The 72,089-nt window shown below is 39.7% G+C and overlaps 1 protein-coding gene and 1 long non-coding RNA gene across 3 annotated transcripts in view; both read right to left on the bottom strand.

The window, feature by feature from the left end:
* Positions 1–10,787, bottom strand: part of LOC130601979 (uncharacterized) — an 18,627-nt gene extending 7,840 nt beyond the window's left edge. Inside the window, exon 1 of the long non-coding RNA XR_008972784.1 lies at positions 10,720–10,787. This is a non-coding gene — a long non-coding RNA (uncharacterized LOC130601979). The remainder of the gene's footprint in view (positions 1–10,719) is intronic.
* Positions 10,788–38,750: 27,963 nt separating this feature from the next.
* CCDC34 (coiled-coil domain containing 34) lies at positions 38,751–70,008 on the bottom strand. Of its 2 annotated transcripts, XR_008972782.1 has the most exons (7): positions 69,803–70,008; positions 65,380–65,512; positions 63,678–63,785; positions 54,399–54,557; positions 52,581–52,722; positions 50,764–51,026; positions 38,751–38,776 (listed from the first exon to the last, which is right to left on the bottom strand). XR_008972782.1 is itself a non-coding variant. In XM_057414432.1 (6 exons), exons 1-6 carry the CDS (start codon positions 69,991–69,993, stop codon positions 50,818–50,820), a joined length of 942 nt encoding a protein of 313 aa, XP_057270415.1. In that variant the 5' UTR covers positions 69,994–70,008; the 3' UTR covers positions 50,726–50,817. The 2 variants fall into 2 exon arrangements, 1 of the variants encoding a protein (XP_057270415.1); XM_057414432.1 differs by lacking the exon at positions 38,751–38,776 and having other exon boundaries at positions 50,726–51,026.
* Positions 70,009–72,089: the final 2,081 nt, after the last annotated feature.

The raw sequence follows: 72,089 nt of genomic DNA, 5'->3' as shown, positions 1-72,089 counted from the left end.
GTTTGTTTTTTTTGTTTGGGGTTGGTTTGGGGTTTGTTTTGTCTTCTAAATGTGACCTCTAATTGGAGGCAAAAAAAATAATTTTGTAGTGCTAAAATTATTTTCTAGTGCTGAGATTACCATCTAGTGCTCAGCTAGGAGGGGATTAAATAGGCTCTGAAAAACAGATAATTAGAAGGGTATGTTGCAGTTTGAGGTTCTGTTTCTTTTTTATCCAAGTTTTACAGCCATACTGTGAATGGGAACATCAGGCTTTTGTTACCCAGTGAGCTATATTTTGAGATGACTAAAATCAACAGGATTTTCCTCATAGACTCCAAGTTTAAATCACATAAGCACATTGGGGTATTTAATTATTATACATGAGTTGCAGAACACAGGAACAATGCAAGCATCATTAAGTAGCACATAAATCAGTTTAATGGATGTCTCTTTTCTCCTTCTTTTTGCTTGTTTCAAGGGCATTGTGGAAGCTCCCTAGTCAAAAGGTACAGAAGCAATACAGGAAGGTGAGCGGGACACAACCACTGCCTGACCCATAGCTAGGGCAGCCATAGTAATGGAAGTGCTACAGCTGAGAAAGTGTGGAGAGAATAAAGTCTAGCAAGAATTGTGATGGTCAGTGAGGACAAATACAACACAAACATATATTATTTTTTACTAGAAGAATGGAACAATGTCAAGATTCATCCTTCTAATTCTGGGGTAGATCTGCTTATTTTCCCAACTGTATGTAATACACCAGGGACATTTTTTTGCATCCCAAAAAGAAACTTGAACTTGTAACAAGAGCCAAGGCTAAGCCTTATATTAGCATAGAAGGAATGAAACTTCAATGTGCCTGCAGAGCCATTTTCTCTTGCCCTCTAATCCTAATGCAGACCTTTGCCTGTAGTTGAGCTGAGGAAGCACACCTACCCAAAAGGCCATATGCAACCCAAGCAGCATTTAAAATAATGATTTACTTGAAAAAGAAACTCTTTTCCAGACCAAAACGCAAATAAAACCTTGTAAACCCAGTATCTATGCACTCTGGGAAAAGACAGCTGCAATATGATTTCAACCACTTGTAACTGTACAGATAGAGCTAGGAAACATTTAGAAAAACATTTTGCTGGAAAAATATCTAAATGTTTAAAGAAGTTGGTGACTGTAATGATGGGTGCAGTTTAAAAACCAAAATGGAATACAATAGAATGCATTTGGTTCTCTTTATAACAAACAGCATGTTTCTAATCACCAGCATTAGAGTCAAACTAAACATTTCAAACCACACCATCAAAGACAATAAAATTGTAAATGCTAATGTGTCCTGCCCAGCAGACTGTATTACCGCTTTATGTCCACCTTGTCAGTTGCCACACCAGCTTTCTTGTTACCAGCACCTTCTACTTGTTTTAAACTTTTGTTTTAAACACTATTTTTAAAATCACTCAGCAACTCACATTTAGATAACTGCTCAGATTACTTAAAGGATTTTGTTCTTATTAGAGTACTCAGTGAAAAAGCCAGCTCTTCTGAAGCGCTTAACATCAGATAACTTCTTCTGAAATATCATTTGAGGAAATTAAATCTGAAAATTCTGTGCCTAATCAGCATTGTTAAAGAAGAGGCAATTTAGCTGTTTCATGGTATTCCCACCTTTCTTCTCTTTTCTTCAGTACGTAGCTGGAGAGGAGCATGATGAATACCAATGACTGGCTCTACATGCCTGTCTGATTTTCTCATTAAGAAAAATAGAGTGGAACAGCTCTTATTCTGAGTGGAAGATGAAAAACAAAGCTGCTGCTGTCCAATAGGCTGGCAGTCTGTCTGCCTGCAAAAGCTACTAATTCATACGTCATTTACATGTTGCGCATTAACGATTTTTGCTGCTAGCATGAAGTTATAAATAATGCCACGTGTAGAGAGAGCATGCAGGGAATTCTGATAGACAGCTAGCAAAGATTCGTCTTGTTGGGTCTCATTAGTGAGGGCCATAAAGACAGTGAGTGAAAATGAGTCAGACGGAAATTTTATTAGAGCCTGCCATGTTTTCAGTGTTCAATTCAACGATTTTTCACTAAAGCCAGGGAGGAGAGACTGCAGATGAGGCCTCCAGAGGTCAGCCAGAAACAATTCCTGGCTCTTCCCCAAACTCCCTGTGTGATCTTGTCTAAGAGATTTCATTCTTCCCTACCTCAACCCTCTGCCAGGCTGGAAAATGCACCCAAAGTCTCTCTTGGCAGAGCAAAGGTACTGCACTTAGGTAGAATTAATTAGCTGCACAAATTCAAAACAGGGTGGTTAGCCAGGGTTTTTTCAAACAGATCTTGGAGGTTGTAACAGATCACCAGCTGAGCATGAATCAGCCATGTAATCTGTTATAAATATAAACCATCTATCTATTCTGCTTCTTAAAAACTGGAAAAAAAAAAGCATGACCCAAAACTTCATCTCTAAACATCTTTTTGCCTTAACTCCAGTTAATTTGAAAATGGTAGAACTAACTCTGAATTAATTTGACTATTGTCTCACATGAGATTTATCATTAAAAAAAAAAAATCGAAGAAAACCAGTTCATTCCTAATATACATACATTTCAACTACTATTTTGACTCATCTTGCATATGCAAGGTGACACCATCATCAGAATTGGTCACTCCAATTGGTTACTGCCAGAAGTAATCTTCTCGGTTCAGGTCTGTTAATGATGTATTTGCTCTTTCCAGCCTAACTTCATGTGCATGTAGAGGCACATCACATAACTGAAGCAAAAATGATTCAATAAAACACAAGAGTAGTCATGTCACTAATGGGAACATTCAGGGGCTGTACTTTCCCCCCACAGATATTACTCGTCGCTTCTATTTAGTTCAGTGCTTCATTATTAAATTGACACCAAAGCCCCATTAGGCAAGAATAAAATTTAACCAATGTTTCATTGGCTATAGTCTCAGATACATTCTTATGCCTGGTGGCAAAGGATATGATTCACTGCTATTCTCATCTTCTAGTATTCTGTACTGCAAGTCAATGTCTACCCAAGAAATTAACAATATCAAAGTCCACCTCTGCTTCAGCCTAAATCTTACTTAGGGGAATTGAATCCCACTAGATTTCAAAACTGGCCCACCATACAGATTTTCTAAGTAATACAATATGACACAGTCACCCACAATCACTGAATGAAGGACAATAAGCAAATAGTGTGCTGCTACACAATAGTTTCCCAGATATTAAGTTGGCCTACACATATTTAGCTACTTTCCCATATCGTGGAAGATGCTACAAATTATCTCTTTTTTTTTCCTCATGCTTATTGATATTTGATATTTTAAGGCTTGGCTCCTAAATACATTATTAATTCAACTTTCAATAAGAAAAAGCAATATTTTCCTATCCTAAAGGATGCAAAGGAATCACTATAAAGCAGCATTGCACATCACATTAAGTACAAAAGTAGCCTAAGAAATTATAAGAAAGATGCTTTTCTACTAAGCCAATAAAGATATGTTGAGAGAAGACCAAAGTATTTAAAGCTTTTTTATATACTAAAATTCAAAAGAAAAAACACAATTAAATAGCAACTGTAGATAATACTAAGAGGCAAGAACATGGAAAGAACAGGTTAGAGAGTACTTAGGCAAGTTAAACACTTAACTCAGGATAAGATACACAGAAATGTGAGGAAGACTTGGGAAATCTCAGAGTCCCCTAGCAATTGTTTATCTATGGAAATCTAAGAAAGGTTAATAACATACCAGAAAACTGCAGAAGGGTGAAAATGGTGATTATTCTTACAAAGGATCAAAAAAACCTCAGCAGCTGAGAATTTGCAGGCCTGAGAGAATACTTAATTTACAAAAAAAACCAACGGCATGTATAATTAAACAATCTATTTGCAAGTACTGAAAAGAGCTGCATGAGTGGCAGTCAGCATGAAGCTATGCTAAGAGCAAATAATACCAAACTATTCTAGTTTGGTATGGCACCAGGTCTTGTAGGTACACATAAGAGAATAATCACGCAGTTGTACTGTAGTACTACTTTTAGTATTTTCTTGTAATTACACCAACCAACCATGTCTTTCCTAGATTAAAATGTAATAGGTCAGGTACAAACTGGTAGGAAAAGAGATTACTTCTCAAAGTTTAATGTAAGTGTAAACTAGGATTCTGCCAGGGATTGCTATACATGTGACTATATGACTAGGAGCACATAGCCAAGAGTCAGGACAGTGGAAGAATGAGGTTATTAACTGATAAATGACATGAAGATAAGGAGGGTCAACCAAAAAGTTGGAGGGCAGACTGTAAAGAAGAGGATGCTGCTCCATAAGGACAAGTGCAAGGTGCTATCTGTCCATGGGAATAAATGGTTTTATTAATAACAACCATGGGCTGGATAAAGGGACACAGTAATGCCACCAGCCTGAGTCAGTGGGCCATCCCCTGGGAGAGATGAATGTCACACTGGGATGTATAATCAGTATACAATCCATTGGGCTCAGGTGGGAAGTGTCACTTCCAGCCTACTCAGAGATTAATGCCTAATTTCAGGATGCTGAATTTCAGCAAAGAAGAGGAGTTACTGGAATTAGATGAAAGTTGGATGAGAATGAGGGCATAACTTGGACTGCTTAGCTTGTAGATGAGAGTTCAGGAAGTGGGTAAAATACTAAATAAAGGATGCTTAAGGAAGGAAAGGAAATCTATTCTCAAGATGTGTGATGAATGAAAGTCATGGGGGTTATATTTCATCACAGAGAACTCAAGAATTAAGAAAATTGAGAAAAAAAAAAGTCTTATAGAAGTCAAGAATGTATCAGACTACACTGATCATCATTGCAGATGCCTGAGGATAAGCGGGAAAACATCTGTGGGGACTTTCATAAATATGGACTGTCTGGCCTTGCATTGGGGAAGAAATTACAGGATCTGTCAAGGTCCCATTTAGCCTTGTCTTTCTGTGGCATTCAACATTTGAACAAGAAACCCAAAACAAACCAAAGACAAAACAAGAACTCAAAACTTCTACTTCTGTAAATCTCAAGTTAGGGGTGATATAATTCACCTTCTTATGCACTGAGTTGGATAGTGGATGTCTAGGTATGCAAGGAAACAAAAAGGCAGATACAAAACCCAACAGGACCTTTCTTTGTAGAACAGTGACATTTTTCTGCTGCAGTGGTAAGCCACCACAAAAAGAATAAAAAGCCTTCATATTGGCCCCCCAAATTCCTGGAGACAATCCTAACAGCTTGACTACCTCAACTCCCCTTCAAAACTATCTCCTACAGAGACAGGTCTGCCTTGCCTCAACGCCACTGGCATATTTTGGTGGCTGGCTGTAAGTTGGAGTGGGGCTTGGTAAGGACATCCTAAACCATTTCTGTGACCAGTGAGCTAAACCAGTTCTCACTGGAAAGCAAGAAGCAGCAACTGGCAGCCTCCTTCAGCCACCTTTTAGGACAAACACAGCTGGAAAAGGTGTTTGAAGGCATCTTTTCCTCCAGATATGAATTATTCATCAACAGGGCATTACTGGATTCCTGAGGTCTTCACACTGAGAACAGTGTCCTGGCTGGGAAGCAGGCCTCCACCCACAAGCAGCAGAAGCAATGATTTATAATTTCTTCAGCAAACTAGCCTGGGAGAAGAAAAGGAAAGAAAAAAAAAAGAACAAACCCAGCAACAAAACCAAGGCAGGAAAGCAGTCCTGAAAGACAGGAGACACAAGGAGGGAGCAAGACAGACAAGAACAGCAACCCAAAGGAGGGAAGACAGCAAGGTAATGTGAAGTGGAAAGTCAAGGAGAAAACAAACAATGTGTTTTTACTAAAGCTGTTAATTCACTCCTCACATCTCCCACTCAAGTCATCCACCACAACATAAACTAAATAGAGCTTTGAGCAGCTGCCTGCCTGCCACTGTAAATGTGCCTTCTGTATACGGAGCACTGCTCCAACAGGCTGGCTTCCTAAGAGGAAAAAACCTCAGCTGCAAAAATAAACAAATCAGGTACCAAGACTCTCCTCCCTACATTTTTTTCCCCAAAGAATGTGTGCTACTAAATATTAACCCCTTCTTGCTTGTTAAATAAGCTCAGTATTTTTCTGCTTAAAATACACACAACCAGTACACAGTGTGCTCTGCAGCACAGTACAAAGCTTTACTGAGCACCAAATCCAGGCTCATGTAAAATTTTTCCTCCATATCAGAGAGGGCATGAGGCCCCAACTCCCACTCTCAGATATGATGAGCAAATACCCATGGACCTAAGGTGCTCCAAGAAAAACATGGTTTTCGATCCATCCTGCAGTCTTTTTTTATGACCCTAAGCAGTTATGGCTTCCCATCTTTTGCTGAAGCCCTTGCTTTAGTGATAAAGTGATCAGCGTTTATGTAACATGTCGGGCACCGGGAGAAAATGATATGATGGATCATACACACATTATGTCTTGGTTTGGCAGGTCACTGATTCATGTGATCAAGTACTGGAATCTACCAGGGGTCTCAATTTTATGCTTGTGGCTAGAATGGAGGTGCTAAGGGATCACAGAATCACAGAATCCTAAGGGTTGGAAGGGACCTCAAAAGATCATCTAGTCCAACCCTCCTGCAAGAGTAGGGTAACCTACAGTACATCACACAGGATCTTGTCCAGGCGGGCCTTGAATATCTCCAACGTAGGAGACTCCACAACCCCCCTGGGCAACCTGTTCCAGTGATCTGTCATTCTCACAGTAAAGAAATTTTTCCTGATGTTCACATGGAACCTCCTATGCTCCTGTTTACACCCATTGCCCCTTGTCCTGTCACTGGACATCACTAAAAAAAACCTAGCTCCATTATCCTGACACTCACCCTTTACATATTTGTAAACATTGATGAGGTCACCCCTCAGTCTCCTCCGAGCTAAAGAGTCCCAGGTCCCTCAGCCTCTCCTCATAAGAGAGATGTTCCATTCCCTTAATCATCTTTGTAGCTCTGTGCTGGACTCTTTCAAGCAATTCCCTGTCCTTCTTGAACTGTGGGGCCCAGAACTGGACACAATATTCCAGATGCGGCCTCACCAAGGCAGAGTAGAGGGGGAGGAGAACCTCTCTTGACCTACTAACTACACTCTTTCTAATGCACCCTAGGATGCCATTGGCCTTCTTGGCCACAAGGGCACACTGCTGGCTCATGGTCATCCTCCTATCCACCAGGACCCCCAGGTGCCTTTCCCCTTCACTACTGTCCAGCAGGTCAGCCCCCAACCTGTACTGGTACATGGGGTTGTTCTTCCCCAGATGCAAGACTCTACACTTGCCCTTGTTGAATTTCATCAAGTTCCTCTCCGCCCAACTCTCCAGCCTGTCCAGGTCTCACTGAATGGCAACACAGCCCTCTGGTGTGTCAGCCACTCCTCCCAGTTTAGTATCATCAGCAAACTTGCTGTGGGTACATTCAGTTCCCTCATCCAGGTCATTGATGAAAACAGCACTGGTCCCAGCACCAACCCCTGAGGGACTCCACTAGTCACAGACCTCCAGCTAGATTCTGCCCCATTGACCACAACTCTCTGCCTTCTTCCTTCCAACCAATTCTTGATCCACCTCACTACCTGATCATCAAGCCCACACTTCCTTAGCTTATCTATGAGGATGCTGTGGGAGACAGTATCAAATGCCTTACTGAAATCAAGAAAAAACACATCTACCGCTCTACCATCATCCATCCACCTAGTTACTTGCTCATAGGAGGCTATAACGTTGGTCAAACATGACTTCCCCTTGGTAAAGCCATGTTGGCTGCTCTTAATGACCCCCTCATCCTTGATATGTCTAGAGATGGTGTCAAGAATAAGTTGTTCCATCACCTTTCCAGGGATGGAGGTAAGGCTCACTGGTCTATAATTACCCGGGTCCTCCTTGCCCTTCTAATAGACGGGCATGACATTTGCCATCCTCCAATCCTCAGGCACCTCACCTGTTTCCCAAAGATGATGGAGAGTGGCTCAGCAATGACCTCCACCAGCTCCCTCAGCACCCGCGGGTGTATTCCATCCAGACCCATCGATTTATAGATGTCCAGATTACTTAACTGATCCCTAACCCAATCCTCATCTACCAAAGCAAACACCTCTTTTATCCTGACTCCTTCCGGGGCTATAGGAATCTGGGTCCCCCGAGGAGAGTCTGCAGGAGTAAAGACAGAGGCAAAGAAGGCATTCAACACCTCTGCCTTCTTTATATCCTCTGTCTCCAGGGCACCCACCTCATTCAGCAGTGGGCCTATACTGCTTCTTGTGTTAGTTTTATTCGCTATGTATTTGAAGAAGCCCTTTCTATTGCCCTTGACCCGACTTGCCAGATTAAGTTCCAAGGAGGCCTTAGCTGTCCTAATTGCTTCCCTACATCCTCTAACAGCTGTCCTATATTCCTCCCAAGTGGCCAGCCCCTCCTTCCATAATCCATAGATTCTCTTTTCCGTATGAGTTTGCCCAGCAGTTCCTTGTTTAACCATGCTGGTCTCCTGGCTCCCCTACTTGACTTCCTACCCATTGGGACACTCTGATCCTGAGCTTTGAAGAAGTGGTCCTTGAATGCTGACCAACTATCTTGAGCCCCTTTATCACCTAGTACCCTTTGCCATGATACTTCCCTTAGCAATTGATTGAAGAAGCCAAAGTTTGCCCTTCAAAAATCCCGAAATGTGGCCTTGCTAGGTATTCTATTCCTCCCACACAAGATCCTAAACTCCACCATCTCATGGTCACTGCAGCCCAGGCTGCCATTGACTGTCACTACTTCAACCAGACCCTCCTTGTTGGTGAGTACCAGATCCAGCAGAGCTCCTCTCCTAGTTGGTTCATCCACCATTTGCATTAAGAAGTTATCATCAATGCACTGGAGGAACCTCCTAGACTGTGAGTGACTGGCTGTGTAAGTCTTCCGACAAATATCGGGGTAGTTAAAATCCCCCATAAGGACCAAGGCATGTAGTCGTGAGGCTGCTTTCAATTGCCTGTAGAAAGCCTCATCAACTCCTTCGTCCTGATCAGGAGGTCTATAATAGACCCCCACAACTGTGCCACCCATACCAGCCTGTCCCTTAATTCGCACCACAGACTTTCCACTTGGTCCTCATCTGCCCCTGGACAGAACTCAATACATTCTAGTCGCTCTTTCACATAAAGAGCGACTCCACCACCTCGCTTTGCTGATCTATCTTTCCTAAAAAGGACATAGCCATCCATAACCACATTCCAGTCATGTGAGCTGTCCCACCATGTCTCTGTAATTGCCACCAGGTCATAACCTTTAGACCGCACACAGACTTCTAACTCCTCCTGTTTATTCCCCATGCTGCGAGCACTGGTGTACAGGTATTTCAGGGAGCAAGCAGGGATGTTGCCACTTAGAAAGCCGTGACTTGGTGCTTTGGATTTTGAATGGAACATGCTAGCACAGTGGCTTTTGCAAGCCATGTGAGAGAAAACAAAGAAAACCGAAAAGTGTTGGGGTGCCAGTCTCAGCCTGTTGTTGAGCTTCCTGTGACTTAGGACAGTCTTGGTTTGTGCCTGGCTTACCACCTGAGCAGCACGGCTCTCAAACATTGACTGCTTATAGGAAGAGAAGTGTCTCTCCCTGCACGTAGATATACAAAAAAGGCTTCCAGTTCAACTATATTGTCCAAGACATACTGAAAGTAAAGACACCACAGAAAAAAAGACTTCCTTCTTCTTTCAAAAATCATTGAGCACCATGCCGGAACAATATTGTTCCTTATGTATGACCACATGGCAATAACAGTGTAGGAATACATAGGTCTTCTGGACCTCTGAGCTGCTGTTACAGCAAGGGAGGTTGCACTGCAGCATGTCTGAGCAGTCTGAAAAGGAAGACAGCTTCCCACATGTTTAACAGAGCAACAAAACAGCAGACAAACTCTAAGAAAAATATGGCAACACTGCTAGTTAGGTCATGAAGCTTGAAGAAGCTTGAAGAGGTGCTGTATAGTCTTCATGAGTAAGACAGCAACCTATGTTTCCAGGTAAGAGACTACTGACTACGACCAAGCAGACCCACGTTGTTTGAGTAGGCAACTACCATTCAGAATGTAATGAATAAATTTTGCTTTATGACTTCAAATTATATTTGAACTAGCTGTTTGTTAGTAAGAAAGGCTAGCTAATACCAAGCTCCTATTTTGTACAAACTGGACATGTCCTCTAAAATTCTTCTTAAACTCATTTAAACTTTAGGGTAGCTTTAGGGATGTGTAGACAATAGCGTGCATAAAACTAACAAATGCTGAATCAAAGTTAAGTGCAGACCTTTTGCGAGAGCAGACTGAATCAGTGCATAAATACCTATTCTAAGCTTTGGCAACATCGCAGTTCAATGCAAATTGAAACGTATGATTTAAAGAAGAACCAAAACCACATAGGAAGAGTAAAATAAGGCTTTTGCTAGCTATGAGTATGGCTCAGACTGCCCTAGCAACACTATTTTATGCAATAAGTTAATCACATAGTTGTAAAGGGAAACGCCATCATTAGCAGCATGGCGGGTACCATTGTAGATCTATGTAGTGAGATGCAAATGTAAATTCTGAAGAAACACATAGATTGGCAAAAACAATATGCACCACCTTCCCACGCTGGTTGAGGTGTTCCTTCTTTAGCCCAGGAAACGTTACAGAGCAGGCAAATTGCAGTTTCTCGATTTGTATGGGACCACACAGTCACCTATTTCAGAGGCTGCTGCACAAGCCATTACTTTAGAGACACATAAGTTGTTTCAAAGTTGCAATACTAGAGAACGAAAAAAGAGAAGACGTGGTGAGATCAAAATGGCTAAAATTCTGGGAGCTGCATATTGTTACAAGGATGAAATCCTGACTCCACTCAGATCAGGGTTAATGAAACAAGTAGCATGGCATCTAGTCCCATATGTAATTAGGAGGCTGAGAATCCTGGAGCAGGTTGTTAACAAAGAGCATATTGGATCTAAATCAACTTGTAAACTCCAGTAACTTTCCTGAGGCTAACCTAGCATTAGACCTTCCCATTTCTGTTACGTCACACGGCCTTCTTTGGCTAGTCTTAGTTGCATGGGCTTATTTAGACATAGGCTTTTCCTGCTGGGTCTTTGTTTTGCTCTTCCTGCAGGTGATCAGAGTATTTTATGGATGTAAAAAAATCAGCTGCAGGTGGGCTGAAGCAATCACACTCTGCTAAATATTTATTAAAGCATTGCTTTTTCCAAACTACACAGTGCACGCACCATCTACTATATAAAATCCTGTTAAAATAAGAAGGAAGTACAATCACAAACCTTTACAGGTGACAAAAGCCTTGCTTAGTCTTTGGTTCACCTCCACATGGTAATTGTAGATGCAAACTACTTGTTATTGCAGGGACTTGTGAATAACTGAATAACTCTAAGTACTTTAAATATCCTTTCCCAGTTCTTTACAAACACATGTAGCATTTGGGATGAGGAAGCTGCATATATACAAATGCTCTATTTACCTAATTAAATATTGACCTCAGGCAGGACCCAGTATCAAGCCACAAACTTGCCATGCCCACATCACTCATCATTTTCCTCAGATCTTACTACATTCTTTCTAACACATGTACTGAAGAACTTCAGGAGTGAATGTCTCCTCCTCCATGTTGGTGTAAACTTTCTGATTGATGAAACCTGCCCAGGGCTCTGTAGTGCCTGCACTCCATCTCCCTCTGTCTGAGTGATCCTGCATCTCAAATTGCCTGCTTTTCTTTTGCTGAAGCTCAATGCCCCCCCATTGGAGATTGTTATCTGGCTTATAGAAGAAAACCAAGTGCCTTGAGTGCATGTAGACCTAAACTCCCCCAAAATCCTGTGCTGATTAGAGCAAATACATCATACACAATCTGTGCAATCAGGAGCTAGATGCATTACAATGGCCAGGTACTAAATGGAGCCTGCTATGTTCCTCTCTCCCCTCATAAAGCTGAATGATGTGCTTTTTTATGTCTAGCTCCTTTGTTAGATCAGTAGCTACATAATTGCCAATGCCTATGTTTGGTTTTGATAATATAACAGGGTCATTGTGATACTGTATTGTACCATGGCAGACTGAGCTTGCTCACATGGGAGTTATCACGTAGTAAGTCAATAAAAGCTCTTAAGAACCACATGACTGAACAGGAATTAGCTGAAAAGCCATGTGGATATATGCCTTTTAATTAGAGAAATAGTCTATTCTTTGGAATCACTTCTCATGCTTTGCAAATGCAGCAAAAGCCTTGAGCCCAGAGTAAGAAGGTGACATCACCATCAAGTGAGAAACTAGGAGTGGAAAAATGACACGCACCTGCATCATGTGTTCCTATGCCTTGAAAAGCTGAGGTGGAGTGCGTCTTCCTCCTCCCATCATCCCAAGAGGGAAACAAGTATTCACAGCATAGTCTTCTGGAGAGGATATGTGTAGCCTTAAAGGACACCACCAGTTTTGCAAGCTCAGGCTTTGCACCTCCTGCTCTTAATCTGCCAGCTCTGGTTTTGAAACTTTTTCCTCAAGAAAAAAATTAAAATAAATAAAATCATTATTTCTTTTGCTCTGTGTGACCACCATTCTTTTGTTAACTTGCCTGTTACTAAAACTCCAATATTAACTAAGCTCTAATAGAGTTACTTTGAAACAGACTTTCCACATCATTTATGTCACTGGAGCACTCCTGGGCCAACATGACATGTAATGTAGAAATATCCCTCCAAGAAAACAGGGGGAGAGAGAAAGAGTCTGAGAGTCAAGAATTTCTAAGTATCTTTTAACTAACAAGTGCTTTAGACTCATAAGAGTTTGGAACAGATAGAAACACACAAGCTCTTGGCTTACACAACAGAGAATGGCTCAGTGTGTGCATATGTGTGCATGTGTGTAAATGTAACAGGTACAGAGGTAGTTACAATTTAGGTAAGTGATGGTAAGCGATGAATACAGTAGCATATAAGCTAAATGGCATATTTGGAAACCACTCAAACCAGGCATACTCATTAACTTCAACTCCACTGTCTATGACAAACACTGAAGTCTCAATCTTGTTATTTTAAATGGTTTAGAAACTGATAGTTGTAAGTGTCTGAAACAACAGGGTTCACTGTACACTTCTCAAAGGATGGTGCGGTTATAGTCAGTAAATACCTACAATTTAAATTACAAAACACCCAGTCTCAACTCAGGGTGAGCTGTAAAGGGAAAGGAGAGCATTTGTGTCAACATGTGAACAATTAAGCAATCACCTTCATCTGTTTAAGGTGTTCTCATGCTATTTGGAGAGCCCTTGTATCCAGCTATCATAAAGGAGTTGCATACTTTGCTACTGAAGAGTCTTTCTCTGGAGAAGGACTTCTCCACTAGCCTCTGGACTCCACTTGCTGTTCCACAAACAATGGAGGAAGAAGCATCCCCAAACCCTTTGCTTGTGGTGCAGCCAGCTCCCCAGCACATCTGGAGCTGCCATTCACAACATCCTTGCTCACAGCTGGCATCCCAAGTGTCTTGAAAATTACTCAGAATTAAATTAAACTGTAAAACTTGGATAAAACATTATTATCTGATCTGCCAAATTAGTCTTTCTAATGAGCCAATGAAGTTCCCTGCTAGCGCGAATTCTTGAAGACCCAAGAACTGCTGCTTCCCAAAATGGGTTTAAGAAACATAGGAACTGATCTTAGTTTTTGAAAGTGAACATGCCAGGCAAGGCAATGCCATCATTATTCTAAACATGCAGTCTGTACATAGGCAGTTAGCTAAGGCATTTTCTCCCAGATGAAAGAGCAATGTTTGCTTTGGAATCAATTTCACAAAGTGCTTGTGAATGCAGACCATGTATTGATGCCAGCGCATATCATGAATCCAGCTCTGTGTGCTCTTAAAACAGCAGAATATAATTTTACATTAAAGGTGTCTACATCTGGTACTGTTCATATGCTCTTTACCCCCTTCCCATTCAAAATAAAAACAGCAACATAGGAAAAAGTAGGGAAGATTTCAAGAATTGCTGTGAATTACATGAGAAGGAAACTTTCAGTAAGCCTGGAGATTTGCCATGGAGCTTTGCACGCCGATTGCAGCAAATTTGTCCTGGTGGCATAGCGATTTGCGAACAAGTTGCATGCAGCGATTGAGAGATTGCTTTGTTTTTAAGAACAGACTTACGGCCTCTTTTGTACCAAACAAGGACAAAACCTCCTAGGAACAACCTGGAGGGTTGCCCTCCAGAGGGGTGTCAAGATCCCTGGGCTTCTCAAAATTCCTCATAAGGGAGGAACTGCTTTAGGACATGCAGAGCAGAGAACTGGAGAGCTTTTTGCTAAAGTTATGTATCCATCTCCCAGTGGAGGGCAACGTTTGCCTAACAGCTGTCTCAGGAACTGCAAGAACTGCAAGGAACGCAAGACTGACCATATCTAAATCCATGAGGAGACACCATCCTAAGCAAGAAACTTTAATATCAGTTTCTTGATAGTTTGCAGAAACTGTCCTCTGTCTGGGAGAATGTAAAGGGAAATAATTACAAACAAGACAAAAATAAACAGTCACTCTCCCTGATATATGTATATGTGCACAGATACCTGGAAAGCATTAACTGTGTTTTAGCCAAAATATTAATACAGACTTCCTACTGCATTTACAAGAGGAGGACTTTCCTTTTGAAATAAAACATGTTGCTTTTGCCTGCATTTCCTTTGAATTACAAGCATTTTTCTGAAGCCCACTGGTGAGACAATAGCATTCCAGGTCTGGACTCATCAGTGACAACAAAAAGGGAATATCTTGATCCAGTGTTAAAAAACCCCAAATGCCTATCAGTACTTTCCCCCAGAACACTATATTCTTCTATTTAGTTCTCATTTCTTCAACTACATTTAGTTCATGAGGCCATGCAGTTTAAATAACTTGACAAAATTTTCAACTAAATTTTCCTGATGTCATAAATGTTTACCTCAAATGCAGGTGCTCTTACTCCTTCCCCAGCACACTGGTATAGCCATCCAGTGGGGCTTGTTAGAATTCCCTGAGCACTTCTGCAGTTTGAGAAACTTTATGGATTGCCCTGCAGTAAAGTACTCAAAAAAAGAAACCATGGAAAATTCATGTTCTAATACTTCTTAATAGAAGTAAAGCTACTGTAAAATTTAAGTATGTGTTTTATATTAGTACATATGATATTGCAAAAACAAAACTTGAAGTACTTCCTACTATGGCCCTGTTTTCTTCAGTTGAGTTTTTCCTGGGTTACGCTAGGAATGCGGCCAACAAAAAATTTGCCCCAGCGAGCCTTAAGCTCCTAAACATTCTGCTTTCAAAATCAGCTAGAAAAAGATAACTTCCTTAAAAGCATCTTGAAGTACTACAGTAGTTTGCGCTGTGTTGGCACAAAGACAGCCAGTAACCTTTTCTTCTATTTCTGTTGTATGCCTAAGAGTGATAGTACTTTGCCTTGCTAACATTCTTACAGATACCCATCGCTGGAGAGAGTTCGAGAAACAGTACTCACACTCACCACTGGGATCGGGGCAGTCCACTCCAGGAGCAGAGTTGTGCAGCAGTTCCAGCCTACCAGAAGCCATCAATTTATCTAGTTTGCTGTTAGCAGGGAAAAAAAAAAAAAAAAGAAAAGAAAAAAGAAAACAGGAAAAAAAAGCTAAGCAATATTACTATCAATATGATAGTAGGAAAAAATATCCATATCTTAATAATATATGCAACCTGTATTCCTTTGTACAGTCTGTTGTACTTATTAGTGAGAGCACAGCTTTCAGGAACCTGAATTTGACCTATGCAGTCATAAAAAATGGCCTATCATCACTGGTTTTATTTGCATGCAGGGACAGATTGTAGCTAAAATATACTGGCATAACCTCATTGACTTCAAGGACCTATGCTCACAGGCGTGTACTAAGAATGTGACCCAATGTTTGTTTGTTTTTCAGACCACAATAGTAGTATGGCACAGTCTAGCAATGAAGCCAACCAATTCAGACTCACTTTGCTTTAATGCACATTTTTACATGCTTCCCACAGAGCTGCTGCTTTTTTCAGGCTTTCACTAAGCCAAAAATGCATCTGACTTCCAAACACCTCCTGACTTAGTCAAGTTTGCTCCCATTAGTTAACTTTTTTCTTTTGCACATACATCAACTAATGTTAAACAATGAAGACAACCAAAGCAGAGAATTTTGCTTACAGGTTATTAAATGACCATTAATCTTTTCCTTTAGTTTTGAAGCTCTCCAAATAGTGATGGAGTTGGCTTAAGTCTGGGCATTGCACAGTAAGAAATATACATGTGAAAGCTGGAACAGAGAACACGGCCAAAGAGGTCACCAAGCTGGTGCTGCAAATGAGCAGACCTGTTTGCATAACATCGTGGCAGACTCCTGAAAGGCAAAACTCTGTAACTTGCCAGAGCACACAGGTGATTATACAGCATATAAGAATATATTTCTTTTGCAGAGATTAGCTGAAGAAATATAAAATAATGAGCTCACTGATAAAGAACAGATGATGAATGAAAGATAAACAACAAATGGGAAAATGTGATTAGTCATCTGTCATTTATTTCACCGGACCTGATATTTTTGTTGCCTAAATCAATGGTAAAACTATCCTTAACTGAAGGCAAGAAAGTCTTGAATCCACTGTATGTGCCTGCTTATGTTGTGGCAAGCTTCTAGCTGCACCTGCCAATATGTGCTTTCAAGCACTTGAGCAGTTCTTACAGAATTAGCTCAATTTGTCAGAAATGAAGAAAGAGCAAACGCAAAGACAAAGTGGTGTGGTTTGAAATGTCAAAATATGGTCTAATAGTATTTTAAACGTTAAAAACAAAGTTTCTAGGCTGCCTATGATATTTGATACCCCACTCCTATGGTTCTGTTCATTTGTTTATGTAACACAGCTGCAAGCTGCTGAACAGGAATAGCTGCATTTTAATGATGGCGGTAGTAAGCCCATAAACATAGATTGGGGAATTTAGGCTGAGAGAAAGGGAGAGGGCAGATGTTAAAGAGAGAAAGATAGCTTAAAGGCCTCAAGCAAGGATGAATTCTTGGCTCCACTGAAGATTATGGGGGCTTAATCAATTATTTCAACAGGATAAGTATGGTAATTGCGGCTAAAGTGCACTTGGATCTCACACAACAGATTTCAGATGAACATCAGGTATCAGTAGTCCACATACAGTTAATGAACAGTACTTATCCTGAAATTGCCTTAGATTGTACTTAGAAATCATTATCAAATTGCTTAGACTATCAAATTATAAACCCTGTTCCAATACAAAAAGAAGGTAAATCATCTTAATAATCTCTTGAACAATTCACTAGCTATAGAACATTGAGTAGAAAACTGACTGGAAATAATTAATTTTCTGCTAAAATAAAAAAAAAAATAGCTTCGTCCTTCCTTCATTAAAAGTTTCTATGATCATGCCAGAAACAAATTGCTGGGATTGAGTAGTTATCTCTTCAAATGGTTACCACAAGATCAATGATATTAAAATAAAATGGTTAAATCATTTATGAGTATGTCCATGTGGTTCAAGAATGAAAGCAAAAGTAATGCAGGGGATATGAAAATATGGACCAAGAGTCAGGTTAGGTAGATTTAAAGGTTACAAAGTTCCTTTTAACTACAAAACACACAGATTTTGCTGTATTCATTACAGGAAGCGATCCTGTATGGGGAATGGTAACCGAAGTACTGGATATAATACTAAGTTCAACAATGTTTACCTGCTGATCCTGTGCCTTAACACCTTTTTCCCTTCAACAGAGTTAACACCTAAGGACAACGTACTTTAAATGGCCTCCTTACAATACTCCATTCAATAACCTATCCATATAGGCAGCTTTCAGATGTTATAAATCTGATCTTGTGGGTAAAGAATACATATACTATTAACTTTTCAAACAAAAGAAGAACTATTAAAATACTGGGATTTATTCCCTGCAAAGACATTTACCACCCAAAACACTGGGAAATGTTAAAATCTTTTCTTTGGTCTGTTTTCCATTCAGTTTTCACATCTCATGAAGTCTGCCTGAATCACACTTCTTTTTACTTTGTGCCAAACTTCGCCACAGACTAAGCCTTCCATTGTGATAGGATTTCTGTGATGCAAAGTGTGTTGTGTGGCCATAATCTGGCATGAAAGACCTGGCTCTTCCAGTGAGCCCAGGCCCTGCAGCAGCAGAAATGAAACAAGGCACTGTGAAGATGACAACAATTTCTTTTCCAGTAACAAATCCAAAACTTCAGCAAAATAGTTTTCAAACCACTTCATTTCACTTTCCACAAGACAACAGAGCAATACCCCCCAGCTCAAACAAAAGGGCAATGATTTTCCCACTTGAAAATTCAGCTTGAAAGCTCCTCCAAGCACAGAATGTGTCTCACATGAAGCTGTCAGTTTTGTTGGAGTGGATGAGCTGAGTTGTTGCAGTGTTTAGAAAGCAGACAGTAAAGGAAGAGGGCAGGATGTGGTAGTTCTTATTCAGTAGGTGGCACTTTTCTCTATGAGGTTACAGTCTGGCAAGAAGCCCTGGTCAGTCAGACCCCAGACAGCAGATATATTGTCCAAAGGTTCAGAAATGGAAAAATGTTGGGTTTTTTTCCTGATGCTTTTCACTTGCAGAGTATAAACATATGGTAGATTTCAGCTGGACTAAAATAGACATGCAAGAATTCCATCTGCACAGAGCTGTCTACAGAACTGACCTGCCACTACTGATTTACTGTGGTCAGAGAATACAGCCTTGTGCCCTGCTGCAGCAGGAGGTGCAGGCAGCTGCTTGAGGTGGGTAAATATTGTAGTAAAGCCTTGTGTTCGGCATTTTGACCAAATTCAAATCTGGTCAACGTTACCCTGCCATCCAAAAGTATCTTCAAGGTTTAATTTGGCTGATACTTTCTTCTCTGCATGCTTTGTACATACTTCCTCCGTCAACTGCTATTTGTGTGAGAGTGGCTGCTTTCCAGGAATGGAGAAATTGATTTCTGTATGCAATTAAAAGAGAGAGAAAGAGAGAAGAGAGAAAAAAAAATCCAACTGGCTTCACGGTTCATCTGACGTTGTTGTTAGAACTCAGAGAGGACACAAAACAATCCCGTGGCCTCCTGAAAACAGTTAATCAGGATTTAGACAACACTATAGTTAGCTTGTTTTAAGAGAAATTTCTCCAAAGGGTTAATTACAGGCCTAGAAAAAACAAAACAAATCAAAACAAACATGTGGAAGGCATCAAACCTAAATTTTCAACATGAGCAACACTAACAGACCTTTTCTCTAGCCAGGCACAATCCCTGTAATACTACAGATTAGACGGAGCCCCTGGGAAGTATGTGCCTGCAGCTGCTATGCAGATGTGTATATAGAAAATGAAGTAGATTCTTCCAAACACACTGGATGATTCTGGGGCTAGTAAAATTACCACTGATCCAGTGTTAACTGACAACTTTTCTTGTTAAAAATATATTTCATCTTATAGCAAAACACATGCAAAGCTGAAAAATATCCTCCTGTGAATGGGCAACAAATATAATTGTTTTCACTTCAGAGTGATTACCATCTTGTAAATATTAATTTATTGTTAAACATCTTTTCTTGGGAATAAGGAAAGCTGTCCTTGGTGTTTGTTCAGGTGCAAGACCTCTTTCTCAGGAAGCTGGTTAGCATTTATTAGGACACACAAATGTGCATATTCTCCTCCGATTATTTATCTACCATTCAAACACAAACTCAGCTTCTGCTCATGAAAGACGAAGGAATAGCCCCAGACAACCCATATGGTTGGCTGATGGTCAAGATCAACTAAGAACCAAGTTGCACACACTACCTTCCTGCTTTGCTATCATGTGACTACATTCTTATCTGCTTTTCCTGCATTTTCTGGCCTCCACATTAATGCATAGTAAAGCTTGGATTCTGCAACAAACACAGAAGCAGAGGTTCTCAACAGAACTTGGAAAAACTAGGCAAACAAACTCAACTGCACTGCAAGGCAACAAGCACTGAGGGCAAACTCCAACTTCAGAGATGGTTAGACAGCTAAACAGACCGTCAGAAATCTGGCCTTGTGCACTTGCTCTTTGGCATGTTTGACAACCACAGCTCTAAGATCTGGGGCCATTAGCTGCCTCCATGTGACCAATAACAAATAAAAACAAAGCAGCCTTGTTCTGCAGCAATGACAGCGCTGGACTGCTGTCCAAGCAAGGCTGATCAGAAACATATGTGCTGTGTAAAAGATACTTTATCTCTTATTACCAGTTCCCTGGTTCACGTAGCCTTCCAGCTATACTCCTCTAAGAAACAGCCAGTGCCAAAAGCCAACAAGTGAAGCGATAGCTTCCTTCCTTCACTTCTTGAACAGAACATGGGATCTGATTGTGGAAAGCATATATTTGACATGGAGTCCACAGGTATCCTAGAAAGACCTTTAACAACACATTTTTTAGAGTCATATGAGCTTGACCAATTGAGAACCTATTGTACAAAAGTCACAGATATTCAGACACTGAACTGACCTTAACAGAAACCCTAAGTAACAGAAGCAATGACAGCACAGAAGACACTTCTCCTCCTTTAAGAGAGCACCACTCATTCATACACAGCTTCAAAATAACCAGAGTGCAAAGAATTCCCCTGCATTTGGGAAAAGAGAATAAAAGATAAACAATGTGATGATGGATATAGAGGGTGAGGCAGGCAGGGACAAGAAACAGAGCAACCAGAAAGAAAAAGGAAGGCAAGGACTGAAAATGGAGGAAAATAGGTGAAAGTTTAGAGGGAATGTCACTGACATGATGAGTTCACAGGCAGGCAACAGGGGCAAAATACCTTTTACCTATTGGAAAACACAAGGAAATGGGCAGGTTGGGGAGGAAGTAGAGATATCTAACAAGAACTACTTTAGTAAGCATTTTTTTTCTCCCTTTATCACCTTACTGCAGAATTGAAATTCATTTTAATTAAAAAGGCAGTTTTATATGCTCTTCTTGGAACCTGATCAAAGTGTTGCCTCCTTAGTTGATATATTTCTTAAAGTCCTCAAAAGTGCCTAAAATACTCCCCTTTGCTATAACTCTAATGGCCTACAATCACTTCAAGCTGTGGTCTCCTCAGTTAGGATAAACAGTGTTGTGCCAATGTTTGGCTGATGAAAACCTCCGGAAACATACCAGGAGCTTAAAACGGAGACATTATAATTTTGTAGAGAGCACTCCTCCCTGTGAATTACTGTTCTGTTTGCATCCCACCATGCCATCACGAGACACCACTCTGATAGTAGTGGTAGTTGTCCTAGGGCTTGTTTACAATGCAGCCTATTTGCCAAAGCATCACCAAACCACCATAACTACTCCCTTTCTACTCCCCAACTACTATAGATCTCTCAAAGCTTTGCGTTACACACCACAGAAGTCCCAGAGACTCCTGCAGTCTCATATAGAAGTGAGCAGGTTAACGAGAGAGCCCACGCCCAGTATAGACATTGCTAACTTGTTTCGTAAGTTGTTTCTACAGAGTTTCCTCAGAGTGGGGGGCATCTTCATCCACTTCCAGGCCAAAGCTACTTATTTGGACTAATGGGTCAGTTGCCACTTTTTACTCTCAGAGACTGGTGGCTGGAGAGACTTGTCCATAACAAACCTGTTTTTAAAGCTCTTTTCTGGATAAATACATGACCATATTTTTAAAACTGTTTTTCTGCAGCAGTTTAAAACATTACAAACTCTGACACCTGCCTCCTGGGAAATGCACTTGGGGCTGATGCCCAAAGCAGCGTTCAGGGCAGCATCATGCGATGATCCCATTCCTAGTCCCTGCCTCACAGATGGCCCCCAGCATGTGGCTGGTTCTGTGCATCTTCCACCGGAGACACAGGTCAGGATGAACCTCCTGTCACATCTGTTAACACACACTGAAGGAAGAGGTCTGCTTTCTGATCCCGCTCACACCCCTTGGGGACCACTCCCACTAGGGGGACTCTAGGCATCAACATGATGCCAGAACATGAGGAGCAGCTGCTACTTCTCCACGTCCCATTCAAGAAGTGAAGGGAGGAAGCTACAGCTTCACTTGTTGGCTTTTGGCACTGGCTGTCTCTTTAGAGGAGAATAGCTGGAAGGCTACATGAACCAGGGAATTTGTAATAAGAGATAAAATACTTTTTAAACAGTGCGTATGCTTCTGATCAGGCTTGCCTGGACAGCAGTCCAGTGCTGTCATCGCTGCAGAACAAGGCTGCTTTGTTTTCATTTGTTATTGGTCACATGGAGGGAGCTAATGGCCCCAGCCAAAAGTCAGGTTTGTACTGCATCAAGCGCTGCTCTGTAAAATCCTAAGTAAAAGCGTTTGCTCTCAAAAGCTTGTGTGGGAGACAGGCAGCGGAAGGAAGGAAACAATATCTCTGCTTTGCTACGGCAACTGACACACCAGGATATTTGTGCAGGGTCACATAGAAAATCTGCAATAAAGCCAGAATTTGAACCTACATCTTCTGCATGCAATTACAGCACTAATGCAACAGGTCCTTCCTTCCTCTCAAACGTGTGTTGCCTGACTTTTATTTGTGAGCCTGAACTGAAAAACACCAGCATGGAAAACAAGCCTTAACCTATTGCACTGAGGAAGCAACTCCATCAGCAATGGGCAGTCAAAAACTCCAGCAATGCCCACAGTCAGACACAATCTAGCTCTATTTATAAGGCTCCACAATACATGTTCTAGGAGGCATCTATTGAGACAAGTTTGAAAGCCATCCACAACAGAAAACGCAAAGCTGGTTTTTGTGCTTTATCATTGTGCTGTGTAGGGGTGAACACAGTGCCAGGGGATGCAAATTCAGACCTACCCCAACTGGCAGGAAGTGCTGGACGTAGCTCAGGATATTGGTCAAAATCTCTACTGGTTCCCTGGCCAGAGCTAGTATCTCTGTTCTCATTGAGAAGCCCTAAACAGGGTCTTCAGAAATTACTTGTTCTTTCCCAGAATGCCATGAGGAAGAAGAATGTGGACTTACTGATTCTCTTGGAAGCACTTCTGGAATTTTGTGAAGTGAAAGATTTACATGAACAAACAAGCTGCTCTGTATGAAACAGCATGCAGAACTTCCAGCTAGGGGTTCAGATAAAACAGGGGATGACACTGTTAACAAAAATCAGAACTAATAAATGTTAAAATAGTGGAGTACTCTCTATGGACCCACAAGATGCTACCTGGAAGGGAAACGGTGTTTCAGGTCAAAGGGATCCATTTTTACGCTGTTCACAACAGTCTTTCCTAACATACCAGGTCATTCATGAAGTTTCACTGAACCCTTTAAAACTGCCTTTTGTTCAGCTATTTTTGATGTGCATTTTCCATTAGCATAATTGGGAAGTACAAGAAAATTAAGATGGTCCCCTCGGGCTACCATAGGGAATGTTCCTGCCACTTCCACCATCGCCTCAGCTCCACCTACCACAAAGCTTACCTACTTCTGCAGTGGAAGAACTGAAGTAAAGTATCAAGTGACCTTGTACATACTACAAGCACCTAAATCAGAATATGCAAGGGTCTGCTGCTCAAGGCTATAAAGCCCAGTGGTGAAATGTTATCCAGAGCCTGATTTACCACTAGGAATTCCAGCATGGTTACCTGGGGGTTAGCAAGCCTAGGAAATACAGGAGGTTTTATGGAGCAAAGCAACTGGCAACAAGAAAGCGACACAGGCATTATTCACTGCATCCCCTCAGCTCATAAGATTTAGGCCAGTATCTGACCGTACAATACGTACTCATGCTGTTCTGTACTACTCATGACTTTGAAATCAGAAGTGAGACTTGTTTGTCTTCCCAGTCCAACTTTTTCCCAGTATTGTACCAGCATGCACACAGTAACTGTTGAAACAGTTATTATTACAAGCCACATGTTGGTGTGCTCACCAGTACAAACAGTCCCACTGAAGCAAACATTCCCAGTCATGCTGCAAGGCTCCAATATTCAACATGAGGACACAGCAAAACCTGTTCCTAAATCTCAAGGGTTAAAATAGGAGAAAAACTGAATGTGATTTTTCAGTTACCATGAGATACAATTGCTTCTCACAATTGGAATCAGTTAAGCGACTGGTTTAAAATCATTATTAAAGCAAGTGTTCAAGAATGTGCTACAGTTACAGTGAGATTTTTATACAGTAAGTTGTATTACTACTTAGTAATTGTCCTTTTTACTGTGGGTATTAAAACAACTACATTTTAACTTTTCACAGTAGCAGAACTACTATTGGAATTGAGAAAAAGTTTGTTAAAGCATGAATTTTCAGGATTACTTGAAAAACCAGCTGGACGACTATAGATGGCGGACACAGTCTAACTAGGAGTAATCATTACATCCAGTAAAATTAAACCCTAAACCCAGGGATTTCACCTGAGTAATAAAGGAGATTAGTCTATGATCCCATGTCCCTGATGTTAATTTGTTACCCTGTATTGCCTGGCAGTAAACAATTAAAGGCCAATCTTGGAAGGCTGATAGGAGTTGAGAGAACTGCATGCCTAGCAAAGGTAAGGAAAGTGTATGTTCACACTGGACATGAGCTTTATATAATTATCCTACTGGTTAGGATTCACTGGACAATTATCCTGGTAAACAACGGGACATTGATGATAACAAAACAAAGGCATCTCAGAGCAGCTCCGTTGTCAGCACTGCTGCCAGCTAGAGCCCCAGTGAATTGCCCCGGTCCTGGCTGTGGTCCCAGTGTGATCAGCCCCCAAACAAGGACTGCACAGTTACAGGGGGAGCAGCAAGGGAAACAATTTTCCTAACCTGTCAGCATTTAAGAACTCAAACATTTTTCCTTACCACAAAAGGACTTGAAAATTTGGAGGGAAAAATGTGCACAGACTAAGCTTATGCAGAAGATCAGATTGGCTGGAGAGAGCAGCTTTGCTTTCCATGCTTCTAAAACATTCCTTCAAATTTTGACCACCTTTATCTGAGCGATAGCAGCATTTCAACAGTGGAATAGAAAAAAGAGAAAAATGTCAGAATGGAAATGTCAAAGGACCCTGTTGTTTTTTTTTAACCCAAAAATCCTCTAAGCAGGAGGCGCAGCTAGCTGAATCTTTTTTTGGCAACTATTCCCCTTCAGTGAATTGACTCATAATTTCAGAGAACTTCTGACCAGCAACAGTCCATGGTTCATATGAGACAAAAGAATAAAACAACAGTCATTCCCATGAGTCTATTTCTAGCACAGGGGACTCGGTTCAAGGCTGGCAGGCACCATGCTCTGCTGTAGCATTTTTATATCCTTTGCCATGCTAGACCTAAACAAAGCTTGAGTCATGTAAGGTGATCACTCTGAGCACCAGTTCTAATACTAGACAAATCCTCAAAGTAACCCCATTTGAGCAATTTATAGAAATGAGTCATTCTAAATGTTAACACTGAACTTGTCCTTTTTCAGCATATTTCAGAGACATTTGAAAGTTACTCCAGAAGGCATTGTGCCTCCTGGCCCCTTGTTAACCTGAGAATCCCAGGGCACCAGAAGTTTAAACTTAATTCATAATCTGGCTGATTATATTTAGCCCTAATGGTTTGGTTTTTTTTTTCTCTAGTACAGAGAAAAGGGAAAACTCTCTTCTGAACACAAATCAAGATGTTTGTGTCTATAGAACACCTCACACTAGATCTTAAAACAGCTACAATCTTGAATGCTTGAAAACCTGAAACTTTCGATTCAATACCTACAGCAAAAGAGAACTTTAAAATCACCAATATTCAAGTATTTCACACATTCCATCTCTCCAGCAATATCTACAACCATCATCCTGAAGGAAATCAGAGCTGAGAATATCTATTAGTTATTCAAATCCCAGATTTTCCAAGATCAGCTGGTGCTGTATAATTGTGACCAATGCTTATTTCAGTTTGGGTAAACTCACTGCCTTACTGAAGCTTACCTAAAACCTCCATCAAAAAACCTTGTACCTCAACCATATTAAAAAGGACAACGTCTCAGTCCAATTGGATCCCAGACAAGAATGAAGTCTAAAACTCAATGACTTCTATGACTTCAAGTTGCTTTTATTCATTTTATTTCATTTTGGAGACATGTAGCCAGACGCCTCATCCACTGCAAAGATGCACTAAAAAAATAGAAGTTCCCTTCAGTTTAAGGAAGCTAGTTACACAGGGACATATTCTTGCAGAAACTGAAGAAGGCTGTAAGAAGATAGGGTGATATTTCTTTTTTCCTTGTGTCTTTTTTTGCTTGATTTTTTAGTGGTGTTTTCTTAAGATGAAGAAGAATTATGAGGAAAGAGGGAAAAAAAAATCATTTGGAAGCTGTGGGGGTTAGCAAAATACACTGGAGAAAACAAGAGAAAGTGTCTTAGTACTTCCATACTGTTTAAGCAGGAAAGAAGCATATAGATACTTCATAATGAATGCGATGCTACATTTACATCCCTGTTGTCTCTGTAGATTTGCACATACTTTTTAGTTTTGACTGATAAAACATAATAGGTTTCCTGCCACTAACAACATGGTTCACCTCTCCCCTCCTAGTTTAACTGGGTCTGTCCAAGAGATCTGGCCCTTCACACACGATAGTTCATTTGCTGAAGAGCCCTGCAGAAGCATGCTGAAAGCATACAGAAAAATATTTCTTCTGCTCTCTTCCTGAATTTCTTAAACTCTTGATGACCCAGAGTGAAACCCATTTTAATGGGGCCTCAGTTAAATCCATCAACTGAGTCCTTGTTGAACTAGGCAACACTATGCAGAAATAAAAATAATTAGAAAAAGAAAGACATTCTTGTTTCTTTTTTGGAGTCTTTGTTCTTACTTTCTTTTCCTTAGAAGGCAAGGAAAGAGTTATGTTTCCAGTTTTAATCCTCACTTCACTGTAGAGCTAACCAGGACTATTCAAATAGTGCAGCTACTGTTCATTAAATAGCGGTGAACACAGTTTTAAGGCAGTGCCACAGGAGATGAGGTCCTGGTTCTCCACTAAACTCTCCAATGTATGCTTCTGATTTTCACTCAATAATTCCCTCTGATGGTGGCACAAGTCGAGGGAGTAGCTCTTAAAACTGAGAATTAGTAAGGAACACATCAAAATCATTTTTTTACGTAAAAAATAAGAGTGCATTTCTGTATGCCACCAGAACGTCAGCTTCATAATATCTCATTTCAGTCTGATGCTGCAATGAGGGAAGCCAGAGATATTACAGTAGATGCATTACTTCATCTCTGACATGCTCTTCTATGGAGTAGAAGTTATATACTCTAGCAATTTTAAGACAAGTACATAGAAAAGATATAGAAGATGTCAGATGTCTTCAAAAACTTATGTTATTAGTAATGTAAACCCCAAACTTCACACTCTTGCAAGGACGATAACTCTACATTACCAAAATAATGCATTCCTGAATTAAATTTTAACTTGGATTAGAGTAAGTGACAAAAGAGGTAGATTTTGCAACAAACCGAAATCTCAGCTCTTGATATTGTCTCATGTATTTAAACAAAATCAGTTACACCAAAACAGTCAAAGTGAGTTAAGAACACACCTCTCCTGTAGTATGAGCAACAAGCAGCCTAGGAGGTGTGGGAGATAGCGGAGAGAGAAATCTTTCCTATCATCTAATTCTGTAGCTTCTTATGAAAAGAACTTTCATCAACCTTTGGGCATGTTCCTGTGAGGTACAAACCAACCACAAGTGTTAGGATCACAGCACCAAACTTCTGCTGAGTGGTTTGTTTACCGTTTGAAAAACTTAAATGAACCCTGCCATGTTTACCAGTCTTTCAGGATTCCACATTCTCAGTTCCTTACACACTGCATGTTCTTTGGGTTTAGATGTATATTACATTATTCTTGATGACTGAAAGATCTAAGCACACATTCCGTCAGGTCTCCCTTGCCTTCTAATACTTCTGCATCAGCAGTCTGTCTTTACCAATCCACAGCTAAACAAAATGCACTTCTTTCACACTCCTATTTCATTCTATTTTCAAAAGCATTTTTAGGAAGGAGTCAAACAAATTTTCTGAAGTATTATGCAGCTCCTGGTTTTGAAAATCTTACCACATCGTTTAGAGGGTCAGTCTATAAGCCCTGAGGCAAATTTTCAGTACTGAGACAGCAGAGGAGACACACTCTTTTTAATTCTACCAGTATTTGACCATGTAAACAGCCACATACATTTTGAAATGCAGTCCTTGGAATTTTTACTCTAGTCCCCAGGCACTCTTTAAACAAAAGGTGCCTACATTTGCTATATAGGTCTTTACATGGAGGTTAGGAAAAACTTCTTACAGTAAAAGCCACAGAAACAAGAAACACACCAGTTTAAATGATGAGCCACAGCTGGGGATCAAAGGGTCAGCATTTTCACTAGAAGGGAATTCCTGTTCCACTCCTTGTATTATTTATCAAACTAAATTACTGGACTTTACTTCAATAAAGAGGACTGCTTCTCCACTTTTGGCTCTGTTTGCCTCTAAATTTCAAGTAATTTAGCAACTGTCAGTCTAAGAAACTTGCTAAGAGCTACTATAACACTAACTGCCTCTATTTTCTTTTTGCCTCTGCCTTTCCCCAAAACCCACACCAAGTTTTGCTCTCCATTACTTGTAACTTAGATACACCATATTTAGATTAAACAGTCACAGTCCTGAGAACATGATGCTTATCTCCTTTCTACTGCTCCACTTTAAAAGCAGTCACAGTCCTCAGCCTTTGTGAACTTTACAACTTGTTGGATTTTTCTTGAAATGTGTCTATTCTTAAAAGCCAAACCCATGGAAAAATAACTGAAACCAAATGCCATATGATCAGGGCCAACCATAACACACGAGAGCCCTAAAATAACAGGAGAGATACTGTGGTCATGCCTGACCTTCTGAACTGTGCATATGGGTTGAAGCAAAACAGCCCATACTCACGTCTGAAATGGTGCATACTACTAGTTTATTTGTAATGCAATAGAACCCAGTTTACAGAGCCATGACTTTAAAGCTTCAAGGATTTGCTTCAGATGCCAGAAATGACTTCATTTTTTGGAATAAACTTAAAAAATGTCACAGTTGAACTTTATTAGCTTATATGGTCAAAATCAGTTCAGCAGGCAATTTAATGGTTGCAGGAAGGTGCTCTAGCAGATTTTATGTCCTAAACATTTTTTAATTTGAAGTTATTCTGGTTGGCCTGAAACTAGCAGTTCAAAAACTTTCATTTAAAGTATACAGGCAACACAGCTTCAACAAGACCTTTCTTACACAGATGTTATCAGCTTGTTCAGATCTGTACCCAGCCCTTAACTCAAGTGATAATTGCACTTAGATTATCCCTGTAGAAACTCAGCATATGAAATCCCAGTAATTTAAAATACACATTAAGTTACTGCTGACAAAGATGAGTGGAGCCCTTCAAATACATCCATATGCAGGCCATAATACTACCAGGATACTTAATGACAAGAAATAGTAATCTTTGTGAAGATAAACACCAATAAACACATCAGTACATAGATACATCAATAAATAGAAACTTATGGCAAGCAAGCCATGGCAGTGTGGGGCTAACAGCCAGGACTACCCAAGTTACATATACAGTCAGTCAGGTTGTTAGGAGCTGAGTTAAATCTCTGTACAAACTGCGACTGTGAACTCTACCCTCTATCCAACCCAAATGATTGAGGTGGCCAGACACAAAAGCAAACCACGGACAGGTCACCTACACCCCAAAGAAAGCATATTTGGGTTTGCTCAGGAATTAAGAGGGAATTAATGTTTCCTGGGAAATATTTTTAACAGGATGTGCAGCTGTGACATCAGGAAAGGAAAAAGGGCAAATGCATCAAAGAAGATGACATCTAGGGAGGTGCTGAAGTCTTGGTAGTGAGAATAAAAAGGGAAACCTTTTGTTATTATTCCTAGCCTGTTTTCAGGGCAACCAATTGTCCTACTTTCATTGTAAATGAACAGGATTATGTTGGAGACTCCTCAATCCACAGTCATGCTTTCTACCCTGCAGGGAAAACTTGGCCCTTCACCTTCCAGACAGGCACCCAGTCAGAAGAGTAAACTTAGCTGCCAAATAGCACTGCTTCTGCTACTTACAGCCTTTATGCTACACACATAGAGTGAATTCCTGATCCCATTCTAGTTGAAAGTCCTTCTACTGCTGGCAGCAACACAGACAACATTTTCTTTTTAAGCATACCAAAAAAGTTTCATATGAATAAAGAGAAAAACATCACAAGCACTATGTAAGATAGTTTTGTCTCTCCTTCTAGATCTTGAGTATATCTGCATATCCATGCTTCTGCTTACAGGACTTGCAGCAGAAGCTGCCTGGCAGAGGTGGGCAAATCAATAGGTAAAAGATACTGTATGCAATTTGCCTTGCTCTGCGTCATAGGTAGCTATCTGAAATAAAAATGTTGACAGTAAAGATGAGATCATAGAATCATAGAATAGTTTGGGTTGAAGGAACCTTCAAAGTTCATGAGCAGGGTCATCTTCAACTGGACCAGGTTGCTCAGAACTGCATAGAGCCCTGGCCTTGAATGTCCCCAGGGATGGCACATCCACCACCTTTCTGGGCAATCTGTGCCAGTGTTTCACCCCCCTCATTGTAAAGAATTTCTTCCTCACATTCAGCCCAAATCTCCACTCTTTTAGTTTAAAACCATCACGCCTCATCCTATCGCAACAGTCCCTGCTAAAAAGTCTCTCCTTGTCTTTCTTACAGGCCCCTTTTAGGTGCTGAAAGGCTGCAATAAGGTCACCCCAGAGTCTTCTCTTCTCAAGGCTGAACAACCCCAACTCTATCAGCTTGTCCTCATAGAAGACGTGCTCCAGCCCTCTGACCATTTCTGTGGCCCATAACATATGTGGTAGCCAGACCACATAGGAAAGGAGAGAAGTCAAATGCCTCTTAATGCATGAAGAATTCAATCACAAAGATGGAAGCACTTGCTGTACACAGATAGGGTTGAGTGACCAGAGGATGAACTGTTACAACAGTTGATTTTGGCACAGGATCATACTTCACTGTATTACATCCTTCAGATGAACTCCTGCCAGAAATATTGCTGGGCAGAACCCAAACTTTCATCTGACCAGAATCACTGAGCATGAGCAGAGACCACTGAAACTGAACTGTAGAGAAGGGGTTAAAATTATAAACCACAACTTCCTACAGGTCTCAGAAATCGGGATCACAATAAAGACATACCTTCTTTGTAGAATGTCATTTAAAATCCGTGGAAGTTAGTAAACTGGATACTAAAGTTAACAGGGATGCTTCTGTGTTTTGGTTTTGTGTTCCAGTGTCACCTGTCCAGAACACTGATTTCTTTCTTCTGTTTGTTGCAACCTCAAGAGAGAAGATGAATACACAGAGCTATCAGTTACTCACACAAGAAGGTTACAAGATGGACTTACAAGAAGGACTTACAGCAGGCTGACCCCAGATAACGAAAGTACCAATCTGTCATTCCACCATCTTGAACTGTATCTTCTGCTGGCAGCGTTCATAATGCTTTTGATATTAACACTGCAAAATGCTGTTTTGCAGAAATGCAACTTTGTAACAACAACAACAAAAAAGAACAGTTATTGCAATATCTTTCTTATGAAGTCAATCATTATATTAAAAAGTCCAATTATTTAATGTGATCAAGACAGAAATCATCCAGCTCTGACATTTACCCAGTCCTATGAAATGAAGGATGATCCTGATCTTTCCAAAAACGCCTCTTCATCTGCTTCCTCTTCCCTTCCATCAAACCACGGAGCTATTCTCCAACACTTGTACAAACAGCAAGAGGAAACTGAACTGCTACTAAGATCCCCATCTTCATAAATGACATAGCTCCATTGTGCTGTATCATTTGCTCCCTTCTGAGTCCTGATGAAGTACAAAGCATAACAACACACGACAGCTCTGCTTAACCTTAATTCTTAACATTCAGGTTTAATTCATAGCTTGAGCAAAGGGGTCTTAGTCCAGAACTTGAACTGTTATCTACACAAGATTTTAGAAGCTGTAATTTCTGATTTCAGCAAAAGATTTTGTTTCTTTTGTATACTTTGCCCTCTTTCTAAAAATAATCTTAGTTTCCTGTCTCAAAAATCTGTCTGTCTTCCATCACAGAAAGAGGAAGATTTGGAAAAATTTCCGTCTGTTCATCTGATACTTTCATACGTGCTACAGGGCAAAAATAATAGTGCCACTCTTCATAATAATTTTAATTATATCAGTATCCTGTGAATGAAAATTAATAATAATGCAGTTCAGAGTCATACAATATACCTTATCAACAAACAAAACGTGCTACCTTTATACTTCTCCAGGATGGGGTGTCACTAAATAAGATGGGTCAGGGAAGTAAAGACAACCCAGGCTTAACCTGGTCAAGAAACACTTCCTGAAACTGGGCAGCAGTTATGCTTTTTTCTAATAGATACAGCACTTCCCAGAACAGAAACGCATGATATTATGTCCGCATGTGGCTTTGTTAACTGTATTTGAAGACAGCTTTGAGATTAAAGAAACTATGCTGGAATAATATTGGCTCATATGTACAATAGTACCTCAGTCCTCTTCTTCCACAGGTGGCTTTCTTTTGTCCCACTAGTATGCCTGTTTTCACATAGATTGGTAGAATTGTCTGGCTGTTCAAACCCAAAGCACCCAGAATGAGGCTACTTTTCCCTGTAACATTTTAATCAGCTTGTCAAGAACAGGCCCAAGTGGGAACCTTCAATGCAGAGCTGCCATGAAAGAGCCCATTGCAGAGCATCTGGTTTCCCTATAATGCAGACTGACAGAAAGATTCCTGCAGTCCCTTACAAAAGCTGCTCTTTCGCTGAGGTACTTGGATCTCAGAAATGCACTTTAATTCTTTGTATATCAAATATAAGGATGTGCTGACAGCATAGATGTCGAAGATGAAAAACCTTCCTTTCACTCTCATAATTAATCTTCTTAGTAATAGCATGCTCTTTGATGGATTTTTGTAACTAGCTCATGACAACATTTGGAAAAGAGAGTGAGAAAAGCCTAAAGCAAGGCACAGGAAATGCTGAGGGCTGACAGCATCCCAAGAATTTGGGAAGCACAGAAAAGCTACATGTTCATAGCTCACTCTTGCTTGTTCTGCCAAGTAAACAAGCACCCAAAGAACATTTCCAAATGTTTCCGTTAACCTGGGTTTTCTGAGCATCACAACCATTGAGCTCTTCCAGGGAGCTCCACCATACAGCTATACTAGCAGAGGATGTTGCAGGGCATTATCTAACCCTAAAAATCCTGTTTGGTATTAAAGTCTCCTACCCTCTGCTACCTGAACTTGTGCACCAGAGATAAGGTACCTAACTCCACAGCATGACTTTCATTCTTAGATATAGCATGCATCCTTCCAAATGATGCCAATGCAAGATGAGGTTTTTACATTTTAAAAACAGGTTGAACTAATAACACCTACGTTAATGTATTTTGACAAGCCGGAACCTGAACATTTGTAATCTAATGACACATGTAAAAACTTAAATGTGGAATGTGACATTTTATCTTAATCACATAGATCTAATGCATAGAATACAGGTTCTCATATTTCACATGTATATCATATATGTGAGATATACTTTGGAAAATACAGCCAGATTCTTTGCCAGATATTGAACTGCTTTGCTCAACTGCTTTTAGTTTTTGGAACCCATGTGCAGATTAGTTCTTTTTTTGTTGAAAGCACATATTACAACATAAAAAATTATATATAACGTCTTCAAGAAGCACAGTACCTCCCTGAATAAATCAAAAGGAAACCCATAGTTGTATTAGTTATATATGTAGTTAAAACCAGGCCAAAATAGTTCATATCTCATGACTGACTGTACATTAACTGTCGTACCCCTTCCTTATGTTGGTTTGGCAATGCAAGGAGAAAAGATTCCCATAACCTTCCCATAACCTGCCTGTGCTATCAAGACTTACTTCAAGGAGGAGAATTAAGAGATTAAAAACCAAATAATAATGGTTAGGGGGTTAAGAAGTCAACTCCACGACAGAAGGCCTGGAAAGCAAGCAATGGGCTGTGTCCTAAAACACTTGCTTTTCAAAGCAGTTGATGAGAATAAGCTTCCAACAAGTGAACCCAGAGACACATCAGAACCTAGAGTTCAATTAGATGAAAGAAAAACCCCACTCATTTCTATCAGCATTTCCATCTAAACAGAATAGATTTTTGAGTCAGACTCCTTGCCATTTGCCTAATGCACTGATTAACTGATCTATTCTTTGATTTATTTGCTTTGCAGTCTTTTTATCATTTAAACCAAGTTGAACAATTACATATTATAAAAAACTAAGGCTAATGTTAATTTTCCTCTGGATTAAGAACTGGACAAACATTGCAGACCTTTCATTGATACAAGGATTGTTTGGTTTGACAGAATTGTTTTCAAATTGAAAAAGTACTCATTCATTCTTAAGAAAGCAAAACTGGTGCCACATGGTAAAATTGTGTAATCCTAACCTCAGGTCACAGCAGGCAATGAGAAATGCATATTCTAGATACTAAAATCCAGAAAATGTTCTCAAATGAGTGGGACCTGTGCTAACAAGTATGGCTCCAAAAACTTCCAATAATTTAGTTATCTCTCAGGTTCTTTTTCAAAGCTCGGTTTACCAAGAATTATACCATATCCAGACCATTACAGACCACCAAGACATCTAATGAGTGAAAAATATATTGCAAATAAAATTACATTATGTAACCTAAATCAGTGTGGGGTTTATTAGATACAAGAAGCCTATGGGACCATTGCTAGAGAAGTATCATTACTCTACGATTTTTTTTCACTGTACATTTACAATTCTGAAAGTACCCAGGAAAGGAAATGAGTGGAGAGATACTCCATCAAAATCTACCTGTGTGGGACTGTATCCATGTACTGCATTCCGCTCCCAGCAATGAAAGGAAAAACTCAAGTTCCACTATGAAAAGCATACCTCAGCTGGTGCTTTTGCAACTGCCAATCCCTCTTCTCCTAAAATGGCAGAGACAAATCCTTTAATCCATGTTACTGGGTGCTGTTTCAAGTTTTATCCAGTAATTTTACTTATCTTGGGGGCCTTGCAATGCTTGGGTCCTTTATCAGGCTCCTACTTTAGTAAAGACCTAGTACTATAAGAACTCAGAGAAATAATGTTTACTGTTTTTGCTGATAATGCATTATGTCCTACCATTAGATAGACAACTGGCAGATTCATCACTGTAGACCACATTTATTTAAATTAAAATTCAGAAACCGTGATGAAGCACATGGCACAGGATGTCTGAACCCTTCCTTCTTTCTAAAAGAAACACAAGTTTTCCACAACTGTACTGACATGAAGTATGACAAAATCCTGCAATGACTTAATTTCTGAACCAATAAAAACATCAAGCTAATTATTTTCCCCTATGAGCTTGGCAAAAACAGTTTGTGCAATCTACCATCAACAGCTTCAAATACATCAGAGCTGCTTCTTGGGGCTCATAAAATAACAAGCAATCAAATTAGTTCAGAGAGCAGAACCCCTGGTGTACTGCCATGAGTCAGATTCCTTGCCATTTGCCTAATGCACTGGTTAACTGGTATATTCTTTGAGCAGAACAGTACGTAGGAGAAAACTAACACCAACACACAAATCACATTTGAGAAATAGAAATGTACTCTTTCAAATTGAAGTTAAAATTATCAAATAATCGTAACCAAAAGTGAATGCTTGGGAAAAAAAAAAAAAAAAAAATCTTGTAATAAGTTCACTATACATTGCAAGGGTAGGTAATGATGAGAAACTTTCTGATTCCTTTAAACTGGAATTCAGGTCAGATTCTCTTCTTCATGTAATTTTCTTTATCGATTCTTTTTTTTTCTTTTTAAATTGAAGCAAATTCATCTTCACCTTTATACACAATAAATAGCATATAATGGATATACACCACATCTTTATTTGTTTCTCTATCTACCGTCCAGCAAGAAAAAATATACTTTAAAAAAGGAGCAGTAGAACAGGATTTCTTTTATATTTTCCCTTCAAAAACTTGAGAAAAAATGTAAGTATTTTCCAACCAAACTATTACAATTAATTATGTTTGAGACTGACTATGTTGGTAGGGCAGGAAAAGCTTAGAGAGAATTTCTGTTTGTCAGCACCTTTTGAAAACAGACCCCTCACAGTCCTTACTCCTACATTTTATGCAGTGCTCTGCCAAGATGGAGACAGACCTCTCACATTACCCATTGGCTGGCCTTTTTGCTGGATCAGACATCCTTGACCTCCTAAAGTGCTTAGGTTTTAATTGTTTAGGTTTAATTGCTTACACTTGACCTGGCATTTTCTGGGGATTTTTGTATGTGAACTTTGCTTTTTGTGATGTTGTGAGAAAATTCTGGATTGAAAGAAAAGGGAATCCCATCAACCTTGAATTCAGACTGACCTCAGTTATCCATGAGAGTTTCGTCTTCGCATTGATTAGGATACCATCATTAGTTACAGTTACTTACCAAATTACTTTTGACAAATCTCTTCTACTGCAATCTGGCCAGAGGATCCTAAACCAGAGTTTCTTAGAAATTTCCAATCATTTCCTAGTTGCAGCATGTCTGGATTTTTAAAGGTATTCACACAGCTGCTGCAAAGCACTAGGAAATGGGTAGTTACGTAATCTAGAAGGATCAGTGAGTATCAGTCCTAGTGATAGTGAACACAACGCCAAGGGTTATTTTACTGGATATTTTACTGCTGCTGGCAAATATTTATTTTCTTTTTTTTTTTTTTAATTGGGTTAATTAGGTTTCATAAAAACCCTTCTGTTTTTTCACATATCACAATTTTCAATACTGCAATAACATTGCTAACCTGTACACTGAGAATTTATGCATGTCATATGCTAACTACCTCATCATTATCACAACTGTACAAGCTTCAGAAATCTCATACAGGTTTCTTTACAAAAATCATCTTCCAGACAATTTGCAGGGTTCAATTTTACAGAGTTAATAGGAATATTATTTTTTACTTTTCTTTATTACATTGCTTTTCTTGCAACATATAATGCACAACCCATACTGTTCGCTTATCTGTGATACAGTTGGGTCCTGCTCAACATAACGCTGGAAACCTTATAAGGATTGAAGATGTACAGGCTGATAGCGACTGTTCCGTACTACTCGAACCTACTCAACCATACAGTCATAGAATCATAGAATAGTTAGGGTTGGAAAGGACCTTAAGATCATCTAGTTCCAACCCCCCTGCCATGGGCAGGGACACCTCACACTAAACCATCTCACCCAAGGCTTCATCCAACCTGGTCTTGAACACCGCCAGCGATGGAGCATTCACAGCTTCCCTGGGCAATCCATTCCAGTGCCTCACCACCCTTACAGTAAAGAACTTCCTCCTTATATCCAATCTAAACTTCCCATGCTTAAGTTTTAACCTGTTACCCCTTGTCCTGTCACTACAGTCCTAATGAAGAGTCCCTCCCCAGCATCCCTATAGGCCCCCTTCAGATACTGGAAGGCTGCTATGAGGTCTCCATGCAGCCTTCTCTTCTCCAGGATGAACAGCCCCAACTTTCTCAGCCTATCATCTTATGGGAGGTGCTCCAGTCCCCTGATCATGACATCTTTACACTTCAAAGACCTGCTTCTTAGTTTTCTCCGTCTGACAGTGGAAATGAAATTAGCTATGAGACACAGCAACAGATAAACCCTGATGGACAGGTGCAACCTCTCCCTGGGAGGAACTGAACTAAAACAAATAGGAATTTAGTTTAAATTGACCAGCAGTGTGGCTCACCAAAAAGCACAAAAAGTACAAGTTCATTTTCAGTAAATTACTGGGGCATTAGATTACAGATCACAAGAATAAACTTTCTCAATGTTTATAGTGTTTTGAGGTCGTTTCTTTAAATGAAAGTGAGATTATCATTCAATGCAGGATTTTAGTGAATAAATACAAGACTCGGAATAAAGCTGGGACAGTGACAGTAACAACGGACACTGTTTATCTCAAGACACAGCTAATGCTACAAGAGCTGTGGACTGAAATGGCACAGAGAGAATAAAATTGACTGAGCAGCAGAGGCAGGCATGTTAGTTACCCTACAAGACAGTAGTTATACACAGTGGAAAGAAGCACACACTTCCAGAGTTTAATTTGACTTTCAAAGACTATCACTGCACCATGAGCATGCCAATATGTATTCATTGATATAAAAGAACATAGTGGGAGTAGTTTACAAGGTAGGTGTCTGAAGTTAGGTCAGGTAAAAGCGAACCCAGGTGACTTATGTTTTTCCTTTGTCCCCAATTATTTGAGAGAAATTTTAGGAAAGGTCTTTCTGATTTAAACTGATGGCAATGTCTCAAAATTCACCCACTTTGAGACATATCAAAAGTTCATAACCTAAGGAAAAAAAAACAACAAACCAACCCAGCACTTAAAACCACTCTTGAAAGTACACAGAACTGCAAACAACTCTCAATGTTGCAAATCAAGTTGCGTTTGAAATCCGTGACACAGACTTTCATCTCTCCCCTCCCTTCCCCAGCAACAGGAAGAACTTGTCTTTCCAAAAACCTGGATCTTAAACTATGCCTCAGGCTACAGTGAGTCAAGGTTTCATATGGGATTGGTTCAGTGGTTGTTGCTTTTTTGCCTTGTGGTTTTTGTTTTTTCCTTCCCCTAAAAAACTACCAGGGGATTTCGGGTGGACTTGGGTAGAGAAAAGTTACCATGTTTTAGAGCTGGTAAAAGAGGAAAAAACTTTTACTAAGAAATAACTACTCTGTACATAATACTTTTTTTGTGCAGTGTGGGGCATTACAATTGGGTATAATTTCCTTTATAGCCAAAGTTGGGTTTTGTTTTTGTTTTTTTTGAAAAGGCAAGTTCTTCTGGCTTATAATGTTAATTCCAGACATTCTTTGAGCTTGGGTTGTGCTCTACTAGTAAGCTTTTATTACAGTTTTTAGCTTTTTAAAAGTTCATATTGCCAAAGTGAATTTAGCTGCCTAGTGGAGTGAGCCTTTAACTCATAATCAAGAACAACAACATTTCAGCAAAAATAGAAACATATTTGAAACAAAGTCATGGAAAATATGTAGTGAGCTGGTTTCTAGATAATATTTAATTGCATCTGTTTGAGACAGTACCTCTTATAGCAATGGATCACCAGGGCAGTTAAAGTAATACTGTGCATGTTAGCCATTATAAAAAAGCCAGACAATTTAAAGTCTCCCTTATTACTCAGCTATTCTGTGTAACCGAGCCTCCTACACTCTATTTCGTATGCGTGCTTTTACCTGGCTATCAAAAGTGTTAATTTATGAAAGCTAGTAGCTTTCAGACATGCTCTGACTTTGGCAGCGAGAACTTACATAGCTTGTCCTAGGTCTAACAAAGAGTCAGAGTCAGATATCTAACACAGGAGTTTTAAATCAAGTTCTTTGATTTCATCACAAGACAGCATTCTTTACCCACTATATATCGTCTCAGTGTTAATTAAAGAGTATGCTGTGCAATTCTACAAACCATACACAGCTAGACAAGTATTACTTTTTCAGGTCATGATTCAAAAACTTATGATTATTCACTTCCCTTTTGTGTTAAGAAACCAAAGCAACACTAAAACTTAACCAAATGTTTTTCATATATAAAAATACACATATTATATATATTGAGACTCTGAGAGAAGTACATTTCAAATCTTTATGCAAATAAAAATGTAATTTCATACATGTTTCTACTCTTGAAAAAGTCCCAAGATAGAACAAAAATGCTTTTTAGTATTACAAGGAAGAACAAAACAAACCAAGCCCTGGATACACTTTGTAGATTGTATCATTAGCTTGTGAGGTACCTTTAGTTTACCAGTGATTTGGCCTAGAATGTCTAGATTGCAAACACTTTTTTATATAGGACTTAAACATAATTTACAATGGAATATGTACAAAATTACAAGGAAACAATAGCACAGTACTCCAATATTTGCATTACAAATCAAAATGTTTATTAATCCTATTTCTCTTCCTAGCTAGCCTCTTTGTTGATCCCAGAGGGAAACATGAGTTGCAGTGCACCGATGAGTCATCATCCATGCATTTGTATCCTGACAACCAGCCATGTACAGGAAAATCTTAACTGTAACTTAGATGCTAAGGGACACAGTTGTAAAAATAATTAGGGTTTTAACATCAGAAGAGGAGCTACATTTTACCACCTCAATCCTTTCTCCAAAATATCATTCAAATTCAAAGCATCCAAACCCAAGCTAAAACTGTTCTTTTCCAAGATCAAAAGTCTAAAATATTGTTCACTCAATAGTAACCTTTGAGATACATTTTTTTTGTTACTATAAATAAAACATAAGACTATTAAAGGAGATTTTTCACAAAACTTCTGGAAAAAAAAAATCAAAACACTTTATTTCCCAATAGTCAACGCTTACGAGCAATTTCCATTCATTCCTCCCACGGGTATTCAGGTGAGTATCCTAGTGGTCAAATGAGAACATATTACCGGGAGATGTTTAATCCCTTCTGATATAAGAATTTTACCTTGCATATATAAATCAAAGTTCATGGATCAGAGAATCAGAGACTGAAACTCACATATCTTATTTTCTAGGCCAGCAGATCTAAATCATTATTACTTTTACATTATTTTATAAAAAAACGTAACAGTTTCAACAGCAATGTGTTAGGTCAAATTCTGTAGCTTTATTGGCAAGGACAGCAAATTAATAGTAAATCACCATTCAAAACACTGAACTAGGCAGGAAGTAGATTAATATTTGAAGTGACTATACCAAACATTTCAACTGCTTTACAAGATTATGCTTTAAAAGTGTCAAAGGCTTAACGGTAAATTGCAATGACACTGTTCAGCAGTTTTAAAAGGCATACTGTTGAAACCTAGTTCCCTTACTCCTGTTCAAGCATTTTAATCCTGAAATATTATACCTCTGAAGCAGCCTTAGAAGAAACCTAACAATTTTATGTATGAGCATGTCGTGGTTTAAACCCCAGACCACCTGAAATAACAGAAAAAGTAGGGAGGTTTCTTCACAGATTTATGTTGGAATCTCATGAAACGTGATCAGCACATCCTACATTTCTACATTCACGAGACTACATAAAATCTTACCAATTTTCAAAGCTGTTCAGCTTAACCAATATGGACATGAAAACAGTTCCACAGTCAGTATTAAAGCATGGATTTTAGATATAGTTCAAGAACAACTTTGGCCAAAAAAAAAAAAAAAAATCAAAAAAAAAAACCACCAAGTCCCAGAAGGATTAAAAAACATCAGCAGCACCTGGATCTGAGAGTTTCTTCAAATTATAGTTCCTGTAGTTTTTTCTGTTATTAGCACATTAAACCAGTATGAGAATACTTTCCTTATCAAATTCATTGGGGTCACATTACCCACTTCCCCTGCACCAAGAATCTTTAAACTGATTTAACCTGATCATTTAAACATTTAAACTGATTTAACTTCCCATTTTCCCTTCCAAGCAGTATAAATATATGGGTATGAAACAGTGGAAGTCTGGAAAGCCATCTGAGGGTGAAGTACACACAGATTGAAGGAAACAAGGAAGTTTCATACAGTTTATGTCAGCTGCAATAGCCTGGAACATTACAAACAAGTGCTAGCCAAAAGCTTTAATGTTCAACTCTATATAAATGCAACAACTTTGGCATTTAGCTCAATAAATACCACACTGTCCAGATTCTACTGGTGAAGGTACTTCAAGTGGTCGTCATTCACACTTAACTTGATACACCTCTGACATATAGGGTGGCACAGAAAAAAAGTGTTAGATGAGCACAATAACTCACTTGTTCCAGTTGAACACTGCAGACATTTCTATCTCATGTGAAATAAATAGTGCAACACAGGTACCACATTCTGCCCATTCACAGCTGCAGCCTCAGTTGTCATCTGCCTTTCATCCTTGTTTCCCACATCCCTGGCAGTTACATATGGTATGGAAATTTTTTTTTACCAACATGTCCTTTTATACATTTGCCACTGCCTAACTCCATGCTCTGTTAGCTATGCTCAACTGAACAGACATCCTAACAGAGACAGAAATCACTTGTGAACAGTGGAAATAAAACCACTGATGTTAGCTCTCTACACTAGTGCATTCGCTTAGCAAGAACAACACAGGAATTCCTGGGAACCATCCCTTATAACTTGATCACAATTTTGTTAGCGAAGGCTGAAGTGTGGATTTATCAGTATCTTTGAAGGGCTCTTTGAATTTTGACATGACAGTCATCTTGCTTTCCTCCTGCGTACTGATAACTATTCTACATAGCTTTCAGTAACTTTTATTTAAAGATGGATGCACACATGTCAGTGCAAAGGGGACATTAAAAAGCTTTCTTCTTGCCCTGATCAACATCTTAACAAAAAGAACCTATACATTATGGGTTCCATACCTGTACAACCATATATGGTGCCATTGTATAATAAAACTTGTAGGGATTTTCTGGTTTAGTCACACTAGTTATGGAGAAAACATTCTAGCATCTATTAACATTTTGACGTTTCTGGGTTACTTGTTAACAACTTGTTACCTTGATCCCAAAACACACAACTTTGCCTGTTGAAACAAATTACCTGTGAAAGTCAAGAGACCCACTTTCCACAGAACCTACATTCAAAATCACCTATTATGATATTTATTTACCTGGGCTAACCACTTATCATTGTTTAGCGCTAATACTATTGAAATCATTTCAGTTGCAACTTCAGTAAAATAAACTAAAGCCTGAGTCCTCTGTAACAATGTCATTAACATATATGAAATACACCCTCGCATCTGGTCACAGCATAGCTCAATAGATTTTGGTATTAAGAACTTCAAGCACATTTTTTTTCGAATCACCCACTCTGCCAAATTTCTGTAAATTCAAACTCAAATGTGAATTAAACTTTATCAATCCCTGCTTGAGTCACAAAGTTAAACCAAACAAATATTTAAGTCCAGATATGAGAATAAGCCTTCTCATTTTGCAAAAATGTACTCTCATTTAACTACGGTTTTAGAGAATTGTCTAATAGGTCATTATAAAATGAGCTACACATGTAAAAACATGGACATAGTGCTCTATATGAAATGAAGGCTATGCTAACTGAATAGACTTTAGGTCCTGGGCCTCAAATCCAGGAAAGCATGACTGCTTTAGCCCTGCTTTATCCGTGATCTCCCTAACACATTTCAGGTTAATCAAGTGTTTGTATGCTTTACTAGATCAGGGTGCTCAGATTTCCTTTTTGTTACTGAGTTTAAACACAGCCCATGATGTTGCCTAGGGGATAGCAGTGCGGAGCCCTCACTTTCTGACCACATCAATGAAGTGTGAAATCTGCCATATTTACTCATAAAAATCTCACAATGAAAATTATATCAGGACTACAGACTGTTCTTCAACCTGGTTTTCAAAATGATAAATTAGGAAATTATTTTTATAATTAAATATTACACCCACAAGGACATTATTAGAATTTCATGCAATTATTGGGTTCGGGTGAAGACTTGGCTCCATACCAGACCAGTAACAGAACTCCCAACAGTGAAATTGCATTATGTTACATTAACTGGGCTACTTCCTAAGAATACAATTCTGCCTACAAATAATAATGACGTCTTACTCATCTTATGGTCTGTTAAGATTTCTTTTGGCCCACTTTACTGCTTGTAGATTTTCAACCCTGAAATATCTGTGTGAAGGTCCACTGTCAACTACTGGAAAGTCATGTTACTTTACAGAGCACCTACACAGTAATTTTCAAAACCAGTAAAAGCTCGTAGGAGCTCGTAGGATCCTTCACAGTGAGGCTGAAAGCGGCAATCTATTTATGACTGGCAGATGGAGAGGAGGAAAGACTGTGAATCCTAGAAGGATGCAACAGCCAGGACTTTGAAGCATTCTATGAAATCTTACAGCCAGAAGTTTTTCATAAACAAGGGCACAAAATACACTGAGGTTGAGTCTTGTATTATTTTAGCAGCATGGACATCAAGACCTTAGATTATTTCTAGTGAGTAATTTGAGATTCTGCAATTTGGTCTACTGTGAAATTTCATAAACAGGGCAATCCAGGAGAGAACTTATCAAAAGACTACAGAATGCTGTTTAAGCTACAACAAAGAGTTAAGATTTTATCCTTCTAACATCTGAAAAAGAATGGTGACAATTAATTATTTGCCACAACAGCAGGAAATTCTAGCTTTCTGTATCATACAAGCTTAAATCACACTACAAGGCCAGACCATTTTATTGTGTGGCTGATATCCTGTTGGAAAAAGTCCAAACAATATTTCTCCTCTTAGCTCAACAAAACCATTATGTTGATTGAATCGGAGCCAATATGTGCACTCATGAGCTCGCCAGCTAAGGCAGGAGAAACCTACCTTATTTGTAATTTAGGACAGAACTACTTTTACAGGACTATGGATAAGCTACAACAAGCTTCATCTTAAAGCTGCTATTTTAGGGGTTGTAAGTCCACTTAAAGCTAGCTGTCTCCAAATAAAGTTTTGTTCTAATTCTGCAGACAAGATAAACCCTTCCACAGAAAATTTGGTGGAGAAAAAATAACACTATCATCTCTGGGAGAAAAAAAAAAGAATAATGGCTTTAGATATTTATTAGTAATTTCTAAAATCTCTGAAGGAAGTAGTTTGATTATTCTGGCTGAGCCATCTGAAAGAAACCTACTAGATTTCAACATTTACTGCTATATTCCCATTTCCGATTCAAATACATAGTTAAGATTTCCTTAGTTCCTCACTCTGAGTGCATACCTGCAATCCTGAAGGCCAGCTCTACTTGGGATAGCACAGGAACTCTTGTTAAATTGCCATTTGCTACTGTTCAAGCCAACAGAAATGTTGTCTTAAAGCAGAATCGAACCACAGATTCTTTCATACTCTGTTAATATAAATGCTATCAATGCCTGTCTTCACACGACAGGCCATTTCATGTCACTACAAGTAAATAAATGCTAAAACAAAAACAAAGTCATAAACATACACTGAGATAATTACATCAACACACCTTACTGGTGGTCACACACTTTCAACAAACTTACTAGATAAAATACTAACATGATAGTGTATGGCTTTTCAACTAAACCAGAGTCACAAAAAAACCTTGTAAACTATATCCCCAAAAAAATGCTATTCCTTTATCTAAACACTAATGAGCTTCAGGAAGCTTACACAATTGTCAAACTTCTGACTCTCACAGGACACCTCCACATCTCTCAGATGGAGAGATTAACAACTAATCCACTAATCCACTAGTTCCATATCAATCCTCTGCAGAGGTCCTTATAGAAAAATCCAGGCATGGAGTTCTACAGCTTCATTATCTGAAGATAATGAGCAAACTCATTCTGTGAAGCCCATGTTCTCCTACTTAGAAGAAACAGTTTGACACTGGGGTATTTTATGGAGTACAGGCTTCCCCTAAGTGTGCATAGTAAAATTAATGTCCAATAAACACACAGAAGAGAATAGTGCATAAGCCACTAAAATTACTTTCTGCCTTAAAAAAAAAACAAAACACAAAAAAACCAAACCAAACCAAAACAAAACAAAAAACACCGTGAAAAAAACAACACGAACAAGCTTTAGTGAACCAAAGGCTTTATATACTTTAGAATATGAAAATAACCTGTAAACAGCATTAAGAGAACATTCTAGTAAATCATGGCAGTGGTCTTGCTAGGATTTTTTAATACCTTTCATAAGACCTGAGTTAGGTGTCTTTATTTATGTATTAGAATAAATAGGAAAATAAGCTGTTAAATACAGCATTAAAAATAAACAGTTTTTACTCTGTATGCCCTATTATAAATACTAGGCTGCAGCAAGGCAGGTACTCTTCACAGACATTCATCAACTAATATAATGATAACTCATGTTGTATATTACATATTCATAAATGTTTGGCACTCGATTTACACGTTGTTACAGAAGTAACATGAAAACACTAACCACGGACACTGTGAGCCTAGATATTTTGGTGACAGTAGAAATTAAATGCATCAAACCAGTTTATGCATCCACCCTATGTGCTAAACTGATGAATATACTGGTATTCTCATACTAGCTTTTGCATATTTTGTCAGCTTTAATAACTTACCTTCAAGTATTAAAACAGGCTTCCACTTGTATTTAAGTCTGTAGTACGCAGAGGTCCCAACTTTAGTTATTTTTAGCCACCTTAAGATCACCTAGTTCCAACCCCCCTGCCATGGGCAGGGACACCTCACACTAAACCGTCTCACCCAAGGCTTCATCCAACCTGGCACTGAACACTGCCAGGGATGGAGCATTCACAACCTCCCTGGGCAACCCATTCCAGTGCCTCACCACCCTAACAGGAAAGAACTTCTTCCTCATATCCAATCTAAACTTCCCCTGTTTAAGTCTGAACCCATTACCCCTTGTCCTGTCACTACAGTCCCTAATGAAGAGCCCTCCCAGGCATCCCTATAGCCCCTCTTCAGATACTGGAAGGCTGCTATGAGATCTCCACGCAGCCTTCTCTTCTCCAGCCTGAACAGCCCCAACTTTCTCAGCCTATCTTCATACAAGAGGTGCTCCAGTCCCCTGATCATCCTCGTGGCCCTTCTCTGGACTTGTTCCAACAGTTCCATGTCCTTTTCATGTTGAGGACACCAGAACTGCACACAATACTCCAGGTGAGGTCTCACGAGAGCAGAGTAGAGGGGCAGGATCACCTCCTTCGACCTGCTGGTCACGCTCCTTTTGATGCAGCCCAGGATACGGTTGGCTTTCTGGGCTGCGAGCACACACTGAAGCCGGCTCATGTTCATTTTCTTATCAACCAACACCCCCAAGTCCTTCTCCACAGGGCTGCTCTGAATCTCTTCTCTGCCCAACCTGTAGCTGTGCCTGGGATTGCTCCGACCCAGGTGTAGGACCTTGCACTTGGCATGGTTAAACTTCATGAGGTTGGCATCAGCCCACCTCACAAGCTGCTCAAGGTCCCTCTGGATGTCATTCCTTCCCTCCAGGGTATCAACCAAACCACACAGCTTGGTGTCATCGGCAGACTTGCTGAGGGCACACTCAATCCCACTGTCCAGGTCACTGACAGAGATGTTGAACAAGACCGGTCCCAACACCGATCCCTGAGGGACACCACTCATTACTGGTCTCCAGCCGGACATTGAGCCATTGACCACAACTCTTTGTGTGCGGCCATCCAGCCAGTTCTTTATCCACCGAGTGGTCCATCCATCAAATTGATGTCTCTCCAATTTAGAGACAAGGATGTTGTGTGGGACAGTGTTGAACGCTTTACACAAGTCCAGGTAGATGACATCAACTGCTCTACCCCTGTCCATCAGTTCCGTAGCCCCATCATAGAAGGCCACCAAATTGGTCAGGCAGGATTTCCCCTTAGTGAAGCCATGCTGGCTGTCACCAAGCACCTTGTTGCTTTTCATGTGCCTTAGCATGCCTTCCAGGAGAATCTGCTCCAAGATTTTGCCAGGCACAGAGGTGAGACTGACTGGTCTGTAGTTCCCCGGGTCATCCATTTTCCCCTTCTTGAAAATGGGGGCTATATTTCCCTTTTTCCAGTCATCGGGAGCTTCACCTGACTGCCATGATTTTTCAAATATGATGGCCAGTGGCTTCGCAACTTCATTTGCCAGCTCCTTCAGGACCCGCGGATGGATTTCATCAGGACCCACGGACTTGCGCACGTTCAGATTTTTAAGATGGTTTTGAACCAGATCCTCTCCTACAGTGGGCCCACAAGGTCTTCATTCTCACAATCCCCACGTTTACCTTCCAAGACTTGGGTGGTGCAGTCAGAGTCTTTGCCAGTGAAGACCAAGGCAAAGAAGTCATTCAGAACCTCAGCCTTCTCCAAATCCTGCATAGCCAGTTCTCCTAAGAGCTTCCTGAGGGGGCCTACATTGTCCCTAGTCTGTTTCTTATTCGCTACGTACCTATAGAATCCCTTCCTGTTCTCCTTCATATCCCTAGCCAAGTTTAATTCTAACTGGGCCTTAGCTTTCCTAACCTTGTCCCTGGCTTCCCAGACAACATCCCTGTATTCTTCCCAGGCCGCCTGTCCTTGCTTCCACATTTTATAAGCCTCTTTTTTCAATTGAATTTTCCTCAGGAGCTCCTTATCCATCCAAGGAGGTCTCCTGGCCCTCCTGCTGCACTTCCTTCTGGTTGGGATGCAACACTCCTGCGCTTGTAGCAGGCGATTCTTGAATATTAACCAAGAGTTTTGGGCCTCCTTGCCCTCTAGGGCTGTATCCCATGGAACCTTACTAAGCAGGTTCCTGAAGAGGCCAAAGTCTGTTCTCTTGAAGTCCAGGGCAGTGAGCTTGCTGCACACTCTTCTCACTGTCCTGAGGATCACAAATTTGAGCATCTCGTGATTGCTGCATCCAAGGATGCCCTGGAGCATCACATTTCCAACGAGCCCTTCCCTGTTGGTGAGCACGAGGTCAAGCACGGCACCTCTCCTTGTCAGCTCCTCTGTTACTTGCAGAAGGAAGTTGTCTTCCACACAATCGAGGAACCTCCTGGATTGCTTGTGCTGGGCTGTACCGTCATTCCAACAGATGTCAGGGTGGTTGAAGTCTCCCATGAGAACAAGGGCCTGTGAGCGTGAGGCTGTTCCTATCTGTCCAAAGAGCGCTTCATCCACAAGTTCCTCTTCATCAGGCAGTCTGTAACAGATCCCCACAGTAATGTCTCCCAGAGCTGTTCTCCCTTTAACCCTGACCCACAAACTCTCTGTGGACTGCTCACCTGTCCCCAGACAAGAGTTCCATACTCTCCAGGCTATCCCTAACATAAAGGGTAACTCCACCTCCCTGCCTACCAGGCCTGTCTTTTCTAAAGAGCCTGTAACCTTCCATTCCAACACTCCAGTCATAGGAGCCATCCCGCCATGTTTCTGTGATGCCTGTTATATCATACCCCCATAGACATGCACACAACTCTAATTCCTCTTGTTTGTTCCCCATGCTACGGGCATTTGCATAGAGGCATCTGAGCCGAGCTCCAAATGAAGCCGGCTCATTGGCTGGAGCGGCTGGAATATCTCTACATTGTTCCAAGGACACCAACACCAAGGTTGTATTCCTTGCTCCAGTTTTTCTCACTGGACTCTGGGACCTGATATTTCTGAGGTCAATCAGCAGACTGCCAGGAAAAAAGAAAAAAGTGAAGAAGGTATTGAGTACCTCAGCCTTTTCTGTTCCCATTTTCACCAAGCCCCTGCTCATCTGGCAGTGGGCCCACATCTGTCTTAATTTCCCTTTTGCTGATTATATACCTACACATAGGCTTTGGCTTTCCTAATCCCATTTTCACACACTTGCACACTGCATCTATATTCCACCTGGGACACCTGCTCCTGCTACCCCCTCATGTATGCTTCCTGTTTGTATTTAACTAGATGATCTTAACGTCCTTTCCAACCCTAACTATTCTATGATTCTATAACTGTAGTCAATGCTTCCTTGTTTGCCTATGCTTGACTTTTTGCTCATTGAGATGAACAATCCTGGAGCTTAGAGGAAACAGTCCTTGAAAATCACCAGCTCTCCTGGATCATTCTTTCCATGACCATATTTCATGGGATGCTTCCACGTTCCTCAACAAGACAAAACCTGCTCTCCTGAAGTTCAGGGTCCTGCTACTATTTATTCCCTCCTCTTAGGATCTTGAACTCCACTATCATTGCAGGCAAAGCTACACCAAACCTTCACGTCCCTGACCAGTTCTCCCTTGTTTGTACGTATCAGGTTTAGTAAAGTGGCTCCCCTTGTCAGCTCCTCTACCAGCTGTGTCAGGAAGCTACCAGTGCTCTCCAGAAACTACCTTGACTCCTTGTGGCCTGCTGTATTGCCCTTCCAGCAGATTCCAGGGCAGTTCAAGTCTTCCTGTGAGTCCAGGGCCTGCAAGAATAAGGCTTCTTCCAACTGCCTGAATAACGTCACATACTTCTTCCTGATCAGGTGGTCTGCAATAGATGCCCACCACAACACTGCCCACCCTGGTCTCCCTTTTTAATCTTGACTTGTTATGTCTCAGCTAATCATTGGTCCTCAAGCAAAACTTGATGTGTTCCTTCTGCTCCCTCCCCTCATTGCTAACCCAGCCCGGGCTTAAAAAGCCTGCCAGCCATCCACTGCAGCTCCCCAGCGATGTAAGCTATCCCACCACATCTCTGCGATCCCAATTACATCATAGCCCTGCAATTGCAGACAGGTCTTGAACTTCTTCAGGATTAAGCCAAGAATCGCTTTAAAGTCTGTTTTAATTAGCACCTTTAAAATAACCCAGTAATATTGGTGCCCCAAAGAACAATCACATAGACAAAAGAACTCACTCAACAGCAAAAGAGGAAAGGAAAAAACAATCCCATGCATTTTATTGGTATGGATCTACAGTCCCGTTACAATTGGCTAAATATGAATTCTTTTGGTTTGAGGTTGGGCTTTTTTTATTTTTATTTGAGGGTTTGGTGTTTTTTTTTTCCTTTTTTTCTCTTTTTTTTGTGTTTGTTTTGTTTGGTTGGTTTGGGGCTTTCTTTCTTGGGGGTCTTTTTGTGTGTGTCTTTTTTGTTTTTACTAATACTTCTGGTTCAGTTCACTCAAGATCCTAAGAACAGTTCTGTTTTCTCTGTTACAACTGTTTTCCACTCAAGGATCTAACGCAGGCTTTGTCCTTGGGCTTGTAACTTACTATAGGCAAAGACACATATGACTGAGAAGATACAGGTCTCTTCTTCATGGTAAGAACACTGTCTTCCTTTGGAGGAGGCACATGTACAGGTTTCCAAGGAATGGGATTACAATATGCCGGAACTGGATACAGATTTCCATCAGCACACCCTAAAATGTTTAGAAAACACATGTAACTAAAAACTATTATTTACACTACAAGCTTCATAGTGCAAGCAGTTATAGTAATCATCTGGACTAATGATTTCAACAGCACCTGCAGATGAAGACAGCATAAGCACATCATACAATTTCAATTATTTTCTTATTTTTACCAATAACTGGAATACTCTTCATCTCTATTTAAAATAATAAGCAGGTTGGATGCTTAACATTCATAATGCTTAATCATTTGTGTAAAAGCTTTAAATGTCTACTCTGCGTTATTTCAAAGCATTTATAAATAAAACTTCCTGCTACCACGTATGCAAAGCTCATATATTTTTCCATCTTTGTCTGTTATTCTTCATTTTACTGAGGAGAAAAAAACACTAATTTTCCACGTATACATTAATAACCTGCAATGAATAACTCAGGGCCCATAAAGCAGTATGAGAAAATACGAAATGAAACAGAAGAAACATGTTTCCCATCAGTCATTTGTAGTGAAACTTCAGTGCATACATCATGGTTGGGTAAAACAGTCTGTAACACATTCTATTGCATGAGAACAGCTGAGTAGAGAACTGTTTCAGAAATCACTTAAACAAGTGATTGCAGCTGTGGGGAAGTAATGAAGGTCCAAAACAAAACATGAGGGCAAGGTATATCACCATTTATAAACATATGGAAGCAAAAGAACTCCACTTGCTTGACACATTTTTCTTAAACATTCAGAGGCTGGAATTTAGATCCCAAAATATTTTCTCTTGACAATTTGGATAATAGCAATTATTTCAATTCTAAAAAAATATAGACAAAAGAATATATATATATTTTAAGCATTAATTAAGCACACAAACATATAATACAATTCTATTTCGTACTGCTCTTCTGCTTTTGTACCATGTGGGATGACAGAAAGTACTAAATAAAGTGAGACTCACAAAACACCCCACTATCAACAGCATTCTCTTTAACAGTTCCCTTTCAAACAAAAAAAAGAATAGGGTTAGAGAAGGCAAGAAGGTACGATCCAGGTGTAAAGCTAAATGGAAAGGAAATCCTAGCTAAGGATGAAGGTTGATTCCCAACTCTTCTTTTTCAGACAGGACTTTAATCAGTCCCTTATTAACTTTTCCAGCTCAAAAAACCACTTCCTTTCTAAGGGGATTCAGGTGTAAGAAGGTGGCACACATCATCTGTAACACAAACACTAACTTTACCAGCATTCTAACGTAACTGATTTGCTTTACAGGAACCACCAATTGATTCTAGTGATTCTTATGCCAAATTAGAAAAATTAGATCAAAATCAGTTATCATTTGGTATGCCACATTATTCTCTCAAACTATGTAATTTTCATCCCAAATAGCACAAAGGGCTACAAGAATGTACAAAGGGCCTCAGAGTAGAAGCTTCTCTGATTTACACCACGAGATATTCATTCCTGTGTGCCAAAATTAGATACTGGAAGAAAATCTTAAATGGGCTTCATTTTACATTAAAAGTTTAGAGGGAAGGAACCACAAACCTAAGTCATGGCATATACGTAGAAATACAAACCTGTAGTCTTCCCACATGGAAAGCCATAACCATTTAAAACAGGGCGTGGTTTATTTCTAGCATTATGTAACCATTCCTTAAAGATCTTCTCTGATCTTGTTTTCTTCTCCTGTAGCTCAGCTTCCCTTTCTCTTTCTCTTTCCTAGAAATAAAACAAAAATCTAAGATACTTAGAGACAAAGCCCTGTACGAAATACACAAAATGGTAAAATACATCTTTTGCAGATTCCCAGACTGCTAAGTATATTTCAATGTTTTCAAATACATTTTCCTGACAATAGAAGAGTTACTTTCTTTTTTCTTTAAGTCTTGGAAAAAAAGGAAAAAAAAAACCCTAAACAAACCAACTTCCACATTAATCCAGTGTTTCTCTGAGAAAAAACTCTAAGAAACCTTTTGGAAGACTATATACAGAAGGTATTCTGAACATAATGGGCAGATGACCAGGGCCTACTGCGCTGCAGTTAGCCTAAAGAGGCTATTGCATCTGGGACAGCCACTCATTCTTTCTCTCATCTACCCATATTCATGCAGCCCTGGGTTAGCTATGACTGTGTTCCCTCCAAGCCTGCAGCAGGCTTGGGGAACCATTAATCAGAAAAAAGAGTAAAACTAATATATTTAGGCACAGCATTTAGATTTAAACTCAGTTTAACTGATACTATGAACATGGCTTATAAGAACTTGCTTAACGAAGACATGTCTAAAAAGAACACACGTGGTTTAAATCTGTTTGACTTTCATTTTCTTGGGTTTCAAAGTCTTGTGCTCTGCATTTTAGAGCTCAGCAGAGACACAGAATCAATTTGTTAATAAGGAAATAAACACCACCAGTACAGAATATTTAAGTGTGTTTTAATTATATGGGAAATTTCAAGATACTGAGAAACTGATATAATTAAGGCCTGAAAATTGATCTGATACAGTTGATGGTATTTTAAAGTTAATCCAAATAAATTATTATATGTACTTGTGAAATACTTACAAATGTGTTCTGCACTTTAAGAACAACTGCTGTAATGTCAAGAGGAATATAGAGAAGTTTTTCTCACCATAATCCTCCCCACACTTAGCTACAACAGTAGTGTAATACTCCTATAATATTACATATTCTACTGAAAAATAAAACTGTAATGTTAATTAAATTAAAATAAACCAATCAATCAACCTCACAGATAAGAGAGCTGGTCACACATTTCATAGTTTTCAGCTATAATCATTACCAATATGTGATATTTCAGAGGAATTCTGGATGATTCCTGCAAGCATAGCCTTGTTAGAGCACTTGCTCTAGTAAACTAGAGTACTTCAAAGGCTGTCCTTTAGGAAGGTTAAAATAAGTAAGAGGTCTTTTGAAACTCACTATGAAAATACATAGGTAATTAATTAATATGAAATAACATTAAAATTATAACTCCTAGAATTAGACTGGTACAGACAGATACAAAGAAAAATGCTTTTCATCAGAAATATGTGCAAATGTAATAGTAATAGAACAGCAGTGCTGGGAGAAAATTGTGCATATATGCAATTGCCTATTTTCTGTCTGGGTCACCCTGAGATACGATAGGTCCAAGTACAATTGCAGGTGGTTTGCAGTAGACTAATAACCAAAATGCATTACTATGCATCTTGCTTTGCAGACTGTACCCCTGCGTCCTTTCAGAAGTTGTAATGTAAATGTGCCCATTCGACACAAGTTCTTTTTCATGTACGACACTGCCATTTGATAAATTCTACTCAATTTCATCAACCAATACATTTAATAATTCTGTATTTAGGTAACTCCATCCAAATAAATTATTAGTTGATCAATACCTTCTCTTTCTTCCTCTTTTCTGCCTCTTCAGCTCTCTTCTTCTTTAACCATTCTTTATACTTTACTTCAGCCTTTTCTTGTAACTGCATCTTTTCTAGCTCCCTTGTGGCTTTTTCTGCCATTTCTTTGCTCAACTTTCGTTCCTTTTCCCTTCTTTCCTACGTGAAATAGATTGAATAAACAGAACAGAAACTTTTCAGTAATTTCAATAAGCAATTCTTAAGAGTACTACAGTTCATTGTATTACACAGTATCACAGTATGCTAGAGATTGGAAGGGACCTCGAAAGATCATCTAGTCCAATCCCCCTGCTGGAGCAGGAACACCTAGATAATGTTACACAGGAATGTGTCCAGGCGAGTTTTGAATGTCTCCAGGGAAGGAGACTCCACAACCTCCCTGGGCAGCCTGTTCCAGTGTTCCGTCACCCTCACTGAGAAGAAGTTTCTTGATTACAAATAAAATTATCATAGACCTGAGAAAAAGAAACATTGTAAGGTCTTTGAAAACAGAATCAATCATCACCAGGTCCCAGATAAAATAATTTTAAACATAGAAAACTGTCACAAAATATGATACAAAAATTACTTTCAGGACTCCTTTTGCTATGATGTTTACTACTTTGTTTGATTTAGTCAACATTTTTTAAAACACTTCAGACACTTCTCAGTTTTTCTGGGGAAGAAATACAGGTTGCAGTTCTTGACAATGACATGTTAGGTTTACTTTTCAGTGAATCCAGAGCAAACTACAGTTCCAAATGGAAGTCAGACAACTTGTCCCCTTCTGAGAGTCACTGAGACATGCAGATTGTTCAGGACACAAAACCATAAACTGACACAAAAATAACACAGTTCATGTTTTATGTTTTATGTTCATGTATTCTCTACATTTATTTTATTCTTTAGTCTATTTGCATACCAACTTCTATGAATCCATCTACATATTTATCCTCTTAAATGATGAAAGGGAAAATAAGAAAACACCTTTTAGGGTAGGCAAAAAGTGGCAACTGCGTGAAGTGAAACTGCTATATAATTGTATAATTTGAAAGATACAATACACAGAGGTTTCATTCACTTCTGCATCTTTTCAATGTTTTGAGGACCATTCTGTAAGCAAACAAGCACATACAGATAGCCTTTTCTTGATCTGAGCAGGAGGTATTTTCACTGGAAGACCAACAATAGCTCTCCCATCCCTTCCTTTTCATAACCTTTATCAGATGTCTGGGATTCTACTCATACAGCACTATTTCTGCTCAGTTTGCTTAGCTCTGAAGAATCTGCATACACACATAAAGGCGAAGATATTTACCAGACAAGCTGCGCACATGACTCGGAAGAGAGGCAGAAGATTTGACATCAGTTTCCACTTCACAGAAAAGAACTCTTGAATAAAAATATTTTTCTTTTAAAGAATCTTTTTTTCTTTTATGCATACTTCTCTTGAATAAAAGGAGATGTGTAGTTTAGCAGAACTTATGCTGACTCAAGAATGATTCCAGTTGGCAGTACAGAAGTCAAGAGCCTAAAACTACAACTGCAAAGTATAATAAATAAATGAAAAAGCAGAAAACCACACAAGAGCAGGAATATTCATCCCATTTTACCTCTTCTAAGCTATGGGTCTTACACAAAAAACATGAAAATAAATATAGGAAAAAAATGAAAAAGAAAAAAAATAAATAATGGGCCCCTTCCATAGCTAGGGGGATTGTTCAATAATGGGCAACAATTACAAGCAGAAAATAGCCTAAAAACCTTTCTGAAGACTGTAATCAAAAGGCAGGGAATCTTCTTAAATTATCTTTACTCACAGTACTTCAGATGAGCGTAGCTACTATCTAGGCTGACCCAAAGTTAAATTAGGTCCTATGCAAACAACGATATACCACGCATGCTACCATGAAAGCTACAACTGTTGCTAAATGTTACTTCCAGTGAGACATCCTCAAGATGGGGAGGCTCTCTGAAGAACTGCAGCCTTTGTAGCTGCCTAGAAATTATTCTGCAGACAAATCAGAAACGTTTCCTCTTTCCTTATGCACAGAACAGCTTTTCATTCATAAAGTTAGTATAAACCAAATTCCCAGCTGCTTTAATAACCTGTTTAATGCCAAGCTCCTGTCACCCTGGCCTTTTCAAGCTCTTCCCCATCCTAACTACTTTGCCTCACACAAACCTATCAAAAATGCTAGGAATGTGCATATTAATGTCCATGCTATTCAGTCCTCCTTTCACTCTCCTTACACATTATATGGGGGGAGGGAAATTATGTAATTTGTTTGTGCTTGGTGTTGTCAGATTGGGTTTTAAAAATTCTCTTTCATCCTGCATTCCAAACAGACATAATCTATTCACTAAGCCACTAGTAAAATTTACGTACATTTTAAAATATGATTACAGGTATTACATAAATTAAAGTATTGATTGTAAAACATCCAATTACCCATTGCAAGAAAGGTTTGTTCTCCTTCCACTCCACCCCAGCACATTATTAAGGAGAAATGATACAAATCTGCCCTGCGGGTTTACTGCTCTGGGCTGTGATCCTATCAAGCCTTAGAAACTACTGAATCCTGAGCTAAGTCACTTAATTCCCCACCCAAAACAAACCCAGCTGTGCCACAAGCAGAGGTAGTGACTCAGTAGATAGCATGTGTGTCACTGAGTCAGTTCCAATGCCTCATCAGCAGAACTACTAACTTTTCAAGAAAAATCAGACCTCTGTGTATGAGGAGAACTGGCAGAGGAATTTAAAATTCAAAGAAGCATTCCACTTTCTTCCTAACAGAAGGTAGAAATATGAAATAATTGTCCAGGCAGAAAAAAGCCCAATTGCCATTGAAACAGGAACAATGTGGGGAAAATTAATAAAATATATGAGAGGCTGGAAAGGGTACAATACAGAGCTGCTTTCTGTTCCACATTTTCTATGTGGGTGCCACTGAACAGATATCTTTCCAGAAATTAATGTTGGGGTTTATATTTTTTAAGATACTTCTTATGGCAATCCTTTCCCATTTTCTGGTCTGCAAAACATAACAACACTTTTCATAGATAACTGATGGTTCTATTTTACAGCTGTTTGCTCTGACATCTTAGCTACCACATGCTAGCATTATTTGATGCTGACTGATGGTAAAATGTAGGAAAAGTCCACATTACTAGCAGCAGAACATACATCCAAATTTCCCTGTTTATCGTCATAATAATCCTGAGCATCAATCACAGTTAGCAGCCTCAGAAATCTCAGTTGTTCAGCCAATTTTTATTATGTTTTCAATTTAGCCATATTACACAGCTCAGTCATCAAGCCTAGCCCACAGAAATACTTCTTTAACCTCTCAAGAACTGATATGCAAAAAGAAGAAGAGGCCAGAAAGGAGGTCAGTGAAACAACACTGAGCTGCATTTGTCTACTGGCAGGCGTGTTTATGATTTACTATTCCAGTTCACACAGTCAGTGCAGACCCCACTGCAGTCTAGTAACTAGAGAATTTGAAGATGGTTACATACATGCATCTTTCTCCCAAACCATGCCCTTTCATGTGAGTATTCAATATATGTGACAAGCAGAAAGTCTGAGTGTAATTAGTCCCTGAACACTCTCAGAGGCTTCAGAAGAGCACAGACTCCATGAATTCTGTTAAAACACACAGGCATTCCTATTTCAGTCATCTGCCACTCTGACCTCCTCCTCCAGAAGTATATCTAAAACTCATTCTAACATTAAACATTAAGAATTATTTCATTCTACTTACAGTAGAAAGTAAGTCTGGATAAAATTATGAGCCAGGTACGAAGTACAGTTATAAGCATGGCATTGGCCATGCACAACCTCACTGAAAAGTTTTGTTTGAAGACACATCAACACTGTGCTAAAAAGTAAAGTACGTTGTAAAGTACTCTAGGTCTAGATGTGGAAAACCCCACAATATGCAGACAAAAACTCCTTAATTAAGCCCAGTCACAAAGAGAGTTTAACTATGTAAAGACAGACTTAGGTAAATAAACAGGAAACTTGAATTCTTAAACGCAGTTGGGTTCTCAGGAGTGGAAAGCATGCTAGATTTTAAGCTTCCCTCACAAGTACTTTCTTGAAAGGGTTCAGTCTTAAACAAGGTGAATGTCCCAGAATCTCTTTCAGGTCTAAACTGTCAGCAAAAACCACAGCACATCAGACTTTACATAAAATGTAGCAGCAACCACTGCTTTGACTGAGAACATTAGCTGTTAGAACATTAACCTAGGACAGGGAAAATCCAGATGTCACTGCCTTTCTGCCTGAGGGAATTCAAACTAACATGTCCCACTGTGGGGAGAAGATTCCATCTACCAAGCTGCAGGCTGGGATGATAGGATTCTCCACCTCTTCTGTTGAAGAGGCACCACCACTCCTCACCAAATAATTAACAATCCATTGGATGAGAGAAAGAGAGCAGGAGTGAGCATGACTTTTTAACTTGAAAGTCACGGTCAAGCTGCTGAACCATCTGTGTTCTCTGTTACAATAGTGAGATAAAGTATGCATTAAACAAAATGTCTTTGGAGTAACAGCTGGAATCTAATTCTCTCTTCTGAGAAGAATCATGAGGCACACCAAGAAAGGGAAGTCTGCTGCAATGTTCTCATTGTCACTCATTATTTGACAGTGTATTGGTCTTAGGCTTTCACATTTCATACTGATTTTTCCTTCTTATGAAGACTACCAGCCAATAGCAAAGTAAATTGTAAGAACAATGCAGAAAGTATTAGAAATGATAGAGTCAAATTAAGATTAGTATTAGAATGATTTTTTTCAATATAAAATGTGTAACTTCACTACCTGTGCTCTTATAACTTTGCTATCACCTTAATATAGGTATCACATTAATATAGCACAAAGTATTATATGCCAGTTAAAGACCAATGACAAGGATGCTAACAGCATGAGTTTCAGAATTACATGGTTTTGGGAATGCAATCATTCTACTTTTGAGATAGCAGTTACTGTTGCAAATACATATATTACATATGTACTGGGTTTTGGCTGAGATGGAGATAATTTTCTTTATAGCAGCTCCTGTTGTGCTATGCTTTGCATTTGTGATGGAAACAAGTGTTCTGCTGTTGTTACTGCTGAGCAGTGCTTATACAGCTTCAAGGTTTTTGCTCTTTCTCATACCACTCCACCAGCAAGCAGGCTGGGGGTGCACAAGGAGTTGGGAGGGGACATGACTAGGACAGCTCACTCCAGCTGACCCAACGGATATCCCAGACCCAGAGCATATGAAAGCTGGAGGAAAGGAAGAAAAGGAGGGATGCTGGGAGTAGTGGTGTTTGTCTTCCCAAGTAACTGTTATGGGTGATGGGAGCCCTGCTTTCCTGAAGATGGATGAACATCTGCCTGCTCATGGGAAGTGGGGAATGAATTCCTTATATTGCTTTGCTTGTGTGCACAGCTTTAGCTTTACCTATTGAATTGCCTTTATCTCAGCCCAGGAGTTTTCTCACTTTTACCCTTCTGATTCTTTCCCCAGTCCCACTGTGGGGGAGGGAACGAGCAGCTGTGCTGGGCTGAGCTGAGCTGCCTACTGGAGCTAACCCACAATATGTAATATAAAGACGTGTAGACAAGGTCTTCAGTGGCATGGTTTAGTGGTGGACTTGGGAGTGCGGGGGTAAGGGTTGGACTTGATAATCTTAAAGGTCTTTTCCAATCTCACCGTTTCTGTATGTACACATATGCATATATACAAATTGAACACACTAGATATTTCTAAGTTCATATTCTATCGGCATTCTAAGAATGAAGTAGCTTTGCAGAGGAGGGTGAAGTAATGGTGGTGTTAGTGGTTGTTAGAGTTTTTTTAACTTACTCAGTGGTGGAGAATAACAACTGAAGTTAACTGATCTGTTCAGTATCTACAGGAAGTCAATAGGTAAGCATGAAATGATAGATTTCAAGGGTCTCTTTTTGCAATGATAAATTCTAGGCATTCTTTGGTTTTATTTTCAATAAAAAACTTAATTCCTCTAAGTATGGGTCCTTTCTTGCTGAGAAAACAACACATAAAGCACCAGAATGAACTTACATACAGAAAGTAAGCTTTCATGAGCATTAATTCTAACCTGAAAAAAATGAGACAGTAGTTAAGTTTTCAATACCTATGCAAGATTCAGTTCTGTGATGTGATAGGAATTGAGGACATCAATTCCCTTCTTTTCAAACTTCATGGTTCAGCTATTCGTTGCCTACACAAGGGCTCTCAACCAAACTGGAGACTAAATGCAGCAATTAGCAACCAAGCAACTAATTAACAATCCTGAAAGATTAAGACATATTCTAATGGCTTTGCTGTTCAGTCCTGCATACCACTCAAATCAAGGCCAATTTAAAAATGAAAACAAGACACTGAACACCAGCTTTACTTGCTCAGCATTTATAGTCATGCCACCTTATTTTTATTAATAAATCTATCAGTAACTAAGAAAAAGAAGTTTTAGTTATATACAAAATCATGTCGGGTTTGTGCAAATTTTCTTCTGGAATCAAAGGAATGTTTGGAGATATTTTAGTGTTAAAATATTGATTTTAATAGATGAAAGATTGATATTCCAGTGACTTCTTAAAAAATAAAGCTCTACTACATCTAAATCAAAACAAGTCCAACAGACTTGTGTTTATACAAAAATGACTCCACTTTAGGAGAGAGAAAATACAAGACTACCTTTGTCCTCCAGAGATCTGGTATCTTACTGGAAACTCTAAAGGCATTAGTAGAACCAGGACAGCACCTGACAGTTAATTTTATTAAACTTTCAATTCCTATTGAGCTGGAAAATTTTGTCATATTTGCATAAACATATTTCACATCTTAGAATGTTCTTTGATAGTTCATATTTCAAAATATTACTTCTAGTTCATTTATAACCTTTCAAATCACGAAAGCTATTTACATAGAACACTAAATGGCTATGGTTCCTTTATTTACAAAAATAGCTTATGTAAAATAATTGGAAACATCAAAAAATTCACAGCATATAGTTTTAAATATATATTAAAACAATAAAAAGAAAACTGCCAGTGAATGGGGCTCAAGCTTTGCTTCCTAACCTGACCCAAAAGCACTATGTTTAACAGCAAAAGTATCACAATTGACATTGCCATGCAATAAAATGCAAGAAAACTTGCTTGGCATACAGAAAACAGCAGAATTCTTTTATGCACAAACATTCCACTTCATCAGGAAGAGCTCCAGCCACACTGCCCAAGTGACAGAAAGCAAAAGCAGGGACTGGGAGAATGAAGAACCACCTGTTGTAGGAGCAAATCAGGCTCAAGATCATCTAAGGAACCTGAAAGTGCATAAGGGCACAGGACCTGACAAGATGCATCCGTGGGTCCTGAGGGAACTGGTGGAGCAAGTGGCTATGTCATCCATCATATTCAAAAAGCTGTGGCAATCTGGTGAAGTTCCCACCGACTGGAAAAGGGGAAACACAACCCCATTTTTAAAAAAGGAAAAAAAAAAGGAAAAAAAAAAAGGACCCAGGGAACTACAGGCCAGCCAGTCTCATGTCTGTGCCTGGCAAAATCACAGAGCAGATCCTCATGCAATTTTAAACACCTTCTTAGTCATTGAGTTGACATGTTTATCCTTCAGCCTGTGTCCAGATCCACAAAAAAATCTTGTGGAAAAGGTGGTAAGGTCTATGCAGCATATCCTAAAGACAGCTAAGCTTTTAAGCTCAGTTTGTTCTTGATTTCAATCAAGAACATTTTCTGTGGTTTACAGAAAAGACTAGCTAATGAATCATACAATTTTAATGAAAATCAGATTACTTTTGGTAAAAGCTTGGGACATGGCCTAAGGATGACCTTATCCTTCCAAAATCTAACATGATAAACTCCAAACACAATTACATTTTATCTCCGTCCTCTGGGCTGACCTGATTAGCATTAAAAAAAACCCTCCTGTTCCCATTAATAACAGCAAAGAAGCTCAGTAAACCCACAAGGACAAAGGTCCAAAGAGCACCCAAGCAGGTAGAAATTGACAGAAGCTGAAGATGGGATAGGGAGGAGAGAAAATGAAAATTTTCACTGTTTTGAACTGTGAACAATTTTAACAGGCAGCCCAAACTCTTCCAAGCCAGGAAATAGCCACAGACACCTACAATTTAATTTGCATTTTAGAAGAGAACAGCATTGTTAGTGCTGAATAATAAATTTTCTACTACTTTTTGCTGTGTATTTGAATAAGGAAGAAACCTTTTTACATCATAACAAATTCTTAGAGCAGGACTGGTTCTGAAGTAGGTTTATGCAAATCATCCAGTCAGCGTGGAGACTAAGAGTAACCTAGGTTAGATCAAAACACAGGTAATTCTAGCAGTTGTAGACTGAATCCTGAGTTCTGAAATGGTGAAGACAAACGTATAAGGTTTGGATATCCAGCTCAGCTAGTGCCACTGTGATATCTTTACTCAATTTTCATCTCATTTTATTCAGTACCAGAGTACAGAACAGGAAACAACTGGCATTGCTAAGACCATAAGCCAACGAATCCATGTGCCCATGAACTATGAGGGGTTGAACAAACCCAAGCATCTGGGGCATTCCCGTTTCTGTGCCTTGCTTTGTGCAACATAGAGCTGTATGGTGTCACACTGATTGTGTCTGATTCTGACCCTGGACACAGACATCCCTCTCAAGAGAACTTAAAAAAATTTTTGATCCCCCTCAGAAATGACTTTTTGGATGAAGGAATTCCCAATTGTATACTGTGGCCTACAGATAATTTCCTGAATCTGGCCTCAAACTTCAATTATCCCTCTGAACTCTAGCATACTATTTGCCTGTCCACAATGGTACTTGACTCAAACTTCTGGCTCTACTTGGTGCACAAGACATTGCAGACAATCAAGACACACACTCTACCCAAAATGCTTCACACTGAACCTAGGAAGTCACAAACAGTAAGGTATACTGAAGACCAGACTCCAGCTATAACTAGCAGAAGGCTACTGCACAAGATGTAGGCCAATTGTCAGTTATATGACTACTCAGAAAACAAATCTCTTTATACCTTATAGAAAGCAAAAAAAAAAAAACAAAAAAGAAATCAGTCTTGGAAAAATGTCTAACTGCGTTGGCATAGTTTTAGAATTCTCAACTGAAACAGCCATTCATTCCAACTAACAACAGGTTGTCCAGTCTAAGTAAATTTTACATAGATTTATTTAAAGCATGGTACTTGCTCGAGTATTTGCAGCCAAAGCAGTATTTACCTCCTCTCTTTTTTTTTGGACCCATTCCTTATGCTTCTCTTCAGCTATCCTTTTCCTCCTTTCACATTCTTGCTTTTGCTTCATCTTCTCAAGCTGTATATTCTTCTCCTAATTAAAGAAAAAGTATACATCTTAAATCTGTGGTGACCGCCTACACCAATACACTCAATATTGGAAATAGTGCTGCAGTTAAAACAATGTAACCATTAGACTTAGATATTTTTCTGTCATTAAGATTTTGGAAAAGATGGATGAAAGTCAACACAAATATTAGGAAACGCAAGTGTGAAATTTTTAGAATAAGAACTGGAAATAAGTATTTCCACTTGGAGCACTGTGTGCAGTTCTGTTGTCCTCAACATAAGGACAGAGAAAGACCTAGGACTTCACAATTTCTTCTTAGGATACTTTTTATATGCAAATGTAGTAACACATTTTTATATCACAATTACATACTTTGTTCTCTTCTGGCATCTTACAAAAAGGTTGATTGATATAAGCTGTTTGAGTTGCATATATTGCAGTTTAACATCTAATGCTTTTAAAATCTTAAAAATAAATTTTAAACCATTTACCTATTCCACTGATTTCTACATGGCTTTAAGTAATGCTTATCCTACAACTGTTCTTAATATATGAGAGATTTCTTCTCGATTACATTTAGTACTGTATAAATGCTATTATGTGATACACAAGAATAAATTGCTTTGATTACTCATCAAGACCATGCGAGAACTCCATACACAAACTATATGTTTTACATGACACCAGAAATTACTTTGGCTCATTTTTTGTATTTAAAAATTAAAATAGGGAGAGATGAATTGAATCTAAAGGGAAAGTCATTAAATGTGTGGTGAATATTAACAGATCATACCATATTCCTCAAGTTTAACAAACTATTCTGGTGTTATGCTAACCTCTCAACAACTGTTCCAGAACCTTCCAGCAGTGGGTGTTTTATAAACAACACAGAACAGCTGTACATTATTCACTTTACAGCTAAAGACAATCACAGAAAGGTTAGGACACTGCTCAAGATCAAACAGTAAATCAGTAACTGAAGTGACAAATGATCTAATTTTGATGCGATTGTTCTAATCACTACTCAATACTTACAGTATCATCTAATCAACTGCAGCTAGAAATACATTAATCAAGAAAAGATACAGCTTGCACTTAATTCTGCCCCAGCCCCAGTATTCAAAACATGTAATTTGCAGGGGGGCAAAATATAGAAGGAAGGAAAAATCCTGGGATAGGGGAACCTATCCTGGGAAAGGACACCAAACAGTTGTATAATTACACATTAAGTGGGTAACAACACTGTGCCTTATATCTAATCAAGTAGCTTGGCACACTTACACCCAGCACACACCCTGTCGTGTTTTACTACCTGCGTATGTACTCATGATGAAAATTAAGGTACCAATTATATAAATGCTTGAGTACTTTAAAGTCCCATTACCTGGGAGTTGGATAAGCAGAGTATTAAGCATGTGTGGAGCATAACACTCAGGAAAAGAGAATGCACGTAGCGTGAATCACGTCAGCATTGTCAAACACAAATGCTTCAGAAGCCCAAAACACTAAAAAATAATGGATAAAACTACTTGGGTTTCCACAACCCAAAAAAAAAAAATAATTCCTGTGCTTGCTCTCTTCTATTAGACTTAACACTGAGCCAACTGCATGTATTCACCTCTGTAGCTCTAGCTTGTAAGCGGGCACGTAGCTCCTTCTCTTTTCCAATGAACCATTCTTCCCATGGTGAAAGGTTATCTTTCAAAGGTGACTCTTTTTTCTCTTCTGCTATGTCAGAGTCTTCAGCCTTCCTGAATCAAAATGAGAAATGTAACAGAACATTACCTATATTTCATTGAAAACTTAAGCAGTGCTGCTGCCTTGCAAAATGACATTCTTTTTATGGCATATTGTGACAGCAATTCCACCATTTTTTTACTTGCTTAGCAATCCCCAGAATGAATAAATGGCATATATAGTGCACCTCTGACCACCCCCCTTATCTTCTACTTAGTAAATTCTAGCTTATTAGTCATTTTTCCCCACCCTGTTCCAAACCGTGCAAGAGATTTAAGTATTACCTCTTATGAACTACACAGAAACCACAGAAACTAACACCAGAAACATCAAAGTGTTACCTTCCTTCTCACAACCAAGGGAACCAAAGGAAATCAACATTAACACCCTGTTCTTGGTCACAGAGAGGCTCCATGTACAAAGTGGCCTTTAGCATAAGCAAAGGATAACCGTGAATGCTTTTTCTTCTTTCATGTCCTATAGAACTGGATTAATGATATCAAACAATCTCAGTATTAAGAATCCATTCATTCTAACAGGTAAAGTTGTCCACCCTAAAAACCTTTCACAGGAAACATACTGTCATGGTTTAAACTCAGTTAGCCACACAGTCTCTCTCTCACTCCCCTCCTTTCTCCCCCTGCTCCCAGAGGGATGGGGAGGAGACTCAGAAGAATGTAACTCCCAGGGGCTGAGATAAGAACAGTCCAGTAACTAAGATATAACACAAAACCACTACTGCTACCACCAATAATAATAATGATGATAAGGGAAATAAAAGGGAAGAGAATACAACTGCTCACCACCCGCTGACGGATACCCAGCCCAACGGTGCAGTGATCTAACCCTTCCGGATAACTGCCCTCAGTTTTATATCCTGCGCATGATGTGCTGTGGTATGGAATACTTCTTTGGTTAGTTTGGGTCAGGTGTCCTGTCTCTGCTTCCTCCCAGCTTCCCCTTCTCCCTGGCAGAGCATGAGGCTCACAAAGTCCTTGGTCAGAGTAAACGTTACTTAGCAACAACTAAAAACATCGGTGTTATCAGTGCTGTTCCCAGGCCAAAAGTCAAAAACACAGCGCTGCACCAGCTACTAAGAAGGAGAGAAAATGACTGCTGCTGCTGAGCCCAGGTCACATACTTAACAAATGTGGCTTGCATACAATACTTGATGATATTATACAAGGTTCTATTAAACTTTTAATAGGATATCTTGCATAACTCCTAACTTCTGTACTCACAAATAATGCAGCAATCCTAGCCCCAGGCAAGAAATATCTTTTAAAATATTCCATACATGAACTATTTCATATATAATACAGTACAATCAGCTCAAAGTCAATGAAAACTGAGAACGTGCCAGTAGATTTCTTTACAAGATTCCTTCAATCTTATACAGAATTTTTTATTTACAACTTAGCAGTGAAACTAGACTTCATTTTAGTATTTTATATGGATGTATGGGTTCTGGAAACACCTACCTACTTCACTACAGTGAGTAATTCTGTTTACTGAATTCAAGTTACAGAATAGGCATCCAAACAAGCATATTATGTTAATGCTCCTGAAATAACTTTTAAGCATAAGATATCTGTTTTTAATCAATATAAAAGTATTACATATCCACAGGGAACAGCAATACTCTGTTGCCAAACCGTTTTACATCCCAGTACTCTTTAGAATATACTTCTGTGACATAAAGCATTCGGGGACAATGTCATTGGTCCTAATGTCTATTATTGTTACCCACAGGTGTGTGTGCGAACATGACTATTCACTGGCCAAGCCATAACATACCCAGGAGAACTGACTCACAGTGAAACTAACCTGGAAAAGGGATGTTTTCCCCTAAGAGAAACCCTCTTTATATTGTGCTGCCACAGAAATGTAGCACAGTGGAACCAGCAGGACACCTTGACACAAACACAATGCATGGACAGACACAGCACAGTCCAAGCACTCCCAAGCCCAGCATTTTCCAGTACTTCCTGCTGCACACCAGGGCTTTTATGCTACAGCATTAACAAAGACCTAAAAATTAACACAGTTTTTAAACAGATACATATAATAAGGGATGCAACTTAAGAATTCATAAGAGCACATCTTGTTAGAAAACAGCTCTCTGAAAGTTTATTAAAGAAAAAGATAAAAGTATTATGCATTCAAATTTAGGAAACCAACACAACTTTGTCCAGACTTGACATTTTGGGCAGGGATACTTCCTCAATACATTCTTTCGCTCTGCATGATTTGCATTGAGACACCTTCTACTAGAATAATGCTGACATATTAAACCAACCTGAGAAAAATACTAGTAGGACAGAAGTAAGAAAAATAATATTTACTGTGTTTTCTTGTATCAGTAATTACAAAGTGGAAGCTTTTGACTTCTAAAAGAAAAAAAAAGTTAAAAAGAATCAGAGTAATGTTAAAAACTTGCTGTATGCAATAAATAAGAATTATCAGAAAATGAAGTTAAAACAGAAGGCAACACAAGCTCAATATGAAAAACTGCTAGGCGACACATTTCTCCTCTCTGCACTACTGTGTCTAAAGCTCTCAGGTGGCACTGTAGCACAGACCAGAATCCAATCCTTCAATGAGCATCCAACTACACTCTCCCTGCACACCAATTATGTATTTCAAGCTACACAGACCCTGAATTTCATGGGACCATTTTCTGAAATGCTAATATGTTCACAGCTATGACCTTCTTCAGAATAATTAAAAGACTTAATGTACCATATGCTCAAGTGCACATTTCTTTTTAAATAAACATCTTAAATTAGATCCTTTTGGCATTAGAACTGAAGTCTGATTAACAGAACACTGTGATTATCATTTACCATATATTCACTTTAGTCATGCCATCAAACATAACCCTGATCCATAATGAAAGTATGAAAATGCCTAACACCGTTTCACAAGGCTGAAAACAAGGCCTTTCTCTTTTGCAAATATTGCATTTCACACATTAAATGTCTGCCTCCGGCTAATTTTTGTGCAGTTTTAAGAGGACAACAACAAAAAAGACTCTGAGAGAGTGTGTACATATTGCGGAGGGGGGTGGGGTGGGGTGGGGGGTAGTGGCTGTAAGAAGTGGGTTTTATTATTATACTTTTCAGATCTTGGCAGTCATACAAGGAAGCTGCTAAATGAACATTTAGTAGACACTTACTACAACACAGACCAGTATTATTCAGATGCAGTGTCTGCATGAGCAAAGTCTATATTGTGCCCGCAGAGTTTAACGAGATTGTTTAAGCTCAGGCCCTAACAGAGGTCGTTTTCAGTCATATCTTACCGCTGTCAGGGAATACGGCAGCAACAGGCCCTAAAATTGAGAGCTGTCTCAAACAGCATCTCAAGCTGCAAAGACATGCAGTGGTTTGAACCGAGTGCTACAGAACTTCAAAGTACGTGAACATTGCTGCTCGCTGGGAAGGAGTAAAAGGAGAATTAACAAAACCTGAAACAGGAAGTACTATAAGCTAGTTATTATCCTTCTCAGTCTGACGCTTCCCTGACTACATTTGGATACTTTCCCTGGACTTTTAGCATCTTTTTCAAGACATGCTTGTAAGGAAAGTTCTGTGTGGTATATATTCCTCCACTGCCCTTCATGGAAGCTTGAGAGCCACACTGAGACCCTGCACCCCTGTGAAGTTCAGCTTCCTTCATCCCACTTGCTAGTAACATCCACCATCAGTTACTGAACAGATCTGCAAAGTTTCCATTGTGAAGAGAGTATTCCAGAATAAGACAGGTGCTCCCTGCTCTTCCCCCTTCCATTTTAAAGGGAGAAATAAGAATTATTTATCCTCCTGTCAGGCAGAGCAGATCCCAAGGAAAGAAGACATATTAAGTTTGCATATAATTAAAAGGGAATGAAATTAAGCCACGGGAAGAAGACCTGTGCAATGCATACACACAAAACTGCTTCTAGCTAGGTACACCAGGCAAACCAGCTTGTTAGTTTCTAAGAGCATTTAAAAGGATAACAACAATGGATGTACTTCTGAAAGTTGCAAAGACCCTGAGGATCAGGCTAACAGCTTATAGGTATTTTATAAGCCCATGAAAATACGTAGCTAACAGAAGGTCCTTCTGTAACCTGCAACTTCCTAAGATACCATAAAAACGAAGGAGCTGCCTAAAGCACTTATCTATGCAAACAAATCTATATTTATGTGAAATAACCTTCAGGCCTCAAGCAGAGGGAGGCGAGTGCAGGAGTCCGGCTCCTCACACGAAGGCCGGCCCCGAGCTCCCTGCTCGAACCCGGGCCCGGACGCAGGGGTTACCTATCGCCTCCCCGAGAGGCCGCCGCCCGCTCCTCCTCCTCCTCCTCGCCGCTCGGGGAGCTGGAGGGGGAAGCGGGAGCGAGCGGGGAGCTGCCGGAGGGACTGAGGAGCTCCTCGGAACTGGCAGAGGACGGCGAGACGAGGTGGACGGCTCTCCTCCTCCTGCCGCGGGTCCGGGCGCCGCTGCTCATGCCGGCGAGCGGAACCGGGAGTAGAAGGCAGCACCGAACAACGGTCAACGGCTTCTTCCCGCCCGCCACCAGAGAGCACCGCTCTCCCGGCGGCCCCCGCGGCTCCCTCCTCTCCCCTTCCTCCTCCAAACGCCGCCATGGCAACCGGGACGCCCCGCCGCCAATCTTCTCGCCCGCCCGCGGCGCGCCCCGCGCCTGCGCCGGCCGCGCCTTGCCTCAGCCCGGCTGAGGGGGCCCGCGGGCCCGTGAGACGCTGTCCCCGTTGGTCCGCATTGGGCTCTTAACATGAGCTCTGTACAGCTGTTCTTTCTTCCTGAGGAACAGTTTTGCACATTTAGCCGTTCAATAAACGGGAACCAGCAACCTCACGCGTAAATGATGATTTCCAACATGTCAGAAGAACATAGCTAGCGTTTTCCAACAGCCAAGCCCAAGACAAGTGACACCTAAAATAACGTAAGCTGATGATTCAAGCATTGGAGACAACAAAATACCATTAGAATGTAAATTTCATGCCAAGTAAAGTTACAACAAGAAAACTTCACATCAGACTGACTTCTTACAAGGCTCACAGTGCAATGCCTCAGCCTTGTTAAACAGGAACCACGTATGGTTTTACATGAATGTCTGTGTTTGTGCTGCATGCTGCTAAGACATCCAGGAAGTAGAAACGTTTTTACTACATGGTTAAACAAGCACTGAGAGCAAAGCTCCAGGTCACGGTGGGAATGAAAACTTCAAGTATTTCAACAAGGCAATTTCAAACCATCTGAGGAAGGCTTGAAAACCTTCCCTGGCTTTAAAGCCCAGCTCATAGTGAAGACTGGCAACAGTCTGGGAGGACAAAAAAGTCCTGTCTCACTGAATTGAGGAATTCTGGAGCTCACTGCACTGGGCACCTCTTGCTTCTGATGGAAGACCCACAGCTGCTACTCTGGGATGGCTTGAAACTGGGAAATGAGTATCTCAAGGCAACACAGCAACCAGCTGCAATCTTTCCAAAGACACGTACATGAGTCTTTCTCTTCCCTCCTGGGAAGCCCCTCCTTGGCCATTCAAGAACAAGAATTGGGCAAGTAGCTTATATTAAGAAACCTCAGCATTGTAACAAGGTTTATGCATTTCAACAACCTATAGAGAGGGAGGTAAAAGCCAATTCACCTTTCAGTGGATTGAGGCATCGCTACTGGAATAGAAGTGACGTATAAAATAATACCATTGTTATCCCTCTTCTTACTGCTCTGCCCAACTTGTCAAGCCTGCTCCACAGCCACTCTGCCCTAGTTAATAACACAGGCATGGTAAGAGCCCAAACAACGTCCTTTGTTAAATAGTAAGGATTGAAACAACAACCCTGCAGGTTCAGGTACACCACTCCTATGGCCATAGAAGGCCTGACAAGCAGACAAACAGCATGTTACGAGGACATGCTTCACAGCAAAACCTTCATTCTGTGAATTTAGCACCATAATAGGAAAGCCTCCCTCTAAAAAACATCTGCCCTGGCAGGAATTAATCTCCAACTCTGCTGAAGCCTAGGGCAAAATGAAACCGACACAATGAAGTTGCTGCAAATAACTGAGCTTAGTTAATAAATATATATACACACCCTTATGGTTGTTACCACTGTTGAAAAAACAGCTTATTTTCTCACCAAAGAAATGGCAAAAAGTACATTCAGTCTTTCAGTGCTAACTGAACCAACACCATCATAGACTATGGAGTAAGTACTTAAAGCTATCTAGCAACAGGGAGTTAAATTCAGAGTAAAGACAGAGTGATGTATTCACAGACCTATACTTTCTGTCTGTTCAGTCATGCCAATCAGCATGTCTGAACATCCAAACGCTCCTGACAAATTGCTCACAAGTAACCCCTAATTGCCATCCACAGAAGCTGAAAAACCATTTAACATAGAAAATGATGTTAAGGAAGCAATTTTACAGGTAACTAACACAGAAGAGAATTAAATTCTAGGCATAAATCAACTACCCTGAATCACTAACTACCCTGACAACTGTACGAAATACCTGAATTTGCCAAATCTTCTTTATGGTAACAGTTGAAATTTAGAAATTGAACTATAATCTGATCAG

Source organism: Pezoporus wallicus, unplaced genomic scaffold (assembly GCF_028554395.1).
Source record: "Pezoporus wallicus isolate ANWC-B61680 ecotype Strahan unplaced genomic scaffold, APGP_CSIRO_Pwel_v1 contig_5967, whole genome shotgun sequence".
NCBI lineage: Eukaryota > Metazoa > Chordata > Aves > Psittaciformes > Psittacidae > Pezoporus > Pezoporus wallicus.
Note: the sequence above shows the minus strand (reverse complement) of the source record. Positions and strands in the feature narration are given on the sequence as shown.

Coding starts and splice junctions, on each gene's coding strand:
- CCDC34 (XM_057414432.1), bottom strand. CDS start 69,993: ATGAGCAGCGGCGCCCGGACCCGCGGCAGGAGGAGGAGAGCCGTCCAC. Junction 63,786..65,379: donor TACAAGCTAGAGCTACAGAG/GTGAATACATGC, acceptor TTCTTTAATTAG/GAGAAGAATATACAGCTTGA. Junction 54,558..63,677: donor TCCAAAAAAAAAGAGAGGAG/GTAAATACTGCT, acceptor TATTTCACGTAG/GAAAGAAGGGAAAAGGAACG.